Raw genomic sequence first — 54,629 nt, 5'->3', positions numbered from 1 at the left:
ACTTTGGGAGGACGAGGCAGATGGATCATAAAGTCAGGAATTTGAGAAAAAAAAAAAAAAAAAAAAAAAAATAAAATAAATAAATACACCTTTTTGGGTGGGGTGCAGTGGCTCATGCCTGTCATCCCAGCTGCTCAGGAGTCTGAGGCAGGAAGATGGCTTGAGCCCAGGAGGTTGAGACTGCCGTGTGAGTTGTGACTACGTCACTGCACTCCAGCCTGGGTGGCAGAGCAGGATGTTGTCTCAGAAACACAGGGCCGGGTACGGTGGCTCACACCTGTGATCCCAACACTTTGGGAGGACGAGGCAGATGGATCATAAAGTCAGGAATTTGAGACCAGCCTGACCAACATGACAAACCCCATCTCTACTAAAAATACAAAAATTACCGGGGTATAGTGGTGCGCACCTGTAATCCCCCTACTCAGGAGGCTGAGGCAGGAGAATCGCTTGAACTCAAGAGGCAGAGGTTGCAGTGAGCTGAAATCGCGCCATAGAACTGCAGCCTGGGCAACACAGCGAGACTCTGTCTCAAAACACCCACACCCATACACACACACACACACACACACCCCTCCTTGGCAATCTGTTCCTTTTAATGGTAGAACTCCTTGGAAAACACTTTTCTCCCCTGCGTGCATACGCCCCACCCCTCCTCTCTGCATTAACTGAGACCCTCTCCAGGTTTCCTGGGCCCGCAGGGGCTGCTCTGCCTCCTTCCTTCCCTCCCTGGGCTCCTGGTTTCCCGGCTTTGACGTCATCGTGCCCAGGTTCAGCCCCTGGGCCTCTCCTGTATCTGTCCGCACTCACGCTCCTGGGAACCATGCTAACAAGTTATACAACTTGCTAGTTTGGATGACCCGCTGTGGTCTTACAGCTCTGTGGGTCAGGAGCCTCCCTGGGCTACAGTCAAGGGTTGGCTGGGCTGGTTCCTTCCGGAGGCTCCGGGGAGAATCCATTTCTTGCCCTTTCCAGCTTTTAGAGGCACCTGCATCCTTGGCTCACAGCCCTTCCTCCGAGCCAGCCCTGCAGCACCCTCAGGCCCTGTGCTCTCACTCAGACCCCCTGCTGCCTCTAATGAAGGTGGTTTTTTTTTTTAAATTTTGAGATGGAGTCTTGCTCTGTTGCCCAGGCTGGAGCGCAGTGGCACGATCTCAGCTCATTGCCACCTCTACCTCTTGGGTTCAAGTGATTCTCCTGTCTCAGCCTCCTGAGTTGTTGCGATTACAGGCATGCACCACCATGCCCAGCTCATTTTATATTTTTAGTAGAGATGGGGTTTTGTCATGTTGGCCAGGCTGGTCTCAAACTCCTGACCTCAGGTGATCCACCCACCTTGGCCTCCAGAAGCTCTGGGGTCACAGGTGTGAGCCAATATGCCCGGCCTTAGCGAGGGTTCTTGTGATGGCATCAGGCTCACCTGGCTGATGCAGACTACCCCCCCCCCCCCCCCCATTCATGATCTTTAATCATCTGCAGTCCCTTTTGCTGTGGGGACTCCCGGGTCCCAGGGCTGGGATGTGGACAGCTCTGGGGCTATCGCTCAGCTGCTGAGCGATATATGAGCGATATCTGAGCGATATTGCTCAGGCTTCTCCTTCCCCGGGCTGCAAGCGCCAGTCTTGTTGGCTGGGCTGCCTCTCCAGCGCCCCCACTGGGCTGTCCATGGCGCTTCAGACTTACCCTGTCCTGATCTCCAATGGCCCTGGCCCTCACTCCCCGTCATGCAGTACTGTGTGCCTTCAGGTCAGACCAAACGCAGCTGGCCCACACCTGACTTGGGAAGGGGCCCAGGCAGAGGAAGAGGATGACAGGGTGTGCCGGCCTGAGCACAGAAGATAGGGATTCCTGGCTGCCTCCTGACCCCATCCCCCGGCCCTCTCCCTGCAGATGGCATCCTGTCCTTCTTGAAGAACAACAAGCCAGGGGACGCGCTGTGTGTGCTGGGCCTCACGCTGTCTGACCTGTACCCCCACGAGGCCTGGAGCTTTACCTTCAGCAAGTTCCTTCCAGGGCACGGTGAGCCAGGGCCCTGGCAGCTCTGCCTGGGGGGCAGCCTAGCATGGGGCTGTGGCCCCCGGGCCTGCAGGGCACCCTCGTGGTGGAAGTGAACACCCATGCATGGGAATAGGCGGCCCCTTCCAGCTCCTCCTGAGGGATGGCGTACGAGCTGTTCCTCAGCCGTGGCCTCTGCCCCAGGGCCCATCTTCACGTGGGCAGGACAGGGCCTCCCAGGACCTATGTGGTGTTGGGCCATGGCCGGCTTGCATGAGAGCATGAGGTGGGTTTGATGGTGGGCCCCCTAGAGCCAAGGCTGACCCCTGAGCGTGCCCTTCTCTCCGTCTCTCTCCAGAAGTGGGCGTCTGTAGCTTTGCCCGGTTCTCGGGGGAATTCCCGAAGTCGGGGCCCAGCGCCCCTGATCCAGCCTTGGTAGAGGCAGCAGCAGATGGCCCTGAGGCCCCCCTGCAGGACAGAGGCTGGGCCCTGTGCTTCAGTGCCCTGGGGATGGTTCAGTGCTGCAAGGTGGGTGGGGGCTCTGGGGCTGGGTCGAGGGGACAGGAGGGTGCTGGCTGAGGCTGCGCTGCGTCAGTCCGTTATACTGCCCCATCCTCACGGAGAAGCGGGTGGACCCCTAACTTCATGGAATGAGGAAACCAAGGCCACACAGCTATGAAGAAGCAGGGTAGGGATTAGAGCCCCAAGCCCTGATCCTGTGTGGCCTCCCCAGGGCCGCGCATCCTGACTCACCTTCCCCCTGGGGCCCTGAATGCGCCCTGCCAGAGATGCAGGCTGACGCCTGTGCCGCCTGGGGCAGGGGGAGGGCTCCCTGACCACTTCCAGGCCGTCCAGCCTCACCCAGGTCCTCATTTTGGCCCGGCTGGGGCTGCCTGGGGATCTGCCGGATACAGGGGCAAGGCGGTGAGGCAAGGTGCTTGGTGGCCTTCCCCCCAGGTCACGTGCCACGAGCTCTGCCACCTTCTGGGCCTGGGGAACTGCCGCTGGCTCCGCTGCCTCATGCAGGGTGCGCTCAGCCTGGATGAGGCCCTGCGGCGGCCCCTGGACCTCTGTCCCATCTGTCTGCGAAAGCTGCAGCACATCCTGGGCTTCAGGCTCATCGAGAGGTACCAGGTGAGTTGCCCAGTTGCGCTGCCCGAGTTGCGCTGCCTGGCTGCTGGGACCTGCGCTCTGGAGGCCCCGCGAGCGCCACCTGGAGACCACGCAGGGCACGAGGACTGCGCACACGCTTTGTCAAACTGCCGGGTTCCAGGCAGTGCAGAGCCCCGGGACCTGCATTGGGGTTGAGCTCCATCGGGATCTCATTGGTGGTAGGTCGAATCCTGCCAGTGCCCACATGTGGCGGTTGCGGCCAGGAGGTTGCAGCGGCTTGGGGACTTCCTGGTGCAGCCGGTGGGTGGCACGGTCTTCCCAGGGTAACTTGCTCTTTTCTTTCCCGTCACCAACACTTGGGTCACTGCCGCTCAGAGGCACAGGCACCTTGGGAGGAGGTGGGAACTGACAGAACAAGGCTGTGTTGGAGGCGGCCTCCATTCCTAACTCCCTCTGCTGTCACCTGGAGTGGGGCTGCCCAGCAAACGGCTTGTCTGTATTCGTGGGGGAAGATTTGTTTGCAGGCTCGAAAGTTTTACTCTGAGTTCTGAGTGCAAAGGCCGGTGGTGGTAATTTTTCTTTAAACCCACCTTTGGATGAAAACCAGTTATCAGGTGTGCACCGTGCACAGGCATAAGAGCAGTCAATGAAACTGCGCTGGGAAGCCCCTGCATCCTCCTCCTCCTGGTGCTGGGTCCGGGCTGTGGAGGCCAGGGGGAGTGTATGGTGCTGGGTCCGGGCCGTGGAGGCCAGGGGGAGTGTATGGTGCTGGGTCCGGGCCGTGGAGGCGGGTGGGAGTTCCCAGACTGAGCTTGTCAGAACCTCCTGCAGGGCCCGGCCGCGCCCGCCTTCCTTCTGGGGCAGAGTGAGGAGCGGTACGTGCAGGGCTCCTGGGTGACACTGCTGAACTAGAGGCTGGGGCATTTCCAGCTCACAGTGCTGGAATCTCTCTGTAGGGATCTTCTTCGAAGACCTGGCAGTAAAGGGAAGGTGAAGGGGGCACAGAGGAAGCAGCCTTCCCAACTGGAAGGCTGAGAGGAGCCTGTGACTTGGGGGGAGCCCAGGCGCAGCCATGGCTGAGGGTAGGAGCATCTCCTGAGGGTGCAGGCGGTGTGATGGCTGGTTGGCACCTGATGACGCCTTGTAAAGGTTGCTGCTGCCAGCTGTGCCCTATCGAAGGAAGGCTCTTAGTACCCTGGTGAGGCTGTGTAACAGGTGGAAGGGCAGCTTGGTCTGCAGAAAGGGTTGAGAGTTCTCATTTGATGCCTTCACTTGGGGTCTTGTGCAACCATCTGACATGAACTTTTATAACGTGTGTGCCCCTCCCTACACGTGCTGACCTGGCATAGCCTGGATTGGAGCTGGAGGGTGTAGCTCCTCCTTCTGCCCAGAGCTCTCCCCTCCACGAGCACCATCGCCTGTGGCTGTGGAGGGAAAAGCGCCAAGGCAAAGGCACTCCAGGGTGGCCTGGCCCTCCTTGCTGTTGTAGGGAGGGGAGCGGTGCGGATGTGAGGTCACCTGCTGTCCCAGGGCTCTGGCTGGTGCTGGAGAGCCGACCAAGGGCCTGGCCAGAAAAGGTCACTGCTGTCCATGGAAAGCAATCAGCAGAATGTTCTCAAAGAAAACCGGACTTGTGGTCTCTGCCACTTTCTGTGGTGTAAACAGTCTCACTGTGGCTGATGTCAGGTGCCAATGGGACATCAGTGAGCCCTGAGTTGGGAAGAGGTGTGCAGTGGGGCCTTGTTAAACTGCGTGTCCCCTGTACAGATGCAGGAGAGGAGAATAACCTTGAAAGCAGAGGTAAGAGTGAGATGTAGAAAACATTTAGGAAGTGAGTTTCAAGTATTCCTTTTGCTTTAATTTTTTTTCTATTTTTTCCCCTTGTCATCTCACTATGTTGCCCAGGCTGGTCTTGAACTCCTGGGTTCAAGTGATCCTCCTGCCTCTGCCTCCCTGTGCTGGGATTACAAGCGTGAGTCACCATGCCCGGACCTTTGTTTTAAAATTTAAAATTTTATTTAATTATGTATACTTTCTGGGTGCGCACTGTGGCTCCCGCCTGTAATCCCAGCACTTTGGGAGGCTGAGGTGGGTGGGTCACCTGAGGTCAGGAGTTTGAGACTAGCCTGGCCAACATGGTGAAACCCCGTCTCTACTAAAAAATATAAAAAATAGCTGGGTGTGGTGGTGGGAACCTGTAATCCCCACTACTCAGGAGGCTGAGGCAGGAGAATTGCTTGAACCTGGGAGGTGGAGGTTGCAGTGAGCCACGGTCACAGCACTATACTCGAGCCTGGGTGACAGAGTGAGACGCTATCTCAAAAAAAAAAACCAAAAAACTGTAAGTGCTTTGTTCTTTAACTGTGGATAACAAATAGCTTATGAAGTTCCTGAATGGTGGGCTCTTGGGGGTAGATACCTCCGACGCCGGCACAGCCTGGACGTGAGTCCTCAAAAGCTGCTGGTCAGAAGAGCCCTCACACCACCAGCCTGACTCCTGCCCCTGGGTAACTGAGGATGGTGGGGTCCCCTTAGGTAAGGAGCTGGATCTCCTGGCAGTTCCCTGGCTAGACGAGGGCTGGCAGGGAGCAAACTCAGCCTGTGTTTCTCCCTCTTAGAGACTCTACACCTGGACTCAGGCGGTGGCGGGGACGTGGCCCAGCCAGGAGGCGGGGGAGCCGTCGGTGTGGGAGGACACCCCGCCCGCCAGCGCTGACTCGGGCATGTGCTGCGAGAGTGACTCAGAGCCCGGCACCAGCGTGTCAGAACCCCTCACCCCTGAAGCCTGGAGTCACGCCTTCTCCTCGGGGCCAGAGGTGGAGCCAGAGGAAGGGCTGAGCTCCCTGGTGGCCTCAGAGGCTCCGCCGGCACTCGGGGGCCCTGCGGAGGCTATCAAGGAGCATGAACGGTGGCTGGCCATGTGCATCCAGGCCCTGCAGCGGGAAGTGGCGGAGGAGGAGGTGGCACAGGTGGACAGAGCTGTGGATGCCCTTGACCGCTGGGAGATGTTCACGGGCCAGCTCCCGGCCATCAGGCAGGACCCACCCAGCAGCAGGGACAGCGTGGGGCTGCGCAAGGTCCTGGGGGACAAGTTCTCTTCCCTGAGGAGGAAGCTGAGTGCCCGGAAACTCTCCAGAGCAGAGTCGGCACCCTGCCCCTGGGATGGGGAAGAAAGTTAGCACAGCAGGGGCTACCCTGCGTCTCCCTCCCTAGGATGCTGGCCAGCACTGTCCAGTGGCTGAGGCCACTACTGACCTGCCAGGGATTCAGAGGAAGGGCCTGGCTGGGTGGTGGCTCAGGCCTGTTATCCCATCACTTTCGGAGGCCAAGGCGAGGGGGATTGCCTGAGGCCAGGAGTTTGAGACCAGATTGGGTAACATGGTGAGGCTCTGCCTCTTCAAAAGAAAAATTAAAAAATGAGCTGGATGCAGTGGTTCATGCCTGTGGTCCCAGATATTCAGGAGGCTGAGGTGAGAGGATTGCCTGAGTCTAGGAAGTCGAGGCTGCAGTGAGATGTGATCATGCCACTGTACTGCAGTCTGGGCACCACAGCAAGACGGAGGAAAAAAAAGGAAAGGTTCTTTGAAAAAGCCACGGACCACTTGTCTTCAGGCACCTCCTTCAACTCCTGTGTCCCAGCCAGCTGCTCCCACGGGCCTGCACACAGGGAGAGGTCTCTCTGCTCCTGGACACTTCTCAGGGAGTACAACCCGGACTGTGCTGGGGTTGGGACAGAGCCCCCTCGCCCACAGAGGCAGAAGGAGGCAGCGCGCGTCCTGTCTCCTCCCAGGCTGCAGGCCTGCCCTTTAGCTATTTATAGCCAGAGCTGGAGAGGCCAGCTCAGATGAGGAGTGACCCTGGGGGCACACGGGTTCCACTCTGCAACCCAGCTTCCAAGGCTGAGTCTCCTCCACAAAGGGGAAGCGACAGGGTTTTGTCTCTATCTCAAGCGTCAACCCCATGCACAAGGTGCCCAGTTCTGTGGCGATCCTGACAGGCTTCACCGGGGCTGTCCATGCAAGTTCTGGGGTTTGCCCTCTCTTCTGACAGAGGCTGCAGGAGTTGAGGGTGTCTGACATGCAATGAAGGCAGAGGCCCCCTTATTCCTGAGGCAGCTGCAGCTCACCGTGGGGAAAATAAACTGCGGTGATGTTTTTGGGACAGTTTCTTGGCAAAGGCGGCTGCACTGTCAGTACCAAGTAGGTGGAGGTGGTTATCAGATTTTTTTTTGGTCTAGTTCGATTAGTTGCTGAGAGAGGGGTGTTATTGCCATGGCTGGGCATTTCATCTATCTCCCTTTAATTTTGCCAAATATTGCTTCCTGCATTTTGAAGCTCCTTTATGTCCATGCACATCTCATTGTCGTGTCTTCCTGATGAATTGACCCTTTTACTGTCAAACGTCCCCCTCAGCCTGCAGTGGAGAGTCCCAGGGACAGAGACTTCCGGTTCTGACAGCAGAATCCCTTCGGAGCGACAAGCGTGGGGTCACCGCTCAAGCTCTCTCATCTAGAAAGAGACAAGAACAGGGCAGCTTGGATCTTTTGTGGGTGGGTGGCTAATATGGTTATGGAGGGCTTCTAAGAAAAACAATCCAAAATATAAAACTAAAATTGGAAGGGCTATGCAGAGGAAGGGACTGAGGCTTCCTTGTGAATCTGACATTGGTGGAGGCCGACTGCAGGCTCCCAGTCCTGGTCCCAGAAAACGCAAAACGACTAGTGTGTGTTGACTTCAGAGAAGCAAAGATGCAGCTCAAAAGCAGCATTAGGATCTTCATCTGTCCCGTTCTCTTTTGCGTAGCTTCAAAGAGGCATGACACTGACCTGGGAGGGGAGATGAAGAGCCAGGCCTTTCAGAAAGTGGCCAATGGAAGGTGCCGGCCGAGCGCACTGCAGTAACCGAAGGTGAAAGCTGGAGCCTGGTGGCTGTTGCTGCAAACAAACCACCCAACACTAAGTGGCTTAAATCACAACAGTCTAGCTCATGAATCTGTAACTTGGGCAGAGCTTGGTGGAGATGGTTTGCCTCGGTGGTTCAACTGGAGGGTTCGTTCACGTGGCTACTTTCTGGGTACACGCTGTGGCTCCCGCCTGTAATCCCAGCACTTTGGGAGGCCGAGGTGGGTGGGTCACCTGAGGTCAGGAGTTTGAGACTAGCCTGGCCAACATGATGAAACCCCGTCTCTACTAAAAAATATAAAAAATAGCTGGGTGTGGTGGTGGGAACCTGTAATCCCCACTACTCAGGAGGCTGAGGCAGGAGAATCGCTTGAACCTGGGAGGTGGAGGTTGCAGTGAGCCGAGGTCACAGCACTACATTCCAGCCTGGGTGACACAGTGAGACACTGAGGAAGCTGGCTGGGAATGTCAGGCCTTGGTTCCTGCCCAAGTGAGACTCTCCACGGAGGAGAGGCATCCTCTTAGGAAGGCAGCTGCCATATTGAGAAGAAGCCGGACAGCAGGCTCCTGGTTCCAGTCTCAGAAAATGTAAAGGGACAAGTAGGTGTTGATTTCAGAGAAGCAAAGATGCAGCTGAGAAGTAACATTACGACCTTCATCCATACCCCTCTCTTTTGCATAGCTTCTAAGGGGCATGACGGTGACCTGGGAGATAACTGTGACAGAACGAAGAGGGGAGACGAAGAGCCAGGCCTTTCAGAAAGTGACCTGGGCTTCCTCACAATATGGCGGTTGTCCTCCTAAGGTGGACATTCTGAGGGACGGATGGAACCTCTGTGGCGTTTCATAACTTAGCCTCACATCACAGAGTGTTACCTTTCCTGCACTCTACTGAGGCAGTGACAAGGAACCCACCCCAGGTTCACGGGGAGGGGCTGTGGCAGGGAATGTGAGGCAACAGAGTATCGCTGTGGCCATTCATGAACAGTCAGCCCCACTCGGCGTTTGCTGTGGGGATTTGGCTGGTGCACCTGCTAGATGACTTGACCTGTTTTCCGATTTCCTTCATCTTCTGCAAAAGGTTAACCGCTGGAGTGATGTGAGATTAAACAGGTGATAAAAATAGAACAGCCTGGCTCAGGCTGAGGGTGGGAGTGCGATGGGGTTATGGCCAAAGCCTCCGCACCGTCTCTCTGTACCCACGTCCTTTGACCCTCAACTGTGATGCATGTCCCAAAAAAGCATTTTGAAGGCAGGAGCAAACCACTAAAAAAACCTTTTATCCACAGCCTTTACCTAGTTGCAGATGTGAGTGAAATTTTTTAAGACAGCTGTTGGGAAGACTGTTTTGAAATGCAACTTTGAGGAAGAGAAATCGGTTTCCCTCCTCTCCCCTGTGTTAGCCCTAGGTTCTGTCTGTGCTGCGGTGAAGGGTAACTTGGGACAGTCAGCAGGAAAGATGCTAAGGTAGCGAAGAGATGAGGGCTGCCTTCTCGAGGAAGGTCACAGCTCACGAATCTTTCTAAACTCCTTAAACACTGCAAAAGTTGGACTGAAATTAAATTTAGAGATGATGGTTTCCAAGAAACACAGGGCCATGGTTCTTTCAGTTTTAAAAAATGTGCAGAGTCCACTTAATTGCTTTCTTGTCTCCTTATCTGTCAGAAGCCCCTGAATTCACAAGGATGGGTCTTCCAGCTTGACGATGATGACCTCTCTTCTGAGAGCCTCACCCATCTTGGCAGGTCAAGTCAGCGGGGCCTCATGGAGCTAAAAATATTTTCAGGTCACGACAGACGTTATCTGTATTGCTGTGTGTGTGCGACGAGGCTGGGGAAGCTAACACTTGCCTTCTGAAGTAGCTAGAATACACACTCCCACGTCACAGCCATGCTTTGATGAAGGGGTGAGACGCAGTGTCCTCTCTCAGAGGCAAATCTCTCTTCAGGCAGCCCAGCAGTCCTTTCCCGAAATCTCATTGTTTTCTGTCTCTTCCTCCCCAAAGCTCAAACTCCTTGTCAGACGGGAGAGAGGGGAGAAGCAGCATCCCAACTCCAGTCCATGGTGTGAACCCTGAGGGCACAGGACAGTGGGTGGAGCTCTGCCCCCACCCCCGTTTCCAGAGCATGGGTGAGGGGGGAGGGATGCCGACCTGTTAATATTGTCCTGTGGGACATCTGCTTCAGCCCTTTCCCTGATGAAAGAAATCTCCAAAAGCCTTAAACATAAAATGGCTCAGTCAAGTCACGAGTGATAAAGCTGGGTGTCCAAATTTAGATCCCACCAAGGTCAAAGGGGAGGCTAGAACATTCCAGGGACACACCCACACATAGAGGGTATCCATATGGTGCCAAGGGAGCTGTTCTGCAGACCCAATGGGCAGGGTCAGCTAGGTCTTGGAGGGAGGGACCGGCTGCCCTGCCCAAGTCCACCTGGACAGGCAAACCTTCCCTGGTGGCTCAACTCTACCTCTGAAGGGGTCTCTCCTACGTAACGGAATTTTTCTCATCATCATCCTCGAATCTCAAAATGACCTGTAAGGTAGATGGCTGCGTCCCCACTGCATGGCTGTGGCCACCAAGATGGGACTGGGAAGGGCTGGAGCCTCAGAAGCAGAAGAGCTGAAGTTCAGACGCAGTCTATTCTTGCTTGAACCCCGACTTCTCCTGCTGTTGTGCGGCTTTCTTAGGAAAGCAACCTTGGAGATCTGAGCAGGAAGAGTAAGAAGGTGCACGGACTTGGGAGGCCTGCACCCTGATTCTTGAGTAGCCCCCACACCAGCCCCCATGCCCCTCAGTTCTGATTACCAGGAGGCTTTCTGGCCTTGGCAGCTCCTTCCCACTCTGGGGAGCGACCTGGTTGGGTGGCCGGCACCCTTAGGTGAGGTGCCAAGGGAAACACCCCGGGGTTGCTGGGGCTTCACTGATTTGTTTATTAAAGGAGGGTGAGGCCCGGACAGGAATATTTTTATCCCCGTGAAGACGGAGAGAATCAGGGCTTCGCGATGGGGCTCTCAGACCTGTCCTGGGCCTGCCTCTGTGTGCTGGGAGCAAATGAGGGCCCGTCCTCTAGGCCGGCTTCGCAGCTCCAGAAAGGGCGACAGACTCGCGAGGACCTGGTTGCCATCCTGGGCGAGGCTTGCCCTGCACCCAAGGGCTCTCTGGAGCTCACCCCGCACGCAGGCTGCACCACAGCTGAAATCTAGCTGCGATCCCTGTGGGGACAACGGCACACAGAGGTGCCCAGTTTCAAGGAAACCCAAGGAAACAGCAAACTGACGGCTCTTGGAGCACCAGGCCGTCAAAGATAAACACCGCAGGGTAATCTAGGAAACGCTTCCTGCTTGACTGTGAAGAGCCGTGGCCTGCGAACGCTGTTCAAAACAGATGCAAATCAACGGTGGAGAAGGCCGCCGGAGCCGTCCCTTTTCTGACATCGCGGCACCTTGATGAATGAGAACCCGGAAGAACGGAGGTTTATTTTTGAACTCGGCTTCTTGGGTAGGGAGGCAAATGAAAACAGGCTGATGGCAGGGGTTTATTTTAAAAAGCAATTTCCAAGAAGCATCCTGGGGTCACCGCGCGTTCAGTCCAACTCTCTCCCCGCTGCAGTGTTCCCGCGACGATGAGGCAATCCAAATTTTCACTGGAGGCGAGCAAACATGGCGGCCCCCGCCTTCCCCGGCTGTGCAGGAACGCCCCTCACTGAGGGTCCGCGGCAGCCAGGCCCGAGTAACCTCCCGCCCTCTCTCAGAGGCGCCTGAGCTCTCGCGAGATTAACCAGAGACGACACCCGCAAGATTCCACCACTGAGGCTCCCTAGGCTTTGAACGCACTTCCGTTACATGGAAACTGAGCCAGTCCCGGAGTAACCTGGCTCCAACCTGGTGCTCCTCTGCTGCCAAGAGCTCTGGCTCTGCTGACGATGGGCCCAGTGTGCATCTTCTCTCTCAGGCAGGGTGCTCTGCCCGCCACAGTGTGCCTGGTTTTCTGGATACAGTATGACTGAACCGTCATTTCTCAGCAAAGGCCAACACGTGTTCGTCCCGGGCTAGTCTAAGCCCATCTTCGGTTCAAGGGCCCTCGCCAAGCTTTGTGAGTCTATTTCACGGGCCTCTTTTGGTGGTCTGTGACCGGTGGGAATGAATGGGGACGTGGTTGTCAGCCCTCTTACACGCTGGTGGCACCTGCGGGCGCCCACTTGCCTGGCACGTGGACAAAGGTGATGAGCGCGGCTGACGGCTCCCAGGGGCAGCGTGGGAACCAGTCTGAAGCTGACGTCCCGCCCCCTGCGGTCAGACTTTCAGCAGTCGAAGGCAGTGAACTTTTCACCGTGTCTTCCAATGCTTTCTCATGGAGGAGCTCCACTGCCCCTTCTAACAGGATGGGGCATGGGCAGCCGGGCTTGGTCTCGTGGTCAGGGAGAAGCAGGCAGGCCGGGGCCGAGCTGCGTCCGGCGCTCAGCGACGACTGCTCCCTGTGCTCTGCCCACCTTGGGGAGGCCTCTGGGAACAGGCGAGTCACAGAAACCACAGGAAATGGAGCGGGTTGGAAGAGGCAGAGAACACGCTTTTCTCAGGGTCGCTTAACACAGGCAGATGTACAGGAGAGCAGGAAGGAAAGAGGGAGGGAAGCTGCAAGAACAGGCGATTTTTTTTTTCCATCTGAAGTGAGATCCAACTTCCACCACATTCGACCTGTGCCCCTCTGGGTGGGTGGTGGCCATCCTCTTGGGCGCCCCCTTGTGAGGGCTTGAGACCTTTACTGGGTGGGCAGGGTGGGGGCAGCAGCTGTGCCAGCTGCCAGCCCAACTCCGGGCAGCCTCCTGGGGCTTGCAGGGAGCCCCTGTCGGAAGGGGCATGTCTCCTCTTCATCCCTGCCATCCTCTAGCCGCCTTCTGGCATGCACCAGTTGTTTTGCATGGGGCTCTTGATGGCACAACCTGATGTCTGTCACGGAGCCCCGAGCAGGAGCAATGCTTAAAGAGGGCAAAGGAGAGCGCGCCCAGCAGAGCTCCCTCCTCTGCCCCAACAACAGAGCCCACAGCATCCCTTGGCCTGACATACAAGTCCCACAATAGCCTCTCCCGATGGGAACGACTTAGCCCTAATTAGGTGAGCTTTAATCACCGCTCGATCATATGACACGGTTATTTTTGAGAGTCCAGTCCACGTGGAAACATACCTGGGGCATTTTATGCTGCAATGATTGATGGACGACATTGATATACAAAATAAATAGTGTTACTCAGGTTTTCTATAATGCTTCCATTTTACGTTTTCATTCTCAAAATTAATAAATGCTATCAACCCCCAATTTTTTTTTTTTTGAGATGGAGTTTTGCTCTTGTTGCCCAGCTGGAGTGCAATGGCGCCATCTCGGCTCACTGCAACCTCCACCTCCTGGTTTCAAGCGATTCTCCTGCCTCAGCCTCCCAAGTAGCTGGGATTATAGAAGCCAGCCACACCACGCCTGGCTAATTTTTGTATTTTTAGTAGAGACAGGGTTTTACCATTTTGGCCAGGCTGGTCTCGAACTCCTGATCCACCCACCTCGGCCTCCCAAAGTGCTGGGATTACAGGTGTCAGCCACCGCGCCCGGCCTCAACTCCAAATTTTAAAAAGGAAGAGGATGAAATTCTAGAAGTCTAAATGAAAACAGGGAATGTGTCTATTGAATTAGGTAAACAATTCCTTGCATTTGAGAGTGCAAGGAGCCCACGGGAACCTACCGACAGGACTGCCACGCACTGCTGCAGAGCTTTCCGTGCAGGGCGCGGCTCCCCTCTGAGACTCGGCTCCTCTGCTGACTTGGATGGGTTCACTTACCCACGTGGACGCCCATCCACAAACACTGCTGGAGGTTTTTAAAACACCTGTCAAACGGAGAGTCACTTCGCAAACATTCACTCCCCGTTTCCATGTCTCCCCACGCGCTGTGACAAAAAGGAAAGGCTAGTGTGTGTTTTGGGGGCTGGAGGGGATCATCATTTCTTTTTTTGAATTTTTATTGAGACAGAGTCTCTGTCACCCAGGCTGGAGCCCAGCAGTGCGATCTTGGCTCACTGCAACCTCTGCCTTCTGGGTTCAAATGATTCTCCTGCCTCAGCCTCCCAAGTAGCTGGGATTACAGGTGCCCGCCACCATGCCTGGGTAATTTTTGTATTTTTAGTAGAGACGTGGTTTTGCAGTACTGGCCAGGCTGGTCTTGAACTCCTGACCTCAAGTGAAACACCCGCCTCGGCCTCCCAAAATGCTGGGATTATAGGTGTGAGCCACCGCGCCCAGCCTTTTTTTTTTTTTTTTTTTTTTTTTTTTTAAATTTAAGTATTTATTTTAGATACAGGGGTCTTGCAGTATTGCTCAGGCTTATCTCAAATGCCTGGGCTCAAGCGACTCTCCTGCCTCAGCCTCCTGAGTAGCTGGGACTACAGGTGTGTGTCTCTACACTCAGCTAATTAAAAACTCTTTTTTGGTAGAGACAGGGTTTCGCCACCTTGCCCAGGCTGATTTCGAATTCCTGGGCTCAGGCAGTCCTCCTGCCTCTGTCTCACAAAGTGCCTGGATTACAGGTGTGAGTCACCACGCCCAGCCCATTATTTCTGTTTATATGAATGTCACTTACAGCACGTTTCCTGTGTGACCCTGCGGGCTGCCGTCTCTGGCTGCCTGCGCGCGTGCCTTACACCCACAGGTCTGGTGGTGGCGACCAGCAGCTGCAAAACGACCGTCTCTATTGAGTAAACACTGGGTGGTGCGGGAGGTTCCTGCCAATGTTGGGAGAAAGAGCAAACCGGGGGCGCCCGTGCCTGGGAGGGATGGAAAGGCCAGGGGAGGGTAGAGTTCAGGAGAGGAGGGACAGGGTCTAAGGCCTGAGCTGGGCTCTGTGCTGAGCGCTCACCTCTCTCCTTCCGCGCACCGCAGAGAAGTGGAAGACGCCAGGAGGCCTCTGCTTCCGGAAAGGCGCCTGCCCCGCGGTGGAACGCACCCTGGAAGTCTGTGGATGCGACAGAATCTGCTTGCAGAATCTGCTGCCACATTCTTCTGTTTGAAAGCAGCGGGTGGGCCGGGCGCAGTGGGTCACGCCTGTCATCCCAGCACTTTGGGAGGCCGAGGCGAGTGGATCACGAGGTCAGGAGATTGAGACCATCCTGGCTAACATGGTGAAACCCCGTCTCTACTAAAAATACAAAAAAGTAGCCGGGCATGGTGGTGGACGCCGGTAGTCCCAGCTGCTCAGGAGGCTGAGGCAGGAGATTCTCGTGAACCTGGAAGGCAGAGGTTGCAGTGAGCCGAGATCGCGCCACCGCACTCCAGCCTGGGAGACAGAGGGAGACTCCGTCTCAAAAAAAAAAAAAAAAAAAAAAAAAAGCGGCGGGTGGGCGCCACACTCAGGGGCCCCCACTTCTCAGCACTGGTGGGGGAGGCAGGGACACAACCTGCCAGGAAAACAGGTATAATTTAAGACAAATTTTAATAGATTTATAAAAATCATATGTACAAAACATGAATACTAACCACCGTGGCTGTAACATGCATTTTTACACTTTATCACATCTTTTTTATTTATTTTTTATTTTTTGAGATGGAGTCTTGCTCTGTCACCCAGGCTGGAGTGCAGTGGCCGGATCTCAGCTCACTGCAAGCTCCGCCTCCCGGGTTTACGCCATTCTCCTGCCTCAGCCTCCCGAGTAGCTGGGACTACAGGCGCCCGCCACCTCGCCCGGCTAGTTTTTTTTGTATTTTTTTTAGTAGAGATGGGGTTTCACCGTGTTAGCCAGGATGGTCTCGATCTCCTGACCTCGTGATCCGCCCGTCTCGGCCTCCCAAAACTTTATCACATCTTAACCTAGCACACTGTATTCCTACACTGAGTCCAGTCACGGCACGACAGCCCGGCACAGGTGGTGCTGGCGCTGCAGCAACTGTCGCGGGGGGCTGCAGAGAGCACTCGGTTCCTTTCTGTATTTAAGGCCCTGAAGGGCTCAGGCGCTAAAGCCAGAAGGCTGTCCAACTGGTCCCTTGGGCAGTGTGTCCTCCTGCTGTGTGGGCCGGGGCCTGAGCACAGGAAAGGGAGTTTAGAACACAGCGGCCACAAGTAGGCGCCGAGCTTACGACACTGAATTTCCTGGCGATGCTTGTGCCCATCGATGTGAGCTGGTTCAAATGAAGTTAAGACAAAGGACATTTTTTTTTTTTTTGAGACGGAGTCTCGCTCTGTCGCCCAGGCTGGAGTGCAGTGGCGCCATCTCGGCTCACTGCAAGCTCCGCCTCCCGGGTTCACACCATTCTCCTGCCTCAGCCTCCCAAGCAGCTGGGACTACAGGCGCCCGCCACCATGCCCGGCTAAGTTTTTGTATTTTTAGTAGAGACGGGGTTTCACCATGTTAGCCAGGATGGTCTCGATCTCCTGACCATGTGATCCGCCTGCCTCAGCCTCCCAAAGTACTGGGATTACAGGTGTGACCTACCATGCCCAGCCGACATTTTGAATGTTTTAAACCAATTTGCCTGACAGGTCAAAAGGTAATTTTTTGAGATTCTAGAGACTGACAGGATCAATGGAGATTTTAAATTTTGCATAAATAGGCTTGTAAAAGAATCCAGACTAGGTACAGTGACTTATACCTGTAATCCAAACACTTCAGGAAGGCTGAGGTGGGAGGATCACTTGAGGCCAAGAGTTCAACACCAGCCTGGGCAACACAGTGAGACTCCATCTCTATAAAAAATTTAAAAATTAGCCAGGTGTGGGTGGGTGGTGGCACATGCCTGTGGTCCCAGCTACTTGGGAGGCCGAGGTGGGAGGATTGCTTGAGCCTAGGAGTTTTGAAGCTGCAATGAGCTATGATCACACCACTGCACTCCAGCCTGGGCCACAGAGTGAGACCCTATATCTAAAATAAAATAAAATAGAACAGAATAAAATAAAGAAGGTTCACTGTGTAAAAAAAAAAAAAAAAGTAAATCTGAAATGCATTTGCATGGCAGTTGTATAACGTGTGAGTGGCGTAGAAATTATACGTGACTTGAATACATTTTATGAAAGAGGAAAAAAAAATGAACAGGTTGACTCCTAACAGGAAAGCACCACAGAGCGTACGGCCCACAGTGCCCGCGGGCTGCGTGGGGGCCCTGCTGCAGACGCGTGCCCAGCACCTGTCACCCACAGCTAAGTCACAAGAGCTGCTGGCACCTGTTTGCAGGGGAATGTGGCAACATGCACCCGGGTGCATCCAGACAGCCTGGGTGAGCGGGAGAGCCACAAAGAACCAACTTAATTCGTGTGATTTCCAGATGCAGGTCTGAACAGTTCTTGACACCCGAGTTTCAAAGTCTCCTACCTGACCAGGTGTCTTCAGCCTAGTTTGTACTGACCTTTTTTTGGGGAGGGCAGATGGGAAAGACATTGGTGGTGAAGATCTCCAGCATCACCCTGAGGCTGTGGCAGGTCCCTCGGGAGCCAGCTGTCGGATGGAGGAGGAGGAGAGGTGCCGCAGTCTCGAGGGGTTCACACTGCTTGGGGCGCTGATGGCCAAGTCCTGCATGCCCCCTCAGTGCTCCCCAAGCTCTCGCGGACGATTCAGATCAGCTTTCCCCACAGCTTCAGGGCAGAGGCTGAAGTTGCAGACAACCACGATGGAGTGATGGAGGCTTGCAGGTCAGATACCGTGGCTGTCCCCAGCAACCCTGTTCTCAGAGCCTCCCTCTGTGCCAGGAGCTAGTACCAGAGAGCCCTGGAGCTGGGCCTGGAGGACTTGTTTACATCCTTCTCACAGAGGGACACACACTTCACTGCACCTACGTCTGTCTCAGTGGAGAGAAACTTTCTCTCATCTGGACTTCTGGCCAGATTTTTTTTTTTTGAGACAGTCTCGCTCAGTTGCCCAGGCTGGAGTGCAGTGGCACCATCTCAGCTCACCGCAACCTCCAACTCCTGGGTTCAGGCAATTCTCTGCCTCAGCCTCCTGAGTAGCTGGGATTACAGGCACTGGCCACCACACCCAGCTAATTTTTTGTATTTTTAGTAAGGACGGGGGTTTCACCATCTTGGCCAGGCTGGTCTTGAACTCCTGATCTTGTGATCTACCTGCCTTAGCCTCCCAAAGTGCTGGGATTACAGGCGTGAGCCACCGTGCCTGGCCACTTCGAAGGTCAGATTTTAACAGATGAGCTGCACGGTCCAAGCCAGCTGGGGCTCACCAACACCAGGCAAGGCCAGACCTGCGACCTGTTGAGAAGATGTGGCCCCCCAGGAAAGCTCTACCTCGATGACAAATAGATGGGGTTACGTTCATTTGGATGAAATGCGTCAGCTTTTAAAATCACAGAATGAAGTGAATTCATTGTTAAAGGGTGCCAAGGTGACAGGCCTGGAATAAGAACCCTTCATTTTCACCAACAGGACCAGGTGAGGGAAGGGAAGCCCTTCTACCAACCACGGCCCTCTGTGCCTCTCTGCACCCTCCCACCCCATTCACATGAGGGCCAGGCTGTGTGTCGGCCCTGCAGGAAATTCAGGCTGATGTGGGACCCCACGGTAACCGCACCTGTGTCCCGCTTTGGTTCATGTTACACACACATCCGAAAGAAAACCAAAGGGAGAAAATGACCTACTGGAACCTGCTCAAAAAAAAAAAAAAGCACCTAATTTTTGAGTGGAGCTAAGTTTCTACTACTGTGAAGTCAGCCACTTAGCCGCATTTCCAATACGACTCCCAGCAAATCACCGTCAGCCAGGTGCCGAGGCTGCCGGGCTCGTGAGAGTCTCACAATGACATCGTCTAGGAAGGATTTCCAAACGTCAGGGTTAAGTATGGGAGGAATTCTCGTCCCCGCCACACCCGGATCCACCAGGACAGAGAAGCCAGTGCCCCAGTGGGTGGTCTGCTTTTCCGGGCAGGAGCACTGTGGTCTGAGTTCCACCCACTTCCTACCCCATACCGCACACGGACACGGACTTCCAGCAGCATCCACCATGCCGGGGTACCTGGAACTCCCTCACTTCTAGGGACCTCCTGCTTCCTCCTGCTGGGTTCTGCGAGCACGCCCTGTGAATGTGAAATTCAAACACCGAGAAAAGCTCATTTCCCAGGACTAGTTCAGTGGGATGTGGGCTAGGTAAGGCCTGAACATGGCTGTTCTGGGCCCTCAGGTCCTCTGGGCTCACGGGCTGGAGCCATGGCCATGGCCTGTGGTCAGCAGAACCATGCCACGCCGGCAGCTCCTTGAAGGGGCTGCCCTGGGCCCGCAGCACCAGATGGATACAGCCACGCCAGGGGAGGGGTGAGGGATGCTTCCGGGGAGCAGTGACCTGTGTCTGAAGTGGGCTTCTAACCGAGGAGATGGCAACACTGCAGCCCAGAAATCCAATGCATCTATTTCAACATGGCACCCTGAACCCCGAAAATAACCCGCCTCCGAGTTCCAGAGGGTTCTAGAGGGAGAGATGGAGCAGCGAGTGAGGGAGCAGCCATAAGGACAGGTCTCGGTGACCTGAAGACTTTCCTCCAGGGAGCGTGTGAGACAGGCCATGAACATGGGACCAGGAGGCAGGAGCAGCATGTCCACACCCTGTGGGCTCCACTCCCAGCTCAGTTACCCCCTAAACCGCAGACTCTGCCTCTCCCTGGTAGCCTGCCAGCTGCCGTCGAGGCCTGGTCAAAAAGCGGCTTCAGTTCCTTTCTTGGGAAACCCAACGCCTCGCAAAACTTTGATCACGAGATTGAAAGGCTGATGTCAGTGAACCCTCCCCTTCCAGGGCACGCGGTGCCAGATCCTCCTCTGGTGCCTCTGTATACAGCCATCCGGCCTGCCCGCTGCAGTGACCCCGCCAACTCTCAGGCCTGGGCCAGCTCTCCTGAATGCCAAGGCTTCAAGGAAACACCAGGAGCCTGTATTTCAGGACTACCTCTCCCCGGGGCTGTTGTGCAAATTAAGCAAGCCTTCAAGTGGCCTGTCCTCTTCAAAGCAAAGCCTCCTGAATTTTAAGGAATCATTTCGGAAGGAGGCTGCTAAGCACCTGTGACACACCTTACAGAGAAATGGCACCAAGAGATTTGGAAAGGCTGCACGCACGTGATCAAAGATTTATTAGCAAGGATTTCCTCTCTGCCCTTAAATCACAGAAGAGAACCCACCATCCCTGCACGTCTTGAGGTAGGTTGCTGGTCACAGTGAGAAGACCTGATGGTGCGTCATACTGTGAAATACAATCCTCACCACACTACACATGGATGTCCCCAAACCTGGAAGGAACCTCCCAGCTGGCCTCTTTAGTGACTGTCAACCCTGGCTGCCATCAGAACCACCTGGGACACAGGGAAACCTGTTACCTATGAGTTGGTGTCTTGGGACTGGCAGCTCGGCACACTGCCTGGGTGAGAGCTCCTCAGGTGATTCGACTGTGTCCCCAGGGCAGAGAGCCACTACGCCATCCAGTGTGGAGACGTGAGGACATCCAGGCTCCCAGAGCTCAGCCTACAGTCACAGTACACTGTGTGCTCAGGGCAGGCGTTTTTCTGGCGCACTCTCTGCCTTTCCCACTTGTGGTCAGTTCAAGACCCCATGGGCCACACAGGGGCTAATGGTGCTGAGTGGCATCCCCACTCCTCTTTCCAGAAAGCTGCTTGTTTGGGCAAGAGGAGAGATGCCCCGTGATGCAAAGAGCCAGTTCCGGTGGAGGCCTGAGCATGAGAGCTCTGGTCACACCACACCGAGGACCCGACAACTCTTCACTTTCTGGCTGGAACCATAACCCCAGGGGTTGCGAGGACAGAACCTCCACCTGCCATCCCCCTGGGCGCCTCTGGTCTCCAGAGCCCATCAAGGTCCTTCCCTTCCCAGCTTCTGATCTTGGAGAGCGGGGCCTCTCACGCTTACATGTGCGTGTTTAGGTGTATATGCTGCCATGTCATGCTTTAAAAATAGTGTTTTGAATAAAAGCCTCTGGAACACATCTTTATTACTTTTTCAGAGACACAGTCTCATTCTGTCACCAGAATGGAGTACAGTGGCACGATCTCGGCTCACTGCAACCTCCGCCTCCCTGGTTCAAGTGATTCTCCTGCCTCAGCTTCCGAGTAGCTGGGACTACAGGTAGGTGCCACCACATCCAGCAAATTTTTGTATTTTTAGTAGTGTTGGGGTTTCACCATCACCATGTTGGCCAGGATGGTCTCGATTTCTTGACCTTGTGATCTACCCGCCTCAGCCTCCCAAAGTGCTAGATTACAGGTGTGAGCCACTGTGCCCAACTATCTTCATCTATTTTTAAGACGGGGTCTTTGCTGTTGCCCAGGCTGGAGTGCAGAGTGCGATCGCAGCTCACTGTAGCCTCAAGCTCCTGGGCTCAAACGATCCCCCTGCCTCAGCCTCCCAAGTAGCTGGCACTACAGGCACGCGCCACCATGCCCAGCTAATTTTGTTTATCTGTAAGGATGGGTCTCTTGTGGCCCGGGTTGGTCTCAGACTCCTGCACTCAAGCAATTCTTCCACCTTGGCCTCCCAAAGTGCTGGGATTATAGGTGTGAGCCACTGCACCCAGCCCAAAATGTTATTTACAATGGTTTCCTACATGCCAGGCTTTGTTTCGTGTGTGGAAATAGAAACTATGATGAATAAATAATAAACCACCTTCAAATAAAATGAGGATTAGAGCTGGGTCCGGTGGCTCATGCCTGTAATCCCAGCACTTTGGGAGGCTGAGGTGGGCTGATCACGAGGTCAAGAGATTGAGACCATCCTGGCTAACATGGTGAAACCCTGTCTCTACTAAAAATACAAAAAATTAGCTGGGTGTGGTGGCAGGTGCCTGTAGACCCAGCTACTCGAGAGGCTGAGGCAGGAGGATCGCTTGAACCCGGGAGGTGGAGGTTACAGTGAGCTGAGATCATGCCACTGCACTCCAGCCTGGCGACAGAGGAAGACTCTGTCTCAAAAAAAAAAAAAAAAAAAATTATGATTAGAGTGATCTGCTCTGAATTTTGGGGACTGACAAATCAATTTAGTGTTGGTTTTGAATCCTGGCAATATTTTATATTAAGCAAAGACTAAATTTATTTTAAGAAACATTCAGAGGCTGACGGTGGCCAAATTTTCAAGCCAGACCCTCCCAATGTTAACACACTGTGAAAAGCTTACGCCACGAACAACTGACCAGGACCACTATCATCCCAATGGGAGCCTCTGCTTTACCATACCAGGTTAGATGTCTGTTCCCAGAACCACCAAGTTAGTTATAACTAATAGTCTTCTCTCAAGTTTGTTTTTTTTTTAATCTTGGAGTTAAAATAATCTGACTCATTTTTCTTTTATCAAAGAAGTAGGAAAATTACAATAAAAATTCTAGAGATCTCTATAAATTAGACCTATGACTCAAAATCCTTGAAACAATTTCTCTACAAACAGAAGAGTTAAAAATAGGTTTCAGTAAAATCCCTATGTGCGTTCTTATGTGTACAGAGTTAGCTATGAGGAACATATCTTATTTTGAGGAACTTTATTGTTACATTTTTGCAATAATAGATGAGGCAAATCTACCTCCTGCTTTTCCAACATCTTAATAAAAAAAGACAATAAGGATTAACAATGAAATTAAAATTAAAAAATACAAAAGCCTAAGGTTCTGGAGACAAAACTGACTACGGTCTATGTGTAGCAAAGTTGTAAATGACAGTTTAGCCTTGCAGAGTTTCCTTCTTCTCCAATTACAATGCGTTACAGAATTTGGAAGGGGGTGTCTTTAAAAATATTCTAATTTACCCTGGTCATGAGGAGGAGGAGGAAGTCCAGCTCAGCAAGGCCAAGTGCCTCGGCCAGGGAGGTGGGGCCAGTGCTGAGTGGGTCAAGAGCCTGGGCTGGGGGCCATCCCACTGCACTTTCTATCGAGTTAAACGGACCCCACACAACAGCTCCTTCCTCTCATGCTTCCGGTTTGAAAGTGACGAGTAAATATGTCAGACTGTTTACAGGAAAAAAAAGCACTCATTGACAAGTCTGGACTACTCAGGAAAGTGTTTCAAACAACTCCCCTGGTACGCCAATCACAGCGCTGCTGTCGCCAACAGCGCCACCAAGAGGCTCCCCCAGTTGGCGGAGGACCCGGTTGCACTTCCTCTGGGCCCTCGATTTTCACACACACAGGAGAGACAGTAAAAGCGGACCCGGGAGGCAAACAAAGCTCACCACGCTCTGGACCCTGCTGCGCATCACTGTTGGAAACTGAAAATGTGACCTGAGACCATCCCGAGAGACCCACCAGAGTTTTCTTTCTCCTTTAAAACCTGGTCATCATCACTCAGCTCCGGTCACATCCTTTAGGTCTGTGAAGAGCCACAGAAGCAGTACAAAAACAGCAACTTCTTTATCCAGCCAAAAAAGGAGCCACAAGCCCAGCAAACACTGACGCACGCCCTTGAACACTGCAAGACAGAGTTCCATGCTGTCTCCTGATGAAAATGCGCTGCGAACAGGGTGACCCAGAGGCAGGTTTTCCCCTCCCTCTTCTGCTTCTGCATCTGTCCCAAGGGCTTGTATTTATCGGGTTTGCAGGAAACAAGCCGAGGGTGAGCTGCAGAGGGGCTCGGGGTCAGGGGCAGCACGGCCTTGGGACAAGGGCCCTGGGATGTGTAACTGAGCCACAGCAACATTCGGGTGCCAATTAAGAGGAGCTTTCATTTTTTTTAAATGCTAGGACACATCCCCAAACACACTAGGCAGGATTTCTCAGTAGAGTGACACACAGAGGGACCAGCTTGGAATGCAATGTATTTTAAACACAGCGAAAGCCACCTGGCAGGTAGCTGGACAAGTGAGCTGGGCCCAGGACTGGCCAGCTTGTATCAACATTCACAGGCTTTCACAGGCTTCCGCGGGCTCCCCCGGGACAGCGGCGTCCCAGACTGTTTACTTGTTCTGCAAGCAGAAGCAAGGGGCCTCAGTGAGAATCAGACTTACAGGAGAGCTGCAAACAGGCACGGCTGTCCAAAGGCACTGGTGGAGCGGCAGTGTGGAGAAACTCAAGATTCCTCCAGCGTCTGTGGGCTTCCTGAAAGGTCAGCTGTGAGCTCGCCAAGCCGCTGGGGCATTAACAAAAGCTCTGCTAGTGGCCTTGCCAGCTTTCTGAAGCCCCAGAAGAGGAATGTTTCTGAAAGAAGGAAACGCTATGTGCTGCCAACTGTGTGTGAGCAGATGACTTGCAGGAAGATGGGAAAGCCATCTGCAAGGGGACCTGGTTTCTGTGTCTTTGCCGTTGGGTTGGGGGGGTGGCTAAGGGGAGCAGAGCACCGCTGTGTGTACGAGGACAGAGCAGCAGTCCCCGTGGGCATCCTGTCTCAGTCTGTGTTGTGCCGCTGGGCATCGGGCAGGGTGGGTAGGGCTGAGCCTGCTGTAGGGGCATAAGGTGAATCCACACCTGCAGAGCTCCCCAGCCCATCCTCAGAGCTGGGAAGGGATCCTAGGCACGGCTCCTCAGCTTCATCTGAGAGGCGGGGACCAGGGGCTCTTAGGAAATCGGCACAGGAGTTTGAAAAGGCAACGTGCTCCCTTTGGGAGGTGGCCTTCAGACACTGCGGCTGGGGCTGCAGGGCCGGGCTCAGGCACTCTGAGTTTAGCAGCATTGGCGTGCACTGGATCTCTACAAGCTACCGTTAGGCAAAGCTTTCAGGTTAGTCTGTCTCAGAAGACTCGTGAGTTAGAAAAGCCGTCTGCAAGGCCAGCTGGTTTCTGTGTTTCTGTCATTAAAGACAGAGCGTGTGTGTACACATACACACACACACGGTCCTCAATTAAATTGTGTCAGAAAAAAGAGGAACGTTTCTGTAAAAGCAAAGCAAGCTGTGTGATTAGGTGTTCCATATTCACAACATCACTCGGGTTTTCAGTAGTTTCACTTGCCCCCAGGATTCAGTAGCTAACGTGACAGTTTCCATGTCCTTTTGCCTAGAGCTCACTGGCTGGCTGGTCTGACAGCATTCCTGAGCCAGGTATTCCAGGGCACGGATCCGAGAAACCCACTCAAGGACCACACAGACAAGACACACCCAAGAGTCTGACCCACAGCCATGGAGGCTGTTCAAGGACGACAAACCCCGGGGCTTTCTCGCTCACTGCAACATGATGTCCTTCAGGTTCTCCTGCAGGATGGTGTCTTTCACAGCATGGAACACGAAGCGGACGTTCTCGGTGTCGATGGCGGTGGTGAAGTGGTGGAACAGCGGCTTGCTGCGGTTCCGTCTCTTCCTGTCGAAGCACTGGACCAGGTAGCGCTGGACGTCCTCTAGCCTGTGCGGGTCGCCCCTGAAGTCCGGGAAGTGCTTCTTGATGCTCACGGTCTTCACCTTCTCCACCAGGAGGTCCATCTTGTTGAGGAAGAGAATGATGGAGACGTTGAAGAAGAGCTTGTTGTTGACGATGGTCTCGAAGATGTTCATGGACTCCACCAGCCGGTTGGTGCGCCTGTCCTCCATGAGGACCTGGTCGTACTCGCTGGAGGAGACCATGAACAGGATGGACGTGATCCCGTCAAAGCACTGGAACCACTTCTGGCGCTGGGACCGCTGGCCGCCCACATCCACCATCTTAAATGGGATCTTCTTAATAACGAAGTCATGCTCCACAATTCCCTTGGTGGCTTTCCTCGCCAGCAGGATGTCTTGCTTACTAGGAAAGTAATTCTGTAAAATACAGAATAAGGCAGAAATTTAGGGGGAGGAAGAAAGAACACAAGAAAATAAAAACAAAAAGATGGCAAAAAGACAGGGTAGAAGGAAAGAGACCGAGTTTTGCAAGAAGTTGAACCAGATACCAAAAGCAAATTTCATTTATAAAATTATCAACTGGTCATGAAACAGAATCAAATACTACATTTCAAAACGAACGGAGGCTCACCAGTCTGAGGACGAATGCTCAGAACACTCATGGGCAGGCCCAGGGCAAAACCACATCCATTTTCTTCTCCAGAGGAAATTTACCATCTTTTTTGTTTCCATACCAGAGATACCTTTTTATTTTTCTAACTCCCAGAGCTTATAGCTTCCGAAACCTTACTGTGAATTAATTTCGGTTTTGTAATGTGATGTAAATTCGGTCTGCAATACATTTAATGTTATTCTTAGAAAATTCTTTAAGTCTTTAGCAATACACAGGCAACCACACTCTTCACCCACTTTGACTTTGCACTATTAATAATCCTCCAGGCCAGGCATGGTGGCTCACACCTATAATTCTGGTGCTTTGGGAAGTGGGAGGAATAGATTGAGCCCAGGAGTTCAAGAACAGCCTGGGCAACACAGTAAAACCCCGCAATGACAAGCAGGAAAACCATTAGCTGGGCGTGGCGCCGCATGCTATAGTCCCAGCTACTTGGGAGGCCAACAGGAGGGTCACTTGAGCCTAGGAGGCTGAGGCTACAATGAGTTATGATCGCGTCACTGCACTCCAGCCTGCGTGACGGAGAGAGACCCTGTCTCAAAACAAAAAAACAAAAAAACCCACATCAACAAAATACCTCCCGTGATGAGTGCATGCACCACGCAGGCAGCTGTCTCGCCAAAGGAGCAAACAGGGACGTGATCAAGCCTCGATCTAGAGGTCTGATTACCACCCACAGGGTGTGCAGGGGACAGAGAAACATCTTCAGTAACACTGCAGGGGTGGGAGAGCAAAGTCCACATGGCAAGAAACAGCCCTACAGGATGAATAACCCAGTTACTCCAATAAACAAATTGAAAGAAAAAAAGGAGACACATACAGATGAACACTTAAGTGATATTGACCAATGGCAATGCATGCACCTTATTAGGTTGTTGATTCACATCTGCTGAAACAAAGCAAAATCAACATGAAAACATTAATGAGACAACAGGGAAAATCTCAAAACTGACTAGGGTGACATTACGGAGTTACTGCTAATTTTTCAGGAGCTATATGGTATCGCGGTTATTGTGGTTGTGATTTTTTGTCTCGTCTTTTTGAGGTACACCCTAAAATATTCTTTGCATTTGTTCCTGGAGACAGGGAGAGGGCTGCTGAAACAAGACTGGTAATCAGTGATAACTGCCGCGCCTGGGGTTCCATTAGACTATTTGTTTTTGAATATGTTTGAATTTTCCGTGAGATCAAGTTAAAGGAAGTCCTCCTTTCACTCAACAACTCCTCTATCTCCTTTATGGTGATCTGGGCAAAGGCAATTTCCTCCCCCGCCCGAGACGGAGCCCAGATCTACGTGAGAGCATGCCATTACAGTACCATTCGTGGTAACGTGACAGAATAAGCTCAGCCTGTCAGTCCCGCCAAAGCCCTTACCACGTGGACTGTTTTGGTCTCTGGACACGTGTTTTCTAACCCCAGAGCCCAGCTTCCTCGGGCAGACGTGCTTACTCACCAGCTGGCCGATCCGGTCCAAGTTGTCCAGGAAGTACTTCACTGATTCCCCCTGTCAGGAAGGAAGAATATTCAGAGCTCAGTCTGGATTGAGGAATCCTGATGTGGCAAATACAAGAACCGAACAGGGTAAGAGCAGTGGTATTTCGCCTCTGTGCGAATGGGAAAGCAAAGGAAAAAGGTGAAGAGTGTCCGTGTGTTTTCTAAAATAAAAAAACTACCATTAAAGAAAAATGTTAATGCAGGTTCTTTAGCTCCAAACCCAAGATTCAAATTCTGGCTGTTTTTCCATTTTCCCTGCTGGGTTTCGGCGTGTGGTGGGATGCCAGCCCCTCTGACGCGGGACTCTCTTTCCAGACATGAAGGCTGGCCCACTCCTGGCCATGCAGCCAGCAAACGACAGGCCAGAATAGGATTTCCGATTTCAGCTCCTGGGTACAGTCTGCTTCTGACGAAGATGGCCCAAGGGACCCAAGACATTGTCCTTAAAAATGGAAGATTTTGACGAGAAGGAGCATCTGGCAAAATATCTTCCCGTTTCTAGAAAGAGTCCATTATTCCTTCCCACATTTGTATGACCTGATTTACAGTAGCCAACACAGGGGAATCTTCCATTTGGATGGTTGTGGCGGAATGACGGCCAGTCTTCTCCTGCCTGGACCAATCATCGATATAATCTGAGACGTGTTCCACAGCAAGAAGGGCCCTGCGGAATCACCCAGGACCCCGTATCAGGAAGCGCTGAGCCGCCAAACGCGTGGCACACACCGGGCACGGGAGGAGCCAGGAGAGCGTAACCGCCGACCACAGAGCAGCCTGCACACGAACAGGGACGCACCGAGTCCCTTCAAAGGTAGCATGTTCAAAACCAATTACACCACTTTCTAAAAGATTCCACTTTGAACCCTGCTCTAAAGACAGACACCAGCAGGCGGGGTCTAGGCTTCCAGGCTGCCCTGACATCAGGGCTTGTGGAAGAGTAGTCACTTTCTGCAGTCTCAGGGAAGTGTACAGCGGCAAGGTCATACACGTGTGGTGAGCTGACGCAGGAGAATTTTAAGGAGAGAAGGCCATCAGAACGGACTACGTGAGGGTGCCGAAGCTCGTGACGTTGTAAGGGATGGAGAAAGGTGGCCAGCACCTGCTCAGTCTAGCTCTTCCTCCTCTGTCCCAGACGGACTGAGGGGAGAAAGCAGACAGGAAGCTCTTTCAGGGAGAAGCCCACATTCCCACTTTAGAACGAAGGCCTCCGGATGTTTCCAAAGCGAGTGTTTTGTTTGAGGGGAGAGAAACACATGCGCCTCCCCATCCCAGCGCTGCCTGTGTTGAGCGAGCATACCGCCACCTCCTCTGCGGCAGGACGGGGTGAGCACGGGCACCTCGTGACCACAGCTCTCCAGAGCCGCAGGCAGAGGCCCAGCTCTGCAGCAAGGACGGCATCGGGAGTGCTGGGGTGAAGGCACCTCAGGCGCCTGGCACGACTGACCTCTTGGGCCCACTCTCTGCCTTCCTCACCAAGTCCCTGCGATGTGGGGAGCCAGCATGAGGCCGGTGGGGCGGCTGCCTTCCTGTGGCCAAGTCCCCCTGCTCCTCTGCACATCGTACCTCCTCCCTCGTCCCGACAGGAAGCAGCTGGGAGAAGGTGCTGGGTGCACTCACTCACCTGATTTACAACACATTCCTTCCTCAGCGCCTTTCTTCCCTGCCTCCTCCTGCTCTCTCGCCCTCACCCGGGCCTCAGAAGGTGCCATGCACGCCCAAGAAGCATCAAGATACGGTTCCTCCCTCTCCTGTGGCCGCTGGCTCCCTCAGGGAGCTGGGAGTGGCAGCAGTTCACAGCCTGAGCCACCCTTGCCTGTGTTTAGGCAGGTGGTGGCACCAGGCATGAAGGAAGCAGACACAGTTCTCCTGCAGGGTTCTAGCTGGGTCAGGCACGGAGTCACAGTGGCACAGATGCCCTGGGCAGTGCTCTTATCACCACAGGACACAAAACCCTGGATGCCACGTGTTCCACCCAGATAGTATGGACGCGAGGGGAAAAGCGCCACAGAGGACACAATCAGGATGAGCTAGAAGGGAAGCAGGAAACAGGAAGGACGTTTCCCTCGGTGTGAATCTAAACACTCCTCGAGTCTGAAATCAGTCCCCAAACTGCACTTTACGACATGGCAAATGCTCATATGCAAACAACTTCCCTGCTGCTTTCTCTACAATGACTGAATAGGATGGCCCATTTAACTCATCACAGCATTTGTTTCACTACTTGGAATGGACGTAGCTTATCTGTGACTCTCGGTCATCTTGCACAGTTGGCGGAGGAGTCAAATCTAGTTTCATGTCAGGATGGCCTCACCTCGAGAAACAGCCCAGGGGGTCCGTGGGAAAGCTGCCACTGAACTGTAAGGTGCCAGGGACTGTGCCACAAGCTCTCTAATGGGGGCTGAAGGGGAGGGAAGAAGGGGACACAGAGCAACCCTGTGCGATCCAGAATGCGGTCCCTCACATCTGCACTCTTGCTGTGTCTGAGGTTTGGTGCACTGCGGTTCACCAGCAGAGACTGGACGACGTACCCGCTGATGGGGCGCAGCCCATGGGATGATCGTTTGTGACGGACTCAAGTCTCACAGCAGCAGCTCATTAAAAGGGCCAGGTTGACAATCCCAAGCACTTTCAACACTAGGAGAATCCAGTCATTTCTTCAGAGAAAAAGTATGTGGCAGAAACTGAGCGGTCCACGTGAAATTAACTGCTTGGCGGGTTTATAAAGAGGCACTGTGCCTGCCAAGACGAGCCCAGAGTCCTCTCGACGGCTGCTGCAGTCACAAGATCTAGAAACACGAGTGGATCCAAAGTGGGCTTTCAGGACTCTCCTTGGTGTGAAAAACCTACATTGCTCAAGATTAACACACGTTTGAACTTGCGTATTAAACAAAATGAATTTCATTAGGCTGGGGCCAGAGGCCACTGAGGACACACCTGACAGAGGCCTGTCCCCTGCCTCAACTGTCGCAGGAATGTGCCTGTCCTCTCACAGGCCCAGAGGACACTGAGCACACACCTGACAGGGGCCTGTCCCCTGCCTCAACTGTCCCAGGAATGTGCCTGTCCTCTCATGAGCAGCAAAAGGGATGAACCTGAGCAGGGGCTGGTGGGCGGTGAAACAGGGGTTGTCTGTTTCAAGCAGCAGCAGCAGGTTGATGTGGGGCCTGTGCACCTGTGCTGGGCACAGTCGGGCAGATATGACATCGTGACGCTGGGCAGGACCTAGGCCAACACACGCCCATGAGGGGACCACCTTTCTGTAGAGCCCTGCAGCCTTCAGCAGTTTCTGGAAGCACCTGTCACCCACACCTCCGGCAGGAGAACGACGCACGCTGGGTTCGCTGCTGCCCAGAGCTCCGTCAGCGCAGGCCCTACAGCGGCCTCGCCTGTCACCTCTGTCTCTGTACACAGCGAGCTGCCCCTTCACAGACCTCTGCTGTCCTCACGCGCTTCCTTCAGCTAACTTAAGACCACAGGAAAAGAGTCTCAAATCTTTCAACCCTGTACAGGACCAGACCCTCGAGATCAGTACATGAGGGGTTGACTCTGGTTCCCTCGTGTCCTCTGCTCCTAACTGGAGCCTTTCTACCCACATGCTTGGTTCCGTTTCTGCCTGTCAATGTCACAGGCTGACAGGGTGTGCATGAAAGACAGCCCACGTGTGGGTCCCATGGGGAGCAAGAGGGAACAAAGGTAACCGTGGATTGGTCTGAGATGTAAGGGTCGAGGTAGGGAGAGATCAAGAACCAGAGAGTGGTTACAAGGAAAACAAACACCAACGTCCAGCTCCTGGCCACAGAGCCTTTTAGTTTTAAACCCGATCTGCCCATTCAGGAGCTGTCTCACTTTTTTTTTTTTTTTTTTTTTTTTTGAGATGGAGTCTTGCCCTGTTGCCCAGGCTGGAGTGCAATGGCATGATCTTGGGGCTCACTGCAACCTCTGCCTCCTGGGTTCAAGCAATTCTCCTGCCTTAGCCTACCGAGTAGTTGGGACTACAGGCGTGCACTACCACACCCGGCTAACTTTTGTATTTTTACTAGAGACAGGGTTTCACCAGGTTGACCAGGCTGGTCTTGAACTCCTGACCTCAGGTGATCCACTTGCCTCGGCTTCCCAGAGTGCTAGGATTACAGGCGTGAGCCACTGTGCCCGGCCCTGTCTTACAGTTTCTGCACTTAGTGAGGCTAACTATAAAATCCTAAAATGGGGTCATTCACACTGTGACTGAAAACAGGGCTTGTCAGTGGTGAGCCAGATGATTCCAAAATCTAGTTCACTCACTTCAATGTAACAAAATAGGAAGACAAATTTTAAAATTGCTGTATATGAAAAACAACAGCAAATTACTCCAAAGGCCAGGTTTTCAACTTCATTACTTAACACCTAAATATTACAGTTAGCATTAAATTTCCACTGAATGGAGATGCTAACCAAACAACAGAGAATCTTTCAAAATACTTTAAAAAATATTATCTAGTTCCCCAAAAGAAATCCTCATTTTGAACTCAGGCTTTGCTCAGTGAATGCCTATGACATCTCACAGGGGTGGCGTGAGATTAAATGATATCACCGCTGTGAAAGCATTCTGGAAAAGAGAGAAAGCACCACCTTCACATACATTATAAAAATGAAGCTTTTCAAGTCTTAACGTGGGTACCTATGAAGTGTCTGTTGCTAATTTATCATCCCCAAACATTAGGTAAGAGGGCCAGGTGTGGTGGCTCACAGTAATCTCAGCATGTTGGGAGGCCGAGGCAATTACTTGAGGTGACGAGTTCGAGATATGCCTGGCCAACATGGTGAAACCCTGTCTGTACTAAAAATACAAAAATTAGCCAGGTGTGGTGGTGTGTGCCTGAAATCCCAGCTACTCAGGAGGCTGAGGCTAGAAAATCGCTTGAACCTGGGAGGCAGGGGTTACAGTGAGCTAAGACCGCACCACGGCACTCCAGCCTGGGCAACAGAGTGAGGCTCCATCTTAACAACAACAACAAAAAATTAGGTTAAAGATTCACTGGCAGAAATACAAAGTGATGCTGGCACAAGGCTGTCACTGCAGCAAATGTCTAGTAAGAGAAGCTGGTTGAATAAAATGTGATCTCCATGCAGTCGGGGGCTGTGCATCGGCGAAGGAGAAAAGCTCCGTGGCTGGAAGGAGGTTTCCGATACCCACTGCCAAAGGAAAAGCACAAGGCACAAAACAATGCAGAGTATCTTCCTTTTATGTAAGAAATGGCGGGAGACTAAAACTCGTAGTCTACTTGCTTATATTTGGAAATGTGGATACACCAGCAGCAGATGAAAATGACTTCTAGGGAGGGAGGGAATGGGGGATGGGACAGAGACAGGAGCAGACCTCTCTGAGTATGTTTGACTTTGGAACCATGCTAACATCTTCCATAATTAAAAAAAAAATTAAATAAAAAACCAACCCCTCAAAACTGAACCCAAATTAAAGCAAATGAACCTAACAGGATACCAAGGTTAGAGGCAGAACCTAGAATTCTGGCCTCCTCCAGTTTTTTTTTTTTTGCCAGAATGTGGAAGTACAGAGGAGCTGGCCCCTGACCCTGGCCACACTTTGGCCCCCTTGCCCTGTGTGTGGCCTCGTGGCTGTGCCTGTGGACACCTTGTCTCCAAGCTTGGCAAACAGCCACCCCTCGGTCACAGCAGTGAGACCCCAGGAAGGGCTGCACGGGGTCCTTGGCCCTGGAGCAGCCTCTACAATTGTAAGCTCAAGGCTCTGCGGGGCGTGTCCTTGGTGTGTGCAGGGGTGCTGCTGTGGGGGCGCCACGCCGGGCCCCTAAAGCACCAGCCCCCTTGCCTGGGTTCTTCCGTTATTTTTTCATTAGGTAAGATCTACATAATAGAAAATTCACCACTTTGACATGAACCATTCAATGGCATTTACTACCTTCACCAATTCCGCAGCCTATCAGCTGCCACTTCCACTGCCCCGGCTCAGTCCCTGACAACACGACTCTGCTGTCACCATGGATTTGCCTGTTCTGGAACTCTCACTGGAGTGTGATCACACAGCACGCAGCCCTTTGCGTCTGGTTCTTTTACTTGGTGCGGCATTTCTGAGGCTCGCCCACGCTGTAGCACGGGCCGCTGCAACATTCCATTTTATGGCAAATGTGTGTGTGTGTGTATATATATATATATGCCACTGTATGGGTATGTTTTTTTTTTCCATTTGTCAGTTGATGAACATTTTGCCTGTTTCCAGTTTTTGGCCGTTGTGAACAGTGCTACACACAGCTGTGTGGAAGTTTTTGCTTGAACATGTTTTCATTTCTCGAGTATACACCTAGGAGTGAAATTGTGGCATCCTATGGTAATTCTTTTTTTATTTTAAGATTGAGTCTCGCCCCGATCTGGAGTGCAGTGGCGCAACCTCAGCTCACTGTAACCTCTGCCTCTGGTTCAAGCCATTCTCCTGCCTCAGCCTCCCGAGTAGCTGGGATTAGGGGCGTGCACCACCAAGCCTGGCTGAATTTTGTATTTTTAGTAGAGATGGGGTTTCACCATGCTGGCCAGGCTGGTCTCGAACTCCTGACCTCCAGGGATCCGCCTGCCTTGACCTCCCAAAGTGCTGGAATTACAGGTGTGAGTCACCATGCCCGGCCGTCCTTTGGTAATTCTGTGCTTAACTTTCTGAAGACCACCAAGCTGTTCTCCACGGTGGCTGCACAAGTTTACATGCCCATGGGCCACGTACAAAGTTTCCAATTTATCCACATCCTTGCCAACACCTGCTGTTTTCTGAGTTTTAAAAGCGGTAGCCATCCTACTAGCTGTGAAGCGGCACCCCAGTGTGATCTTTTCTGGCTTTTCTGGCATTTCCTGGTGATCTTTTCGAGGAGTTTCTACTTAGATCATTATCATTATAGACTGCATGTTTGTATGTTCCCAGAATTCCTGTGTGGAAGCCCCACCTGAAGTGATGCTGTTTGGAGATGGGGCCTTTGGGAGGTGACTGAGGATGGGGACCTCATGATATGACACTGTCTTCCTAAGAAGAGACCAGAGAGCTCTCCCTCCCCGTGTGAGGACACAGTGAGAAGCCGGCTGTCTGCAAGCGAGGAAGACTGCCCTCCCTCACAAGAACCTGATGGTGCTGCCACCCGGATCCCCATTTCCAATCTCCAGAGCAGTGAGAAAATTAATTTCTGTTGTTTAAGCCACCCAGAGTATTTGGTTATGGCAGCTTGAGCTGATAAATATGATTATGAACTTGTAGGTTTTCATCTGTCAGAGGCAAAGATGGTGAAACATAAACAACATGTTAATACTGGGCAGTGGCTTTATGAGTGTCTGTTGGGCTCATTCTTCAACAGTTTCATAAGATGTCTAGTAGTTCAAATTACAGATTCAGCCCTTAAAACTACAGATTTAGATTCTTCCTTTGTATCACAGGGATCATCATAGAAAAGTGAGCTAGAAAGAAATCTCACAGCATGTTTTAAGATATTCCCTTGCCTCAGGGATCATCATAGAAAAGTGAGCTAGAAAGAAATCTCACAGCATGTTTTAAGATATTCCCTTGCCTCTAGAAAAAAAGCACCTAGGCTAGGTGTGATGGTGTGCACACCTGTGGTCTCAGCTACTTGGGAAGCTGAGGTGGGAGGATCACTTGAGCCCAGGAGGTTGAGGATGCAGTGAGCCATGACTGCGCTACTGCACTCAGGCCTGGGCAACACAGTGAGACACTGTCTCTAAACAAACCCCAAAACCTAAATAACAGGGCTGGGCGTGGGGGGAGCTCACCAATTTCTAGAGGCTTGCACCAGAGAATCCCTAAAGCCCAGCATGTGAGGCTCCAAGCATGTCACAGTTGGGCTGCCTGTTACCCTTCTACGTTTTGGGGAAATTCACAGCAGAATTCCAGCCTTTTAGTAGCCAGAACCCAAATTCCAAGCCTCTTTGGGGCTAGGATAGAGGTATGTGTGAAAAGTCACAAGAATAGTACAAAGAGCCCATCCAGTCTTTCTCCAGATTCACCTCATCTCCAGATTCACGTCTTCTCTCATTTGCTTTATCCTTCGTTCACTCCCTTTCATTACACAGACTTCTTAAAATCCGTCATCATTTGAGAGCAAGTTGTTTACCCCTAACAACTTCAGAGGGTATGTCCAAAGAATGAGGACACCTGCTTCTACAACCACGGCAATTTCAGGCACTGCTTCAGGAGAACGCCGCGAGGATGAGAGGATTCATCCAGGATGGCTGTCTCATAAGTACCACGTATTAGACAGCGAGGTTTATCTAATATGTACAGATATAGCATTATTAGACCATTTTCCTCCTCCAGCACAGAATTTAGTATATTACTTACATGTACATGCCTCTTTAGCTTCATTTAATCTGAAACACTGAATTTTTTATTTTTTTTATTTTTTTGAGATGGGAGTCTCACCTTGTCGCCCAGGCTAGGGTGCAGTAGCGCAATCTCAGCTCACTGCAACCTCTGCCTCCCGGGTTCAAGACATTCTCCTGCCTCAGCCACCCAAGTAGCTGGGACTACAGAGGTGCACAACCATACCCAACTAAGTTTTGTATTTTTAGTAGAGACAAGGTTTTGCCATTTTGGCCAGACTGGTCTTGAACTTAAGTGATCTGCCCGCCTCAGCCTCCCAAAGTGCTGGGATTACAAGCATGAGCCACTGTGCCCAGCCCACACTGAGATTTTTGAAGAAGAGAGCTGCCTCCCATGGCCCTTGGGGTTTTTGCGCTGTCTCCAGTGTTTAACATGACAGTTTCGAGATGATTTTCCAATCAGCGCCACTCCACGCTTGCCGGTCTGTAGGTGACATTCTGCTGTCAACAAGAGTCCCCCTCCTGTGTATCTCGTCGCTGTCCATGTGGTCTCACAGATGCCATCGTTTTCCAGGGGCTGTGATTCACCTCTGTCCTCCCTCACTTGGTGCTCAAAGTGAAGAAAGCACTGAGTCTTGCTGGCCCTTGGCATTTCCATATTAGTTCTAAAGTCAGTTGTCATTTCCTATCCTCCCTGTCCCCCAAAACACCTGCAGAGTTTTGATTTTGAATGAGGCCTTTAATTCCTCTTGGTAATGCTTATAAATTTTCTGTACACAGGTGCTTCACATCTTTCCTTAGATTTATTCTTAGGTATGCAATCTTTTATGGTGCTTCTTAAATGGTATCTTTAAACATTTTCCATTTTCTAATCTTTTGTTGCTAGTGAATAGAAATACAATTGATTTTTGTACACTGGCTTGTGCCTAGTCACTCTGCTAAGCTCTGTACTCTTTCTAATAATAGACCCGTAGGTTCTTCTGAGTTTTCCAGGTGCACAGTCACATCAGCTGTGAGCCACAGGCATGGTGGTGTGTGGCAACAGTAACATTCAGACGGAAAGCCTACCATCTTTTTGGCTAGAACAAGAGGACAGAGCTGGGGCAACCAGGACTGCCGGGGGTAAGGTGGGAACTCCAGAAAGAAGACAGTCAGTGAGGGAGACCTCAAGTTCTGTGCATAAACTCTGCCCAAGAGCCCGGCTGGCACCTGAACCATACATATGGGGCAAATTGAAAGTGGTCTCTGCTGTGATCTGAGCAACCAGCAGCACAGGCATGACCAAGATGGCAGTCTGGGTCTCAGCAAGTGTCTGATAAAGCAAAAATATCAACATTAGATGGATGAACAGACCATGATTTAGAGTCTTAAAACGACATTCATAATGCCCAGGATATAATGAAATTATTCAACATATGGAAGGTGTTCATCATCAGGGGCAAAAACAATCAGAAGTTATCAACTCAGATAACCCAGATAGTGGGAGGACTCGACACAGACGTGAAAGCAGCTATTATAATTAGGCCCAATTAGGTTAAAAATGCTCATGTTGAATAAAGGTATAGAAAATCTTATCAGATACACAGAAAACATAGTGGGAAAACAAGTGGAAATTTTAGAACTAAAATATACGACATCTGAAATTTAAAAATTTACTGGACGAACTTAATAACAGACTGGGAATGAGAGAGGAAAGCATTAGTGACCAATGAAATTAGGTAAATATAGATGATCCAATGATCCAATCTCAAAAAGAGGAAAAAGATAAAGAATGATACGCAGGCATCTTTGCGACAATATCTAAGGGCCTAATACACAAGTAGTTGGAATCTCACAGGAGAGAAAAAAGAGAGTGGGGCAGAGAATGTTTTTGGAAGCAGAAAGCTTTCCAAATCTGGTGAAAGACATAAATTTACAGATTTCAAGAAGCTCCACCAATTCCAAATATGATAAATATGAACTCATAGCAAGGATACTATACCACACACTTCTGAATAATCCACAGGCCAAAGAAGTCAGACTCTCTGGTCTGACATGTAAAGGGCCTGGAAGTTGTCACTCCCATCCTCACAGCAGCAACACCGGCAAGAAGAATAAACTGAAAATCACAGCTCTGCTTAGACCCATCAGAAAGCTGAGATCACAGGACACACTGCTGCCCCCAAACCGGAGAGGCAGATAGGCAAACGCAGACAATCACAGTTTACCGGGAAGAGAAGGCGATGCCACAGCCTGCAACTGACACATTATGCCTGGCTTTTAAGAAAAAATACTGGAGTCCCCTCCTTATCCTCAGGGGACACATTCTGTGACCTCAGTGGATGCCTGAAGCCTTGAATAATACTCAACCCTATCTGTATTGTTTTTCCCTTTACACATGTACCAATGATGAAGTTTAATTAGTTAGGCAGAGTAAGGTTAATAATAATAAAACAGAACAATTATAACAAGAAACAATACACTGTAATAAAGTTATGTGAATGTGGTCTCTCAAAGTGTCTCACTGTACTGCATTCATCTGCTTCTGGATCACAGTTAACTGCGGGTAACTGAAACCATGGAAACTGAAGCCACGGACAAGGGGGACTATTGGACAGGCATGTTAACAGATACACACACACAACGTGAAGAGCAAGAGGGACTACTGAACGGGCAGGTTAACAGACACACACAGTGTGAGTACAAAGTGAGGCCTCAGAACCAGTTAGGATATGGCGAAGGTTTTAGAGTTACCAGCTTGGGAGCTGAAATAACTGATGAATACGAGGGTGCGAATGGAAAGGTGGACAGATGGGAACAGAAGCAAGAGATACGCACACTCCAGGAGCGGTACCCAGACATGCCAAAATCAAGAAGAATTCACAAAGTAAATCAGAAAGTATTTGAACTTAAAGACAATGTTAAAGTGTCAACACTTTTATCTTGAGATGTGGCTGCTACAGCACTTAGGAGAGAAATCGGTTGCTTTACATGCTTATATTAATTAGGGCTGGGCATGGGGGCACACACTTGTAACCCCAGTACTTTAGGAGGCCGAGGCAGGTGGATTGCTTGAGGTCAGGAGTTCAAGACCTGGGCAACATGGCAAAACCCTGTCTCCTCAAAAAAAAAAAAAAACAAACAAAAATTAGCCGAGTATGTTGGCACACGCCTGTAGTCCCAGCAGGGGGAGCTGAGGTGGGAGGATCACTTGAACCCAGGAGGCCGAGGCTGCAGTGAGCCAAGACCGTACCACTGCAATCCAGTACAGGGAACAGAGCAAAACCCTGTTTCAAAGAAAAAAACAAAAATCTTATAGAAGAGAAAAAATGATCAAAATTCACTGACCAAAAGGTACTACCTCCAAGAGCTTAATGAACAGCTCTTTAAACCCAAGGTAATTAGGAGAAAGAAAGTAACAAAGATGAGATAACGATGAAATGGAAAATGAATTTTGCAACAGATACACAACAAGGCCAAATGTTGGTTCTTTAAAAATGTCAACAGAATTGATAACCTCCTAAGGGAATTAAGAAAAAGAAAAAACAAATCTCCAGTATCAGGAATGAAAAAGTTATACTACAGCTCCTTCAAACATTGACAGGTATTAAGAGAATGTTCCAAACAACTTTATGCTAACAGATCGGACATCTTAGATGAAACGGACAAATTGCTTTAAAAAATTTAATTTCCCAAAACGGATACTGTATGAAATGGAAAATTTGAATAGCCTTTAAAAAACTGAATTTGTTCTAAAACAACAACAACAACAAAACTTCCCCAAAGGAAAACTCCAGGACCAGATGGCTTCACTGGTGAATTCTATCAAACACCTAAAGAAAAAACACTAACTAACGTGAACTTTTTCAGAAAATCAAAGAGGAAGAAGTAATTTCCAACTCCTTTTTGAGGCCAGCATCATCCTGGTACCCACACTGACAAGATTACCAAAAAAGAAAAATTACAGACCAACCCTCCCTTGAAAACAGACACAATATCTTTAACAAAACTTTAGGAATTTAAACCTAACTACGTAAAAAATGTCATTAGAAGATAGACACTATTTTAACAAAATAAGGGAAAAAAATATGAATGTTTCAATAGATGCAGAAAAAAAAAAAAAAAAAAAAACCATGAAAAAATTCAACACATGTTCAGGGCTTTAAAAAAAAGCGTCTCTCACCAGACTACAAACAGAAAGGAACTTCCTCAGTTTGATAAAGGGCGTCTATGAAAACCCTGCAACTGACATCCTAAGCCATGGTGGAATACTGAATACTTTCACCCTAACACTGGGTATAAGGCAAGGATGCCACTTCTGCTTCTGGTCAACGCTAAGTTAGAAAGACTAACAGCAAAAAGCAAGACAGCAAGCAAGCGAACAAATGAAACAAATAAAAGACACAGGGACTGGAAAGCAAGAAATAAAACAATCTGCAGATTGCCTAACTGTTCAAACATAAAATCCGAAGGAAGCTATAAAAAGGGTAGCAACAGAATCAGTGAGTTTAGCACATTCACAAGATACAAGATTAATGTACAAAAATCAAGTATTTTTTTTTTACATACTGCCAATAAACCAATGGAATATAAACATTTTAACAGCAATTCCATTTTTAATAGTACTAAGAAACATGGAATTTTTTTGCCATAACTTTTCATCTTGAAATAATTATAGATACACAGGAAGTTGCAAAGATTGCATAGAGAGGTATCGGTGGACCTGTGATGCACTTTTCCCAGTGGTTACATCTTTTGTACTTCTAATACAATATCAGAACCAGGGAACTGACATTGGTACAATGTGTGCGGCTCCATGCACTTTGTCACCCGTCTAGATTTGTGTAACCACCACTGCAATCAAGAGACAGAGCTGTCCCACCAGAACGGTCTCCCTCGTGTTACCAATTTAGAGTCACGGCCATCCTCCTTCCACCATCCCTAACCCCTTGGCAACCACGAATCTGACTTCCCTCTCTAGAATGTAGAGTCACTGATCTGTTTTCTGTTCCTATAGTTTTGCCTTTTCTAGAGTGTACTTAAAGTGAAACCATACGGCATGTGGCTTTTTTTTTTTTTAAAGACAGAGTCTCACTGTGTTGCCCAGGATGGAATGCAGTGGCATGATCATGGCTCACTGCAAACTCTCCTCCCAGGCTTAAATGATCCTCCTGCCTCAGCCTCCCAAGTAGCTGGGACTACAGGTGCACGCCACCACGCGTGGCTAATTTTATTTGTAGAGATGGGATCTTGCTATGTTGCCCAGGCTGGTCTTAAACTCCTGGGCTCAAGTCATCCTCCTGCTTTGGCCTCCCAAAGTGCTGGGATTACAGGTGTGAGCCCTTGCGCCTGGCAGCATGTGGGCTTTGGAAGCTGGCTTTTCTTCACTCAACATAATGCCCTTGGGATCTGCTCACACTGTTGCATGTGTCGGTAGCTTGCTCCTTTTTACTGCTGGTAGAATTCCATGGTCTGAACGTGCCGCAGTTTATTTAACCATTTATCAATCTAGCGACATTTTGGCTGTTTCTGTATTTTAGCCATTACACATACAGCTCTGTGAACACTCACGTACAGGTGTGGTGTGGATGTGAGTTTCATTTCTCTACGGCAAATGCCCAGGAGTGTGACTGCTGGGTTGTATAAGCGTATGTTTAAGTTTTTTTTTTAAAGAAACTGCCAAACTCTCTTCCAGAATGGTTGTACCCTTTTACCTCCCCACCAGTGATGAATGAGACCCAGTTTCTCAGTATCCTCACCCGTGTTTGTTATTTTCACTATTTTCTATTGTATCTGTTCTAATAGGTATGTAGTGTTATCTCCCGGCAGTCTGAGTCTGCGCCTCCCTTGATCGGCAGTGACTCAATGGCTGGAGAGGCTGGATGTCTTCTCGTGCTTATGTGCCATCAGCATGTCCTCTTTGGTGAAATCACTTCATATCTTTTGCTTATTTTCTGCTTGTTTTCAGACTGTTGAGTATTGTTTTGAGAGTTCTATTTTCTAGATAATGAGTCCTGTGTCAGATAAGCAGTTGGCAAATACTTTTCTCCCAGGCTGTAGCTTGTCTTTTTATCCTCTTATTAAGAGGATCTGGGCAGGGCGCGGTGGCTCACCCCTGTAATCCCAGCACTTTGGGAGGCCAGGGCAGGAAGATCCCTTGAGGTTAGGTTCAAAACCAATCTGGGCAACACAGTGAGACTTCTTTCCTACTTAAAAAAAGAAAGAAAATTAGCCGGGTATGGTGCTGCGTTCCTGTAGTCCCAGCTATTAGGGGAGGCTGGGGCAAGAAGACTGCTTGAGCCCAGGAGACTGAGGCTGCAGTGAGCTATGATCACACCACTACACTCCAGTCTGAGCAACAGAGTGAGACCCTGTCTCAAAAGGAGAACTTTTGCAGAGCAAACATTTCAAATTTTGATGAAACAAAAATGACCTTTTCTCAAAACTGGATTTCTTTTAACAGATTAGGCTGGGCGCAGTGGCTCAAGCCTGTAATCCCAGCACTTTGGGAGGCCGAGATGGGTGGATCACAAGGTCGGGACATCAAGACCATCCTGGCTAACACGGTGAAACCCTGTCTCTACTAAAAAATACAAAAAACTAGCCGGGCAAGGTGGCTGGCGCCTGTAGTCCCAGCTATTCAGGAGGCTGAGGCAGGAGAATGGCGTAAACCTGGGAGGCGGAGCTTGCAGTGAGCTGACGTCCGGCCATTGCACTCCAGCCTGGGCGACAGAGCAAGACTCCATCTCAAAAAAAACAAAACAAAAAAAAACAAAACACAACAACAGATCACTAGGGTGTCATGTCTAAGAATTCTTCACCAAGTTCTAGGCCCCAAGGAGTTTCTGCTGTGATCTTCTCTCAAGTTTTAGAGTTCTGTGCTTTACACTGAAATCTGTAACGCAGTTTAAATTAATTTTGTGTAAGAGATATAGGTCAAGGTTCACCTTTTCTTCCCTATAGAGACAGTTACTCCAGCGCCCTTTGTTGAAAGGGTGACCTCCTTCACTGAGCTGCTTCTGTCCTTGGTTGCAATCAGTCGGGCATGCTGGTGGGGAGCGACCCACGGGTCTGTCCAGTGACCTCATGTCTCTCCCTGCGCCAGCACCACCCAGGCCTGAGCACTGCAGGCAGACAACAGGCCTTGGCATCAGGGAGAGTGGCCACTCCCACTTTATTCTTTTTCAAACATTTTTGGCCATTCCAGTGCCCTTCCAGATACATTTTAGAATAATCACATCTATGTCTACAAAAGATCTTGCTGAGATTTTCACAGGAATTGTGGCAAATGTGTGTATCAATCAGGGGAGAACAGACATCTTGACAGCGTTGAGTTTTCCATGAACACAGCACGTCCCTCCATTTGTTTAGATCTCATTTCTTGAGTGTTTTGTGCTTCTTATCAAACAAGTCCTCTAGATGCTGTGTTAAATTTACACCACAGTATTTCACTTTTAAAATGACTGTTAATGGTATTGCATCTTAAATTTCTGTTTCCATGTGTCCATTGGTCATTGTTAGTCTATAGAAGTAAAATTTATATTTTGTATATGGATCTTGTATCCTGTGGCCTTGCTAAACTGACTCATTAGTCTATGACTTTTGATTCCTTGGGATTTTCTATGCCATCTGCCAGCAGGAACAGTCACATTTCTTTTTCTCCGATATGTCTACCTTGTCTTTCCTTTTCTTGCCTTACTGCATTCGCTAAAACAGGAATTTTTTTTTTAATGTGAAAAATTACTGAAAACTGCAGAACACTTGGGCAAAAAATTTGAAACTTAAATAATTGGAGGGTTATGTCCTATTCATGAACTGGAAGATTCCACATTGTTGTTTATGCTCCCCGAATCGATCGAGATTCAATCCCAATCCCAATACAAATCCCAGCAGGCATTTTGTTTTGCTAGAAATCAACAAGCTCATTTTAAAGTTTATCTCTTCACAACACCACAGAACAAACCATTTTATGAAAGAAGAACAAAGTTTTTATAATACCCAATTTCAACTTTCTGGAAAGTGATAGGATTTAGCATCGGCAAAAGAAAAGACATATGGATCAACTGAATAGAAATGAGAGTCCAGAAACAGGCCCACACATATATGGCCAATTGATTTTTTAAAAAATTGACAAGGTAACTCAAATGAGGAAAGGAAAGGTTTTCACCAAATGGTGCTGGAAAAACTGGTGATATGCACAGAACTTAAAAAAAAAAAATCTCTCATTTGGAGGATCAAAAAGTAAAAAAAAGGACATTGACTCTAACCATCTCCTATATAAATCTAATTCAAACCGGATCACTAAAACTAGACTTTAAAAAACATAGGATGTCAGGTATGGTGGCTCACATTTATAATCCTACAAGTTCGAGACCAGCCTGGGCAACATAGTGAGACCTCATCTCTACAAAACATTTTTAAAGATTAGCCACGTGTGGTGGCACATGCCTATAGTCCCAACTACTCAGGAGGCTAAGGCAGGAAGATCTCTTGAGCCCAGGAGGTTGAGGCTGCAGTGAGCCATGATCGTGCCACTGCACTACAGCCTGAGTGAGACCCTGTCTCAAACAAACAAAAAAAACTATAGGAGAGGATCTTTGTGATCTTGGGTTAGGAAAAGATTTCTGTGCTGTCAGAATTCTAAGATGAGCTTCAATGACACACGCCCCGTCTTTCCCTGGAGTGTGGAAGGGACCTGGGAATATGACGGCACATCACTTTTGGGATTGGGTGCTTTCAGTCAAAGAGGAGGTGCTCTTGGGCCAGATGTGGTGGTTCATGTCAAGGTGGGAGGAACCCTTGAGCCCAGGAATTTGAGGTCAGTCTGTGTAACACAGTAAGACCTCATCTCTATTAAAAATTTTAAAAGTAGCTGGGTGTGGCGGCACATGCCTGTAGTCCCGGCTACTCAGGAGGCTGAAGTGGAAGGTTCTCTTGAGCTGGGGAGTTTGAGGCTGCAGTGAACTGTGACTCTGCCAGTGGCACTCCAGTCTGGGCAACAGAGTGATACTCTGTCCCAAAGTGGGGAAAAAGGAGGTGATCTTGGCAGACCCGATCTAATCAGGTGGGCCTTTAAAAAGAGGTGCTCTCCTGCTGACCTGGAAGCACACAGCCATGCTGTGAAGAGGGGCCATGTGGCAAGGAAGTGAGGGCACCCCTAGGAGCTGCCAGTGGCCCTGGCTGGCAGCTAGCAAGAAAATGGGACATCAGTCAGATGACTGCAAGGAAATGAACTCTGCCAGTACCAGTGAGCTTGAAAAAGGATGACAAGCCTTAGATGAGAACATGGCCAGGTGCACGAGCCTCCAGCGGCGAGGTCCCAAGCAGAGCACGTGGGGAACTATGGATGCCCAGGCTCCTGACCCATGCACGCTGGGAGATCATTACATCTGTGCCGTTTTAAGTTGCTAATTGGTGGCAATCTTTTCATCCAGCAACAGAAAACCTTTAGTATTTCTTAGGGCAAAATAACCATGAAGCATAAAGGAAAATGTCATCTTCCCTGCACATCCTCAGCCCCAGGGACCTCTTGCACTTAGTACGTACTGAACGTTTGCTGAGTCAATGAAGACGTGTGTTTTTTCAAACCTGACTTTTTAAATGGCAGCTGAAATATTTTTTCCTTTAATAGCTTCGTGGTTCTCTGATTCCTGTTCACTGTCCCCACATCAGAATAGCAATAATAAGGAATGATTCTTCCCTCTCCCTACAAATGGAGCTCCCTGGTTAACACAGAACACAAGCTCTACAGACCTAATAAATGTCTGGAAAACCTCTTGGTTGGGGATGAGTCACTCCCTAACTCAAAACCAACGGGATGAGTCAGCAGCTGTTGCTTCAGACTCTTTACGGAAAGCCCCTCTATTTTTACTACCCTTTCTTAAACAAAGACAAAAACCCCAAAACTCAGCATCTCCCAAACTATCGATGCTTACAGCATGAGAAATGAAAACACGGAGCACTTAAGAAAACAAGGCTTTAGGGCCGGGCACAGTGGCTCACACTGTAATCCTAGCCCTTTAAGAAAACAAGGCTCTGCAAACCCTTATCTTGTTCGCCATCTGAGTGATGACATCCTCATACGTCGTGTGGCCTCTGAAAAGCTCCACTGCAGGCTTGCACGTGAAAGAGGGTGTGAAGGGCAGATACTGTCTCAGCAGTTCATGTGTTCTGTGAGGTCAGGATTCTAAGATGAGCCTCAATGACACACACCCTGTGCAATTTCTTCCCCTGTAGCATGGGAGGAAGCTGGAGTGTGATGGAAAGTCTCTGCTGTGCTTGGGCGACTTTCAGCTAAGCCAAAGGGAGGTGATCTTGGTGGGCCTGATCTAATCAGGGGAGCCTTTCTTTTCTTTTTTCTCTTTTTTTTTTTTTGAGAGGGAGTCTTGCTCTGTCGCCCAGGCCGGAGTGCAGTGGCACGATCTCGGCTCACTGCAACCTCTGCCTCCCGGGTTTACACCATTCTCTTGCCTCAGCCTCCCGAGTAGCTGGAACTACAGGCGCCTGCCACGATGCCCGGCTAATTTTTTGTATTTTTAGCAGAGCTGGGGTTTCACTGTGTTAGTCAGGATGGTCTCGATCTCCTGACCTTGTGATCTGCCCGCCTCGGCCTCCCAAAGTGCTGGGATTACAGGCGTGAGCCACCGCGCCCGGCCATCAGGGGAGCCTTTCAAGGAAAGTGGCGGAACCCTTGAAAGAGTCTCAGGGGCCCCCACAGCATACCTGGAAGAACCCCTGTGCTAGAGAGGTTGGTGCCTGTGTAGCAGTGTGCCCCTCACGGCAGGGTCACAGCCCTAGGCTGGAAGCGACCAGTGCCCACCTCTCCTTCAGTGGATAATCAAGTGTACTTTACTCATCTAGTAGAACACCACAGAAGAATGGATATGAGGGGGTTATCACTGCAGGTACCAACACGATGGGTCTCGGCCGGGTGTGGTGGCTCATGCCTGTAATCCCAGTACTTTGGGAGGTCAAGGTGGATCACCTGAGGTCAGGAGTTTGAGACCAGCCTGGCTAATATGATGAAACCCCGTCTCTACGAAAAATACAAAAATTAGCTGGGTGTGGTGGCGAGCGCCTGTAATCCCAGCTACTTGGGAGGCTGAGGCAGGAGAATCACTTGAACCCAGGAGGCAGAGGTTGCAGTGAGCTGAGATCGCGCCATTGCACTTGACCCTGGGCCACGGAGTAAGACTCTGTCTCAAAAAACAAACAAACAAACAAAAACACAAATTAAAAAACCCATGATGGATCTCAAAATATAACGCTGAAGAAATAAGTCATAAAATGGTTATACTGTCCTTATTTACATGAAGTTAAAACACAGGCAAAAGGAAACACAGTGTTAGCTGTAAGAACTCACACCTACCTTGTGCTTCCTATGTGTCTGCACTGTTCTAAGGGCCTCCCCCATATCACCTTCACTCTCACAACACTTGCGGTGTGTTATTACTGTTCTGTCCACGTGACAGATGGTAAGAGTGAGACAAAGTGGTTAAATAACATGCCCAAGTGGTAAGTTACTACTGTTTAGGAATAGGTGGTAAAAAGACAAGTAAAAGGAAAGGAATAATTAGCCAAATATCAGAACAGTGGTGACGCTGGGGTGGCGTCACACGGGGTTTATGAATTACCGTTGATGTTTTTCATCTGAGTGGCAGGTTCAGAGGTGTTTGTTCATGCTGTTTCATGCTGTGCCTATTTTTTCAGACCCTCTTCTGTAGTCATACGGGATAGGAGAGAGACGTATATACTTCAGAATTTTAAAAAGAGCAAAAGAGGCCGGGTGCAGTGACCCACACCTGTAATCCCAGCACTTTGGGAGGCCAAGGCAGGTGGATCATGAGGTCAGGAGATCGAGACCATCCTGGCTAACATGGTGAAACCCTGTCTCTACTAAAAATACAAAGCTTAGCCGGACGTGGTAGTAGTTACTGTAGTCCCAGTTACTCGGGAGGCTGAGGCAGGAGAATGGTGTGAACCCGGGCGGCGGAGCTTGCAGTGAGCCAAGTTCTTGCCACTGCACTCCAGTCTGGGCGACAGAGCTAGATGGCGTTTCAAACAAAACAAAACAAAACAAAACAAAAAAAGAGCAAGAGAGAAAAAACACGGAGTGAAGGGCACGAAAAAAACAGTCCTTAGGGCTGGGCCACTCCCTCCAGACAGTTCCTGCAGTGGGCACAGATGCCGTCCAATGAGATTGTCTGCCCCTCTCTCAGAGCCCCACGGCCAGTTGAGGTCCTTTGAAAAGGGCTCTGCTCCCTGCTTTCTGCCACCCGCTCCTGCCAAGCAGGCTGTGTGGGCTGGAAGCCACCAGTGGCTTTGCCACATGACCACAAACGCATGCATAAAAATGACAGGAACACTCAGTTTTAAAAGTATTTTTTTAAAATATAAAAACACTAGGATGCCAAGGTTGAGGAACTAAAGGTCAAGAGCTCAAAGGCCTCTGTTGGCAATGTACAGGTTGGGTGTGTGGACAAAGATAGCCCCCTGTGATGGACGTGCTTTCTTCCCATCGCCCGCCTCTGCCTGGGGAAGGAGTGGAGAGTGAGACATACCCAACGCATGCAGTGTCCAGGCAGGAGGACACACACCAGCAGGGGCTGCTCAGCCTCACCTCCCAGCAGTGCTGCCTCCCGAGGTTCACAACCTGCTGTGTTCTGCACAGGCTCGACTCAATAGAATGCCTTACCAGTACCCCAGGGGGACACCAAGTCAGAGGATCTGAGCTGGCTCATTGCCAATCACCCAGGAGATCAAAGCAATCAATGTCAGCAGTCTTTCCTGGACGCAATGGGAAGCACCTGAGAACCACACAGGCCCTTCCTCCCGTCAAATCAACACCGTGGTTTCACTTCCTTCTGGGCACAGTCAAAGACCTTGTCTTCCAAAGACCTAAGACAGCTATGGCACCATGTCACATCAGGGCGTCCCTGACGAGCACTGCACAAGAGCCTGTGAAGACTTTCCACACATATCCCTAAAGCAGGACTGACCTGTCACTGTCCCTTTAAGCCTTCCCAACCTCCACTCTCCAAATTCTTCTCCATTTCCTTCTACAGGCAGCTTATCCAGAGCTAAGTTTAGCTATGACCATTTCTAATCTTTCCTCTAGGGACAGCGTCGAGCTCCCTACTGGTGGGACCATCCCAGCTGCATGGCTTTACCAAGTCACCAGAGGTTTGCTTGTCTGCAAGAGGATGGCGACACGAGGACCAGAAGTTGTCACATCCTCACAGCAATGTGGCTTCTTTGGTGGGGAGTGGCGGGGGGGGGGGTTTGCCTGGTATCTTCCCCACTCCAGCTCCTCCTGTCCTTCCCACAGTCTTGACATGCCCAAGCTGCTTGCTCTCAGTCCTCACAGTCCATGGCTTGTTTTGGGACAGCGTGTTGTTTTAGACCCAAAACGACATGTAAACGGAATCACAAACGTAGCCAGTATCTCATAGAAAGCATTTCCCACACACCTGGCTCTTGGCTGTGGGGCTCCTCTTAGAGTTATGCTGATGGCAGACAGCGGCCGCCTCACCAAGCCACCAGGCACAACAGTGCGCAAACAAGCTCCCAGCACAGCAGCCCCAGCTCTGCCGCTTCCCGGCAATGGATGGCACAGCCCCTCTCTGGGCCTCAGTTTCCTCTTCTATGAGGTCAGAGCCACTACCCCATGCTCACAGAGCCGTCTGCTGGCTGTACATGGATGGCAAGGGGTGGGCACGCAGATGGCAGCTGTGATTTCCCCGAAACCAGACACCTGTGCCACACAGACTCCCAAGGACGGCTGACTTCATGGCAGAATTTCAGGTATTTCAGAAGCCTAGTACAAATAAAGAAGAAAACCGGAAACTGTTTTCTAAAACCTGATGCAATTCAGGCAGACTAAAAAGAGCTGGAATGGACAGCATCGCCCTCCAGAATCATCACTACCTCATCTTAGACACAGTCCCCACTTTACACAGGGCACGTTCCTGAACCGGCCTCTCAGGCCCGAACCCAAAGACAATTTCACAGGATTTACAATTTGCAGCTATTGGTTCTTCTTTGACCGAATCCTTGAATTTGCTTAAAAAACAACGAAGAGTTGACAAGACGGGCCACTGGAAAATGCAAAGAGCATTGGCACTGCTGTAACTAAAACGTGAAGAGACAACCTACTAATGCTGCTTTCACACTCTGGATAGTGCTGAGTACCAAACAGCTCTTCAGATCAAAATGTAAAATTCAGCTTCCGGCTAGTCCAGTTTTCCCATCTGTTGTAGCCACAGAATGCCCAGATGTAAGGGAAAAATGTGGAGTGTCTAGCCGCCCATCAGGCCAACCAGCACCGCAACCTAACTTCACTGAGGCCTCCCAGCACTCGCACAGAACACTGGCAGGGAACTGCGGCTCCATCCGCATTCCTTACCTTCATTACTGTGTCTACCTCCAGGCCCTCAAGAAAAAAACTAAAGCAGCAGAGAAACCTGTGAAAACAAGACATGCCAAAAATACTGACTCAAAACACCAAAAGCTCTGACCCTGAGGTGGAGGGGTTACCACAGGCTTCGTTTCTAGGAGAAGTTATGAGGGCTGCACGTTCTGCACTGCTAATAAACACCCAACAGACCCTGACTTATGGTCGTCACAGAAGGTGCACACGGCGGGGCCGGCGTGCACCCACCACTCACGCCAGGCACTGCACAACCGCTGCTGGACACACACGATCCCGCTGAACCCAGACACGGTGTGGCGGTTCCCACTTTCCTCACTGAGGAAACCAAAGATCAGACGTTAACTTGGCCAAGGGCAAAAACGCTACTTAACTCCAAAGTGCGGGCTCTGAACCCACCTGTGTGCAGAGTGTGAGGTGTGAGTAGCCTAACTGTCGACTACAAAAGCAGTTCCACCAAGGCTAGTTCTATTCTGGAGTTAAATCCAATGTCATTTCCTGAAAATTACATTTAAAAATCCAAAAATGGACAATAATCCCCTTCCTGATGAGATCCCAATGCCATGGAGCACAGAACGGCAGGATGATGAGAGGATAAATCATTTGGAAACCACACTGCCCAGGCCAGAGCGAAGAGGGCCCCATGTCCTCCCTCCCACAGGAAGTGCACCAGGCCCGTCCTTTCCACCCAGGCTGTACAAAAGGGAGGAGGAACACTCAGGGCGGTCTCCGATCCACCACACACCCAGTCAGCGCAGCTCCAAAGCAGGAGAGGGCCAGCTCTGAGCCGTGCTCATGGAGTCATTGGTGCTGTGGCTGGGAGAAGAGGCCACAGGCAGGACGGCCCAGACACTCCCGTGGGGCCCGTGCCAGGATCTCCTGCTCCTCAGAAAGAGCCCTTGTGCTGCCTCTCAGCTACTGTGGTTGCCGACAGCCCTGCCAGCCACAGGCCCAGGACTCAGCGTGCCATCCCTCCAGGACGCGGACCGGGGCTCCCTACCAGCCTTGAGTGAGAGACCACGAGCAGCCTCCAAAGTCATCTTCCTTTCTTCTCAGAAGCATTTCTCGAATATTCTGCTGACAAGAGGTTAGCAGGACTTCATGAGACACCCCCCCCCCTCCACACGCACACACACAGTCTCAATACAGTTCAGAGGACACATCTGCCTTCCCATGGCTGTGGGAGGAGTGCTGTGAGGCTGAGACACAGCCCAGTTTGCTGACGGCACGAATGCCGGTGTGCCCTCGCCACAGTTTGTTTGCTTCATCTGGTGGAGGAGGCTGAGTTCCAGCTCAGGGAGCCCACAAAGGAGCTCTTCCTTCGGCCCTGCCAACTGTCTGAGTAAAGGTCTTGTCTGAAAAAGCTCCCTGAGCTCCCTCATCCCCAGCAACAGTGCTGCTCTGTGGCTGAGGATGAAGCTCTGGTCCACGTCCCAAGCAGTGTCTCAATTCTCAATGGTCCTATAATCTAAGGCTAGCTCGAAACAAAAAACAATTATTTTCAAGTCTAAAATATGCAGAAAGAGCTGCAGTGAACACATTTACACTTCCCAAGGACAGGCATCTAAGGAAGATCCCTGAGGCCGGTGTCCCTGTGCCTGCGTGCCGTTCAGTATTTATTATCACTGACTGTGCCATCATACTTCCAAATTTGGCATTTTCACTGACTACTCAGAATCAGCCTAAAAAAAAAAAAAAAAAATCACATGAGTTACCTTCAGCTGTAAAAACTAAATTACCTTACCAAACAAATCAGGCTAAACAAAATGGTCCCGGCCTGTCACCAAAGGAGACAACTTCACTACAAGATGAGCCCGGCAAAATCACGGCTCAAAGCAGAAAGTGAAGATTTCAATGAAATGACCTCTGTGAAACTGATTGGCCAAGAAATTAGATATCAAACCTCAACCGCTAAGCAAACTTCTTGATCAATTTCCCAGTCTTTTTTCTCTGCATTAGAAAATGAGATGTGAAATAAATATCCAGTCAGCTTTCTTCCTTCAAGAACTGGTGCCTGCCGTAAAGAACCTGGAACCGGGACCTCTGTGTGCAGAATGCCCCCTGCAGGAGTTGTCCCTCCTGGAACAGCCTGTGAGTGCAGGGACACACTTTTGGGGAACCTCCTTGGATCAATGCTTGGGACTTGTTCAGGAACAGGCAAGTCACAAGTGAGCCACCGCACGCGAGCAGCAGGGGTCTCTCAGGCAAAGGGGACACTTGGAAGATGCCAATTAATTGCTCCAAGCAGCAGGTTTGCCACCTTCTGGGAGGATTCTGCTTGGTGTTTCTGAAAATTTGTAAAGCTCAGTAATAAAGTGAATTTTGCTTCATGAAGCTCAGTTATTAGCGTGTCGGGGAAGATACAGTATTTTATGCATCTTATATTAAAATCAGATGAAGTTCTTTTTAAAAAGAGAACAGCCACTGAGAAGCCAAAATTATAGATTTTTAAAAACACATACCAGAAAGCAGCTCCTGGTGAGCAGCCTCAGCGGAGTCTGAAATAACGGGAAAAGGAGGGAGATCTCGGTGCGGTGGAGGAAAGTTCACTCTGTGCTCCACTGCCACTGCCTTCGCAATTCTATACCAAGTTCACCGAGAAAGACGGGTCACTCCTCTCCAAAAATGGACCTTTACTAAAATCATCATCAAGCTCACCATCATTAAAGCATCTGGATTCTTATATAATGTTGGATACAAAGGAAAAGGAAAAAATATTATTGTAGCAAAAATCACCAATAGAGCAAAATTCCAGCTCCTGTCAGCACCATTCACGCATTTATCTTTCAAACGCTGCATCCGAATGCTCACAGCAGCACTGTTTCTAATAATCAAAAAGTGGGAACAAACTGGGCGCGGTGGCTCCCGCCTGCAATCCCAGCACTTTGGGAGGCCAAGGAGGACGGATCACTTGAGGTCAGGAGTTCGAGACCAGCCTGGCCAATATGGTGAAATCCTGTCTCTACTAAAAATACCAAAATTAGCTGGGTGTGGTGGCACGAGCCTGTAGCCCCAGCAACTCAGGAGGCTGAGGCACGAGAATTACTTGAACCCAGGAGGCAGCGGTTGCAGTGAGCTGAGATTATGCCACTGCACTCCAGCCTGGGCGACAGAGCGAGACTCTTGTCTCAAAAAAAAAAAAAAAAAAAACAACCCAAACGTCCATCACACAACTAGTGAAGAGGTAGCACAAAATGTGGTTTATCCATACAACAGAACTCTATTCAGCTACAAAAAGAAAGAATCCTGACACAGGATGAATGCTACCATGAGTGAACCTCACATCCATTCCGCTAAGTGAAAGGTGCCAGGCACAGAAGGCCACATATTGCACAGTTCCATGTATAGAAAACATCCAGAAAATCTAGACACACACAGAGGATGAGGGCTGCCGGGGCTGGGCACTGGGGTAAGTGCAAAGGGCAGGAGGGGCCTTACTGGAGGATGGAGATGTTTTAAACCGGTTTATGGTGATGGCTTTACAACTTGGTAAATTTACTAAAAGTCACTGAATATTCACTTTAAAAAACCCAAGTAATTTACTTAAGAATGCCCTTCTTTTGCTCACACTGAGAATTAATCATCTCCCATTTAGTAACTCCTAGGTAGCTCAACACCGGCTCAGGTCTAAGAGTTATTTCAGAGGCTCAAACTTCAGACCAGGTAAAGCTCCCATTATAAAGCCTGTTCCAGGGCTGTTTTCATCTTTACCAGTCCTCGGTTATTTAACACAATCGCGGCAGGAAGTTCGGCGGATGGTGAACGGCAACGGAAAAGAAACCCGGAGAAGAGCATCCGTCATGGAGCTGGGGCTTCAGGGGCCACCTCCCAGCCCATGCCTCTGGGCCCACGGTAAATGGAAAGCAAGGGCGGACCAGCTCATCCTAGGCCGCGGAGGACCAAGCGGACCCTCCTTCTGGGGCTCACAGGAGTCAGGCCTCTCAGAATCCCCAGGAAGGCAGGCGGAGCGCTGGGTTCTGGCCTCGGAGAGCCCCCAGGAAGGACGGCGGAAGCGGGGATCCTGGCCTGGTGTTGCAGCTGGCCTGGGGCTTCCCAAACGGCACCCAGGCACTTCCTTGCTGAGAGGTCAGGGAGCAAGCAAATCCCCTCTCCCCGGAGGCCGACTCCGCAGCAGGCCCTGTGCCGCTGCCCACACGCCTGTGTAGCTCAGTTTAACTCATTTTCTGAAATTTATTTATTGTCAAAATCCTTTTTCAGGTAAGACCAAAACTTCTTTACTCCCTCTTAAGTGTTAGAAAAAAGCCCTCTTTACAATGAGCCTTTCTGAAGAAAAAGAGGAAAATCATGATCTTTATAATTATCAGAACATTCTGGCGTCTGACTGCAAGTATAACAAGATATCCTAAAGCTCTGAGGCAGAGAGATGTTAAGGATTAGGAGACATCATCAGAAAAACAATATACAAGAGAGAGAAGGAGGGGAGGGGGAGGGGGAGGGGGAGGGGGAGG

At 50.5% G+C, this 54,629-nt stretch overlaps 2 protein-coding genes across 2 annotated transcripts in view; one reads left to right on the top strand and one right to left on the bottom strand.

Annotated features, from left to right (window-relative positions):
• The window catches only part of AMZ1 (archaelysin family metallopeptidase 1), a 13,835-nt gene extending 7,548 nt beyond the window's left edge, over nt 1-6,287 (top strand). The window contains exons 3-6 of the mRNA XM_023188503.1: nt 1,891-2,019; nt 2,354-2,523; nt 2,953-3,129; nt 5,727-6,287. Of these exons, the coding sequence (XP_023044271.1) occupies nt 1,891-2,019; nt 2,354-2,523; nt 2,953-3,129; nt 5,727-6,287 (1,037 nt within the window). The remainder of the gene's footprint in view (nt 1-1,890; nt 2,020-2,353; nt 2,524-2,952; nt 3,130-5,726) is intronic.
• A 15,759-nt stretch (nt 6,288-22,046) lies between these two features.
• GNA12 (G protein subunit alpha 12) lies at nt 22,047-50,965 on the bottom strand. Its single transcript, XM_026447229.2, is given in 5 exon segments — nt 22,047-25,681; nt 27,391-27,441; nt 49,612-49,620; nt 50,692-50,785; nt 50,787-50,965. Coding segments are annotated over 5 exon segments (903 nt in total). The 3' UTR covers nt 22,047-25,111.
• Nucleotides 50,966-54,629: the final 3,664 nt, after the last annotated feature.

This window comes from Piliocolobus tephrosceles, chromosome 8 (genome assembly GCF_002776525.5).
Source record: "Piliocolobus tephrosceles isolate RC106 chromosome 8, ASM277652v3, whole genome shotgun sequence".
In the NCBI taxonomy this organism is placed as follows: domain Eukaryota; kingdom Metazoa; phylum Chordata; class Mammalia; order Primates; family Cercopithecidae; genus Piliocolobus; species Piliocolobus tephrosceles.
The sequence above is the reverse complement of the archived record's forward strand: the minus strand, read 5'-3'. Positions and strand labels throughout refer to the sequence as shown.